The following is a 62,482-nucleotide window of genomic DNA, read 5'->3' on the forward strand; positions in this document are numbered from 1 at the left end:
TACAGAGCTAGTTCCAGGACAGCCTCCAAAAGCTACACAGGGAAACCCTGTCTCGAAAAACCAAAAAAAAAATCCTAATTTATAATTGTCTTTATTTACATTCCTCGGATGGCTTGCTGTTAGTTTCAAGTTTCTTCTCTTCGTCCCCCTTCTATCCCTCCTCCCTCCCTTCCCTGCTCTCTTCTATCTCTGTCCCTCTCTTCTTTTTTTTCCCAGACAAGTTCTCACCATGCAGCCCTAGATGGCCTGGAACTCAACACATAGCCAGGCTGTACTCAAACTTGCAGGAATCCTCTTGTCTCTGCTCCTCAAATGCTGGGATCACAGGTGTGTGCTCCCATCCCCTGTTCATTTGAATTTTTCTCTGCAGAAAATTCCCTGTCTGTGATGTGTAATATTGTCTGCTTGACAGGATCTGGAACCACCTGGGAGACACGTGTTCCTTTTTCTTTCTAGATATTTATGGAGGAGATAGTGAGTGAGGACTTCCAGAATGGAGTAATAGATAGAGAAGTCTGAGGTAAGTGCAAGTCGAGGTTGGGGCAGAGGAGGAGAAAGCGCCCTTAGTAAGGGTAGATTTCAGAGTGAGGGGATGGGAAATGAAGGCCAAGCCACCAACTGGAAACGGGTTGGAGACTGCATGGGAGGAACAGGTCCACGGAGTGGGCAGAATGAGCTTGGGAAGGCTGCCCATGGGTAGGGAGACGATGGGTGTGTGTTCCAAGTGCTCAGGCAGAGAATGACTTGAGATGGACAGTAGCGAGAGGTGGGCATTAGAGCATGGCACTGCAGCAGGCATGGTGGTTAGCGCTAGCATACAAGTGGCACTTAAGAACTGTGATTATACCCTGGCCAGTCACTTACGCCTTTGACTCCAGTCCTTGGGAGGTGGAGGCAGACAGGCAGACCTCTGAGTTTGGGGCCAGCCTGGCAACATAGTGCATTCTAGGACAGCCAGCACTACACACTGAGACCCTGTCGTTAAAAGAAAAAAATATTTCCTGTTTGGGCTATTTCTCAGTTGTAGAGTCTTGTCTATTATACAGGAGGCCCTAGGCTCAGTCCCTAGTGCCACACACACAAAACAGAATAATAATAATAATAAATAGCTCATTTTTTTTGAAGCTGAGTTTTTTGTCACCCTGGCTGATTTAAACTCACTTTCTAACCAAGGGGGGGGGGGAGAAAGAGAGAGAGAGAGAGAGAGAGAGAGAGAGAGAGAGAGGGAGGGAGGGAGGGAGGGAGGGAGGGAGGGAGAGAGGGAGGGAGAGAGAGAGAGAGAGCGAGAGCACGCCACATGTAGTACTTTTATATCGAGGGGGGGAGGGGAGTGTAGCTGGACAGCTGGATAGTAAGTGCAGCTGGCGGGCGGCAAGCCTCTTTCAGAGAAGTGGCGCAAGAGCAAAATGCTGGGCATCACTTCCAGAGCCCAGATACGAGGGGGGCTTCCGCAGTCTAGAGGCGTGGGCTGATATCATCCAATCAGAGTGGTGAATCTGGACACCTCCAGTCGTTGCCCTAGTAACGAGACGCACACGCTCTCGCGGGCGCCGGTGGCGGTTTGGTTTGGGCCCATGTCATGTCGCGACAGAAGGTAGGAGTGACACCAATTCGATGCTTTTGATGCCCTTAGAGAAAGGGAAACCGCGGAGGGATTCAGAACGGGAAGGTTGGGGGCAGTTATTAGCGAAAAAAAAAAAAAAAAAGGAAAAGAAAAAGAATACGCTCGTCTCTCTAAGGACTACAAGTCCCTACATCCCGGGCACCACACAAACTACAGGGCATGCTCCGCGAGACTGGCGTGCTGGCGGGAAATGTATTGAGTCTAGAATCTAAACTACACTCAACGATTTCTGTGGCCCCTAGATACTTTTCTGACTTAAAGAAACCTTTAGAGATTCTTTTATCCCCCCTTTTGTCTGTCTGTCCGTCAGTCTGTCCATCCATCCAAAAAAAAATCTCTGTTAGTGGCTTTTCCAATCCCGTTGCTGATCCTCAAATCAGACAAGCTCTTGCGCCCTAGGAACCGACAAGCCAACTCTGATTTTTAAAACCAAGAAAAATGAGATCGTAAGAAGGGGAGTCGCCCTAGAACTCAAGCCTTTTTTTTTTTTTTTTTTTTTTTTTTTTGAGACAGGGTTTCTCTGTGGCTTTGGAGGCTGTCTGTCCTGGAACTAGCTCTTGTAGACCAGGCTGGTCTTGAACTCACAGAGATCCACCTGCCTCTGTCTCCCGAGTGCTGGGATTAAAGGTGTGCACCACCACCGCCCGACCTTCCAACCTACTTCTTACCTCTTGTTTCAACTTCTCAGAATGCCACCTCTGTTTCTTTTCCTCAGAACAAAAAGTGAGTCTGCCTACCAGCAGAGTGCCGGGAATTGACTCCTACCAGGATTCATTATCCCGTCTAACGTTTGTTTAGCATCCGTCTTTCCTTCTAGACTCCAGGATCAACTTGTTCCCTGTATCCCTGTACCCCAGCGCCAAATAGAGGTGGTGCACAGCTATCACTATTGGGTGACTGCTGTTGATCAAGTTAGAGAAACTGAGGCACTATTCTAACTCCTCTGTTTTCGTTTCCTATATCCAATAAAGTCTCCTCTTTGAACTCTGTGGGTTTATAATTAATTTATTCCTTCCACCTCCACTACCATTATGCTAAGTCATCACGATTCACTTCATAAAGTAACACTCTTAACACTCAAGTTGGGAGACATCTCACCTTTAAAGTGTTATTAACAATGCAAAACAAAGGTCTACAGCAGTAGCCCTTTCCATACAGCCTGTTTTCCTTTGATGCTGACTCCATTTTGTGTTTGCCTAGACTGTTCTCACGCCCTCTACTCCGGGACAGTGGTTATGCCTACCTTGGCAGCACATTTGAGATTTCCATGTCCTCGACCATGCTTTAGTTGTATTAATCAAAATAATTAAAGTAAACTAAAGTAACTAGAAACTATATAAGTCAAAAATAATTGGCATGTTATATCTAAAATAATTACTATGCTCTTCCAGGAATGGATGTTTCAAGGTTACGTTGACCCTCATCTAACTGTGATGTGAATTATGTCTTTGTGTTTTTTGCCTTTAAAAACTCTGTACCCTGGATCTTGTGCAGCAAGAGTCCCAAGCTCTTTTTTGGTCTGGCTATTAATAAAAAAGGACTTAAAACTTTTAACTGGTTTAATCAGAATAGTTGTCAATAACTATCTTGCATAGATCATTTTAATACCAGCTAGCAGGAAATGGTCTCAAGCAAAGCAAAAGAAAAGTTTATTGGCAAGCATTATAGAGTCCTGGGGTGGAGGAGGAGGTGGGAAGACTGTTTTTATTTGGGCTTAAGATGTTCCACCTGGTGATCCCCCCACACTCCCTCTGTATCAGTGTAAAGGTGTCTATGTGGTCTTTCTATAGCAGGACTGGGTCTCTTTGTTCATGATCACAAAAATAACTATAGTAAGACTCTGTCTTGGCCAGCAAGCACAGACGCAACTGTAAATAGGGTTCCTTGCCCCATTGGACCAGGACATAAAGCTTGTTGGTTGGCTGGGATAAGAGTTGGCTCCCCGACCGCTTTTGCCCTTTGTGGTGTAATGAGAGCAGAGAGACCCACTGCATGTAAGGAGAAATATTTTCAGGGGAGAGAAGAAATATCCCCGTGCCATTTTTTCTTCATGTGCCTTGGGATAGAGGTAGAATATACCACAAATAGACTGGGGTCAGAAATTGGAACTGAGAGTTCTTCCTGAATCCCAGACCCTTCAGAGGGTACTGCCCCTGGCAAGGGTATTCATTAGAATAGATTTACCTTTTGATCGATGAGAATCACCTAGCTATCGCCCTCAGCTGAGACCCTAGGTGTGTCTGTGTGGCATGGGAAATAGCCTCCACGATTCTGGGTTGTTGGACACAGAGAAGGGCTGGGAGAATGGTGTATCTGGGGACATCGCATAGCTCCACAGCCTTGCATGCTTCTCCTTCTGCTTGTTTGACATTTGTGTACGTTGTCATATACAAATGATGTAATAGTTCTGATAAACCATCTGATATTTCAAAAAATATAGAAAAGCAATCTCTTCTGAGCACCTGTAACCTTGGATGGGTCCTCATGACCTCTGGGAAAGGCTAAGCAAGGACATTGACGTTGAATTTACAGTTCATGCTCAGGATAGAGCTTTCTGTGAAATGATGAGGACCTGAATTAGGATGCCCGGAACCAAGATGAAGCCGGGCATGGCAGCATGCTTCCCAGTGCTCCCATGGGGAGATGGGAGGCAGGGATATAGGGGAACCTCTGGGAGCCTGAAGGCCAGCTTGCCCAGGATACAGGGCTGCGAACAACAAGATGGAAGGCAAGGACTGATACTCAGGGTTGTTCTCTGACCTCTACATATGCAGCAAGGCCATGCACTCTTACATGGAAAAGTGCATGCATGCTCCTTACACACAGTGTGTGTATTTGACACACACAGTTCTTGCAGTATCAGGAAGAAGTAAATGTCAAACATCTCTGAAGAACCAGAACTTGATGGCTGTGATGGGTAACATAATAATTATCAGTGAAAGATGTTTTGAGTGAATTTTATAGTATTTCCATAGTGACATAAAAAAGAAGCCTTAAGTAAAAAAGAATTAAATGAAATACTTGTCCTTAAAAAACTAGGAAATAGCAGGAAATTTACCCCTTTTGGTACAGGACAATTGCAAGAACCTATAGTAACATCATTCTTTAAAAACAAATTTTTATTACATTTTTAAATTTATGCGAGTGTTCGTATGTGTAGAGGTCAGAGGACAAGCTACAGGAATCCATTCTCTCTTTCCACCATGTGGGTCTCCAGATTGAACTCAGATAGTGAGGCTTGGTTTCAAGCTCCTTTACCCACTGAGCCATCTTGCTGGCCTCAGCAATATCATTTTTTAAAGTTGAAACAGGAAATGTCCTTAGGGCCACTTAAGGATGCTTGGACTAAAAACTTACAGGTACTATAGTAGTGTTTAGTCACTGCAACAAAAATAAACAAAAGACATAGATATGGAGAGGGAGGGAGTAAATTTGCCTCTGTTCACAGATAACATTATATACATAGAAAATATAAGGGGGCCTGTACGCTTCCAGTGATAGTTCAGCAAGGGTGCTGACCATAGGTCCTGTACATTAATCAGTTTTGCTTCTGTTTGTGTCTGTCTACAGTCATTACTGTAACAAGCTGCCATAAATCCATTGGCTTAGAAAGCTTGTTATCTAACAGGCCTAATGGTCAGAAGTGTGAAGTGAGGATATTCCTAGTTCAGGCTATACACGCCTGCTCTGCTACCTAATGGCTGCCCTCTCTCGTTGGCTTCTGGTCTCCCTTTGCTGTCAAAGTCCATCTTCCTCAGATTCATCTGACACTTGCACCTCTGTCATCCACAGTTGCAGAGCATCAAGATTACATCAGCTCTATTCAGATAGCCAGAATGATCTCCATTGTAAGGTCACTGGGGTAGTAGCCACTTAATTCCAGCTGATCCTTAATTTCTTTTAGCCTGTAATGTAACATATTTATAGACTCTAGGGGTTTGGATGTGGATATCTTTGGGATGGTATTTTTCTGCCTATCACAAGTTAGTATCATCAGGACCTGGAGTTGATTCCCAGTACACACACACACACACACAGAGAGAGAGAGAGAGAGAGAGAGAGAGAGAGAGAGAGAGAGAGAGAGAGAGAGAGAGAGAGAGAGAGAGAGAGAGTAGGTGTGGTACCCTGCACTTGTAATCCCAGCACTGGAGAGGTGGAGTCAGGAGGATCCCTGGGGCTTACTGGCTACTCAGTCTAGCTGAATCAGTGAGTTCTAGGTTCTGTGAAAGATGTTGCCTCAAAAATAAGGTAGAGACTGAGAAAGACATCCAACGTTGGCCTCTTGTAGCAGGAAAAATAAAAGACCCAGAGACAGATATTGGGGTTCAAGCTTCAAGCTGAAGATCAGAAAAGCAAAGCAGCCAGCCATTAGCCCTTACTTCTACCTCAGACTGAAACAAAATCCTGGCTCCACCAAACCTCAGACTGAAATCCCAGACTATGTTCTCAATGTGGTTAAAGACTCCAGTCAATGCTTTCCTACCCCCATTGTGGCTATCCCCAATGAATTCCAGCTCTAATACCCTGTTCCTGTATTAAATACCTCTCAGGAGTCATGAAATTAAAGGCGTGTGATCCCAAGTGCTAAAACCATCTTTGGGTGAGCTATTTTTCTTTAGGATTGGATCAATTTTATGTATCTCAACATGGCCTTGAACTAACAGAGATTCATCTACCTCTTAATTCTGAGTCCTGGGATTAAAGGTGTGTGCCTGGCTTCTATGACTAAATAATATGGGCTGTTTTGCTATTTTGATCTCCAGTGACTTTAGTAAATCATAAACAATATATCATCACAACCTCTGTCTTAGTTAGGGTATCTATTGCTGTGAAGAGACACCATGACCATGGAAGCAACTCTTATAAAGGAAAAACACTTAATTGGAGTGGGTGGTTTACATTTTCTGAGGTTTAGTCCATAATCATTATGGCAGGACATGGTGGTGTGCAGGCAGACATGGTGTTGGCTACATCTTGATCAGAAGGCAACAGGAAGTGGACTGAGATATTGGGTATGGCTTGAGCATATATGAGATCTCAAAGTCCACCTCCCCAGTGACACACTTCCTGCACAAGGCCATTCCTACTCCAACAAAGCCACACCTCCCAAAAGTGCCACTCCCTATGAGCTTATGGGAAGAATTACATTCAAACTACCACTTTATACTCCCTGACCTCCATAAGCTTGTAACAATACAATAGTGCAAAATGCATTTAGTCCAATTTCAAAAGTCCCCATAGTTTATCACAGTCTTAATAATGTTTTAAAGTTCAAAGTTCCAGGTCTTTTCTGAGATTCATGCAATCTCTTAACTGTAATTCCCTATGATATCAAAATCAAAAAACAGATCACATACTTACAACATATAATGGCACAGGATATACATTACCATTCCAAAATGTTGGACAAGGAGCATAGTGAGGAAATACTGGATCAAAGCAAGACTGAAAACCAGCGGGACAAACTCCAAACTCTACAACAGACATCCATGTCTTTAGAGTCTTGGGAGCAAGTCCCAGCTGATGAGTCACCAGGGACCTCTGTCCTATGACCCCAAGGAACTGACTTGTCCCCACAATGTGATTGAGAGCAGAAGAAACCCCATACTACAAAAGAGAACTATCTTTTGTGAGGCACTTGATGTGGCCATGTTAAGACATGTGGACATTTCAGTTAAGCTATGAACAGACTATCCACCCATGGAAACAATGTGATAATGGATGCATAGCCTCTAAACCTGTGGTTCTGTGTTAACAGGCAATAGAAAAGCCCATCCACCCTGAAGTCATCCTGAACAGGGCCAGTTTTTTCTCTATTTATGCATGCCTCAGGAAGCAATCCAACCAGGACGGGGGCCAGTCTTTTGGAACTTGATTGGAGTCAAACAACACCCCTACCCATAGATGATTGAGTAGGTCTTTGGGGGTGTAAGGAAATCACTCTGAGAAATAGGCACTGTCTGTAGTGGAATATTAGTTGAAGGTGCATTACATTTCATTTATGCTGTGGAATATTTGTTTGATGATGCAAATATGTATTGCATTCTTTTATGTTGCGTTTGTTTAACTCTATGATGCTGTGTTACTTTGTCTGCCTAAAACCCCTGATTGGTTTGATAAAGAACTGACCATCCAATAACTAGGCAGGAGAGAGATAGGCAGAGCTTCCAGGCAGAGAGAATAAATAGAAGAAGAAAGAAGGAGAGAGAAAAGGAGTAGAGGAAGACACCAGGGGCCAGTCACCTAGCCACACAGTCAACAAAGAAGTAAGAAATAAGAAAAATATATAGAACAAAAAAAGTAAAATCTCAGAGGCAAAAGGTAGATGGGATAACTTAAATTAAGAAAAGTTGTGTAGAATCAAGCTAAACTAAGGCCAGGCATTCAAAAGTTAGAACAAATCTCTGTGTATTTATTTGGGAGTTGGGTGGCAGGCCCCAAAGAGCAAAGACGGAAAAAAAAAAACCAACTGCAACAGTTCCTTCCTAGATCTTATGTACAATCAACACCCAAAGTTAGAATGGGAGGTCCAGGCTCTTCTCATGGAACCAGAGTTGTTCTCAAGCTGGCCTTTGGGTTGGCATTTGAAGCACTGATGAGCAGATCTTCATATAGCAATCTTGCCTGTGGCACAATTCTCCAGTGATGAAGAATTCATTTCTTGGTAAGCAGGTAAATTCTGCCCTGATTTCTGGGCAGCGATGATGAGGAAGAACACAGTCAAGCTGGACGTTCATGCCTGAGGACCTACACCCCACTGATATAGTGGTTTGAGCAGCTCACTCACTGAACTAGGTTGAGCAGAGAAGGTAGGTAGGTGTGTAAAACCAATTACATCATTTTTCTTTTCTCCCTACAGAATCAAAGTTACAAGGCCCATGGATTGCCAAAAGGAAAAGAGCGGTGAGTGGTCTCATTCAATCCATACCTACATGATTGGCCCTCCTTCCTGCCCTCTTTCCCTCCCCCACTTCTCTCTATCCTTCCCTTACTCTTTCTGTCTTTACCCCCCCATATTTGTCTTTTTGAGTTAGGGCTCTGCATTTGTAGCCCAGGCTGACCTTGAACTCACAATGGGATCACAGGTGAGCTCCATGACAACTGGATGTCTCTCCATTATTTAGCTTATAATTATTATTGTAACTCTAGTAACAGTTATTTAACTGTTTACTATGCAAAGTCAGGCCCTGAGCCACCCCACCACTCCCTCTGTTATGTCATCAAATCCTTACCACCACCCTTGATGTAGATCTTGCTAACATGTTCACTGGATAGATGGAGAAACCAGACACTCAGAAGAGCCAAGTACCTGTCTTGCTGGAAATCCTGCACTCATGGGGGCAGGGCTGGTTGGACCTGGGAACTAGTCCTGTAAATCTGATGCTTGTAGTGTACACTGATCCCTCCTCTCTGGCACTCTGCATCCATAACAGCCTGGGCTCTGAGTTCAGCACCTACTAGTCTACCCTAAGCACAACCCACTAGGACCACACAGGAGAGCTGTACTCTTTATTGGAGACTTTTAGAGTGTAGAGGGGTTTGCACTGCACACATTGTAGCCAGCATTTATTTTTTTTACTGTTCACTGATGCTCCTATGACTGGTGTGGTGACTTGGGGCAGTTCTCCCGGGGTCTTCCAGCCTATCTCTCCATATGGTTGGCACCATCTCATCAATGTCAGGTCTCCCAATGTTTAAGGACTCGACAGTTTCATGTGTACAACACAATAGTGGGTGTTTGTTTTGCTTTGTTTTTGTTTAGGTGTTTGGTTGGTTTTTTGAGATAAGATTTCTGTGTGTAGCCCTGCTGTCCTGGAACTCACTCTGTAGACCAGTCTGGCTTGAACTCACAGACATCCACCTGCCTCTGCTTCCCTAGCACTGGGATGAAAGGGCATGCTCTACCACCACTTCCTGGCTTGCTGGTAGTTTTAACAGGCTGAAGTGTTGCCCATTTACCTTCCCATCAGCACCATATGGTAATTATCATTCCTCTCTACCTTCATGTGAACACTTGGTCATTGCTGCTTAATATTTTCACTAATTTGATGAATTTTGATGCTGTCTCATATTCAGGATGAGGTACTCCTTTATAATGTTCTACTTGGTCTCTATTGCTTTTTAGACAAAGTTATTTGAGAACAGTTTTCCTCAAGGCCAACCTCACATACTGGAGACCCTGTTTTAAGGAAAACAAAATTTTTGAGACAGGGTCTCTCTCTCTCTCTAAGTATCCCTGACTGTCCTGGAACTCACTATGTAGAACAGGTTGGCCTCAAATTTACAGAGAGTCCCCTGCCTTTGCCATCCAAGTGCTGGGATCAAAGGCAGGCACTACATGCATGGCTAAAAAATATTTTTATTTCAACCTATTGTTTTGTTAGAGGATTAGAAGAAAATCCATCCATAAAGATATATAGCTGAAAAGGGGAGCTCATGTCCCCTGAAAGAGAGCTGGAAGGCAACTCCCAGGAACACTCATGACCTATGTCCATATGGGGTCAAAAATACACATGCTATGGTTTATCTATCTGTCAGTTTTCTCCATGACCCCCAAAACTGTAAGTTTAATCCCCAAAGTCTAGTGTTGATGATATTAATTTGGTTATTTAGAGGGAGAATATCGGGAATGCCTGTTCTGCTTTAATCCCTGTGATTATGGGACTTTGCCTCTTGAGTCTGTTGCTGTGATAAATTACATCAATTAGATTTCCTAACCCTGAGCCAGCTTTGCCTGCTGGAAATGCTCCACTTGGTTACGAGGTGTAAGTCTTCTTCTTCTTCTTCTTCTTCTTCTTCTTCTTCTTCTTCTTCTTCTTCTTCTTCTTCTTCTTCTTCTTCTTCTTCTTCTTCTCTTCCTCCCCCTCCTCCTCCCCCCCTCCTCCTCCCCCCTCCTCCTCCCCCCCTCCTCCTCCCCCTCCTCCTCCTCCTCCTCCTCCTCTTCTTCTTCTTCTTCTTTTTGTATTGTTGAATATCCTTTGCAGGTGTATGTTTATGAACATGCATGTGTGCACCTGTATGTGCAGTGATGGAAATGTAACCAGGGTCTCCCACATGCTAGGCAAGTGCTCTGTGGCTGGCCATACCCTAGCCCCTCACCTGTAGCTTTGATATGTTACCTGTCCGCTTCTAAGCTCACTATCCGCTTACACTAGTGTCACAGATGGGTCTGGAGGCTCTCTCCCATCTTCCTTTTTCTGGAAGATGGTGCAGAACAGAGGCTGCTTCTTTAGACATCTTGGGGAATTCATTCTCCAGTGAAACCCCATGGGCCCAGGTACATCTTTGCGGGGCGTTTTCACACAATAAATTCAGTTTCTTTAGATGTATGGCTACTCAAATGTGTGTCACACTGGGAGAGCTGTGGTGGTCTGGGCTTTTCAAGTACTATGTCACCTTGGCCGCCTCGCTTAGGTGTGCAGACATTAACATGCTCTTGGTGTCTGCAGGGTCTGTAGTAGCCCCTCCCCCATTTCATCCCATCTCTAGGAAACAATATCTTCTCTTTGCCAGTTTTTGCTGATAGATTATGAACTTTATTGGTCTTTCAAGAACTTTCATTTTATTGATTCAGTAGATCATTTTCAGTGGTGTTGATTGGCAATTGTGTCGTTGAACATCAGAGTTGGAGGGACAACCTCAGGCCTACATAGGGGGAATTCAGGCTCCCCAACTCTTGGCCTCCTATGACATGAGACATGGGAATTCCTTACTGCCCGAGGCAGATGAAAGCCTCTGCCTTACATTCCTCCTCCTCTGCATCATCCAGTAGAAAGCCAGTGTTGGGGTTGATGCAACCTCATGAGAAGTGGGGACCCCCCACTCAACCCTTGCTGGCACCCGTGGAGGTAGACAACAGGTGTTCTCTTGATGCCTCACCAGGGTGGAGCCATTGCTATATATTCTGCTGTGAAGGCTGTTCTGTCTTGGGCTTCCCCAGGTTAGAGAAAACAGGCTGCTTTTAAAGGTTGTTTAGGGTCGATGTCCATTAGCATTTCTGGATGCCATTGACTGCCTTTTTCATTTCCACATCAGGGATGTAGAGAGGCAAAAAGAAATCTGGGAAAGTCACTAGTGTCATCCCTTTGGTCCAAGGTCCCTAGGTAGCCTCCTGTGTACCATTCAGTCTTTTTACATTAGTTTTCTACGTAATATCTTGGATTTTTAGTTGCATTAGTAGGAGAAATAGGGAAAAGAACATCTGCTCCATCTTCCCAGATGAATGCCAGGGAAAGGGATCTGCAAACACTTACCATGTGATATAAGAATTAGTCGGCATATGTGAGGCAGCCAGACCTTGCCTAGCACACAGTAGGGACGTGAGGAATGTTTGCTTTTTGTTTTATCATTTTATTTTTATCTTTTGATAAGGTCTCTTGTAGCCTAAACTGGCCTTAACCTATTTAGTCAAAGATGACCTTCAACTAATCCTGCCTCCACCTCCCAAGTACTAGGATCACAATCGGAAAACACCATGCCTGGCTTACTACCTCTGTTATTTATTTTGTGTGCATGGGTATTATGTCTGCATGCGTGTTTGTGTACTCTGTACATGCCTGGCACCCACAGAGGCCAGAGAAGGCACTGGGATCCCTTGGGAATGGAGTTATAGATGGTTGTGAGCTGTTGTGTGGGTGCTGGGAGTTGAACCTGGGTCCTCTGGAAGAGCAGCCAGCACTCTTAATCACTGAGCCATCTTTCCAGCCATCATTACTGTAACTGTTATTTTGAGATAAAATCTCACTTCGTGGTCCAGGCTATCCTGGAACTCACTCTGAAATCCAGGCAGCCTTGAACTTGTGGTATTCCTCCTGCCTGGCCTCCCGCATCACAGGCATGCACTATATGGAGTTTGCTATTTTTCAATAGCTCAAAGATGCTAAGAATCTTAGTTTGATTAGTGTAAGTGTTGGCAGGCTGTGTACCGAGCTCTGAGATGCCGCCCTTCTGGATATGGCATGCGCCAGCAAAACCTAGCTTTTCTTCCTCTCCTTTGTCCCGATCCTTGGGAACATCCTAGGAAAGTCAAGGTCCTGAACATGTTTTTTTGCTGTCTTATGTTGCAGAGAGCAGAGAACGCTAATCCGTTTCAAGACCACACTCATGAACACTCTTATGGACGTCTTGCGACACAGGCCTGGATGGGTAGAAGTCAAAGAGTAAGGCCTTCTGCTCCCTCCTCTCAGCTTTTCTTTCCTGATCTCCCAGGTCCTGGGCTCATTTTGTCTTCCTCTCAGTAGCTCCTTGGTAGCTCCTGGGACTTGCCCTAAAGTGGATGTGAGGTTTCTTTAGCACTGCAGTGTGTTGCATTCATTGCTGACATCATTGCTATTGCATTTAAGCCCTGCAAGCATCTAGTATGATATGACACCTATCCAGGTGCTAGCCAATTGCTTAAGATACTATGGCATGTGCAATGATTATCAATTGTCAACTAGAATCATTTACTGGGACAAGCCACTAGGCATGTTTGTGAGGGCATTTGTAGATTCGGTTAATCAAGGTGGGTAGATCTGTCTTAAGAGGCAGAGCCATTCCATGGGCTGTGGGGATGTCTGAGGTTGAAATTAAACAGGAGAAAGACAGCTGGGCACCAGCATTCATCCCTTCCTGCTTCCTGACTGTGGGGGAATTGACCAGCATGCTCCTGCCGCTTTGATGGACGGTACCCCATCCAACTCCTTCCTCCCTTAAATTGCTTCTTGCTCAGTATTTTGGGCATGGCAATGAGAAAACTAACACAGAATGCAAGTGTCCCTGGGTGATTTCTGCCCGGTCAGTGTCTCATCGTTCTCAGCAGGAACCTGGAGTGTGATCACATGTGCTGATGAGCTCACTAGGGGTCAGCCTGGCCAAGGACTGCGCTTTCCCTGACACTCACTAGTCTGTGGCCTGGCATGAGTGACCTGACAGGCAGGCCTGCATTTCTCCTTTTGGTTAGACTCTGGGGACAGTGACAGAGGCAATAGAAAGCACGTTGCAGTGGGTGCAGTTACTGAGGGCTGAGGCTGGAGTGTGCGTCACAGAAACCCACAAGAGTCTTTGGCAGGTGGAAGTTCCTGACATGAAAGTTCAGAGATAGCAGAGTCCCCTCCTCCCCCCTCCCCTGTGGAGCCCATCTCCTTCTGTCTTCCCATTCTGCTCTCCTCTGAGTGAAGCCTCATCTTCATGACTGAGGCAGAACTTCAGTGTTGCCTTCCCACAGCAGTGGCGGGATGAGGCGAGATCGCCCTTCACCAAGGCCCTGGCCAAATGTAGCCATGCGCCACACCTTACTGTAAGGAAGTCTGGAGAATGCATGCCACACGTTCCCAGGCAAATGCAGAGAATTCCAGCTGGGTGTGATGGCTCACACCTTTAATTTCAGCACTTGGGAAGCAGAGACAGGCAGATCTCATTGAGTTCAAGGCCAGCCTTGTCTCACAGCAACTGTCAGAGTTACATGATGAGATCTTGTTTCACCTGTTGCCAGTGCAGTTTCTGTTACTGTGGAGAAAGAAAAGCGTAGATTTGAGGGAGAGGGGGGCAGTAGCTAACCACCCCAAGGCACACAACAAGCAATCCACTGTGTCCCGGTCACTAGGCCTCCTACGCACCCCGAAGAACTTAACACAAACCATCTCTTAACCACACCACAGCTCTTTCACTTCAGATCTTCCAGGCAAGTGCTGTTATGATTCCCATTTCACTTACAGGAAACCAGGACGCAGAGTAATGAAAATGCCATTCTGAGAGCACTCTGCATGGAATGCCATCGAGCAGGGCCATGTGCCTGATGCTGTGCCTTCAGAATGTCAGCTTGTCTCCGCCCACTCCTAGCAGGATTCCCATGAGCAGGGGAAGAGATGAGCAAGGGCTCTGAAGTCCCGAGCTCCAGTGCAGCAGAGGATGGACTGTAGCTAAACCAGCCCACTGGAAATGGCCAGCTGCCCATGGCAGGCTGCATCCAGGTGGCCCTCTCATTATTCAGTGCTGATGCAGCTGGCGATGGCAGCTGCCCTGGGTTTGCCTGGTCATCCTGGGAACGGAATGGCTTCTGGAGCCAGGGGCACTGCGGTATTGTAGGATGAGTCAGGGAGTTAGGAGACAAGCTAGAGGGGAGTAAATGACCTGGAAGGAGATTCAGAGAAAAGGTCACTGTCCCCATTTGCTGTGTGTCCTTGGGTCCCTCCCTGTCGCTCCCACACTCTGTTCTCTGGTCAGGTAGCAGGGGATCTGAAGATGCACTGTGGGAGTCGCCCTCAGTGGCTGATCCTAGACTGGCTGCCTTAAGAGTTGTCAAATCAGGCTGGGCGGTGGTGGCACTGGGGAGGCAGAGGCAGGCAGATCTCTGTGAGCTCAAGGCTGCCTGGTCTTCAAAGCGAGTTCCAGGACAGCCAGGGCTGTTACACAGAGGAAAAAAAAATTAAATTAGTATCCCAAATAGTAAGTTTCATGATGGCGTTTTCACACGTGAACATCACTGTACCTGCTCATCTCCACATTAGTTCTCTTGTTCCTCCATCCTGCTGGCCCTCCTCCCTAAGTAGACCCTTTCCGCTATCTTGACCTGTGGAGATGGGTAGTTTCTGACAGCGCCGCTGCATCCCACAGGCCATTTATATCCTAGCCCATGTGATGTACTGGGATTTCCCCAGAGACTCGCTTCTTCCCACTTAAACACCAGCCTTTCCTAGCATGTGGCAGTGATTACCAGTTTGTCTCGGTACCTATTATTTTCCCACTTAAGGTTCAATTAAAAGCTGGGATGTGGCTATTAAACTTTTTAAAAGTCATTTGGAGCTCATTGGAAATAAGGAGCCCACATACTCATAGAGACATTTCCATACAGTGTCCCTTGCAAAGGACAGAAGAATTCCATGCCACCCCGCACTCCTAAAGGCCAAGTTCCTATTCGTTACTGGCATCCAGGAGAAATGCCCATCCCCCAGCTGAGAGGAACTAAGACACATCTAAGTCTTTAGCTGCTGGAAACTGTAACACCCAGAAGAGCGTGTTAGGCGCTGTTTCCCTTGCTCTATAGAAATTTCAGCCTTCAGCCTCTGGGACATTTGGCCAGCAGCTTCTGCATGCAGGTCAGGGTTTGCAGTGGTCACAGCACAGTGGCAGTCAACTTTGGTCATTTTTGCCCACACATTGAGAACTCATTGTGCCATCTGCCAAAGAAGGTCCTCATGGCCTCTCCCTGTCCTTGTAGCCTGCAGCCTCGGGGATGAAAGAGACAGTATAACCTTTGGGAAGTACAATAGACCATGACATTCTTCCTGGCGTGGTCAGCGTCTGGTATGGCTCAGTTCATCACTCCAGGTAGTCACCTCCTCACTGCTGTCTGAGTTCAGATCCCTCAAAGTGTTTTCTAGAACTGAGCCTACTTGGCCACAATAGGGAAAAAAGCAGGGATGGAGGGTGTTTGGTCAGGTTTCCATTGTTTTGGCAAAATATCTTCTAAAACAATCAACTTAAAAATGGGAAAGGATACTAGGAGCATTGGCACACACCTTTAATCCCAGCACTAGGAAGGTGGAGGCAGGTGGATCTGTTTTTGTGAGTTCAAGGCCAGCTAAGGTTACATAGAGAGACCATCCCACTGTTTAAAAGTAAAAGTTTATTTGGTTCTGGAGGTCTTGGTTCATGATCAGTTGGCCCTTTCCTCTTAGGCCTATAGCAAAGCCCAACAACATGGTGGGACCGCATGGTAGCCAGGAAGCAACGCCAGAAGCCAGAGAGGCGCTAGAATAGGCCCAGCATCCCCTTCAAGGGCATGCCCCTCAGCATCCTCCTGGGCTATATCCCTTAAGGGCTCCCCCACCTCCCAGTATTGCCACAGGCTGATGGTTAAGCTTTCAACATCCCAGCCTTTGGGGGGACAATCAAAATCCAAAGTAAAGCAGCAGGGCAGGGGCAGAGAGGGTGGATTTATTGTTCTGCAATGCAGCCTGCGGAAGCAGCAGTGAGTGCCCTATGGACGGGCTGCAGGATGTTCAAGCAGGGAACATCCTGCACCTCAGAAATGGTTGGGACTGGAATGGGCGTGACCAGTCTGTTGAGAAGTACTAGAAGGCCCTCTGGACTCAGGGTGGCTGCATCTGCTGGTGCCTCAGGGAAGCCAGCCGCTGTGGGCAACACACACACACACACACACACACACACACACACACACACACACACCTGCTCCACCTGCTCATGCCGTGTGCCGGGAGAACCTAGCAATGCTTCAGTCCTCAGGTCTGATCCTTGTCTTCCCCACTGCAGTGAAGGCGAGTGGGATTTCTACTGGTGTGACGTTAGCTGGCTGCGTGAGAACTTTGACCACACTTACATGGATGAGCATGTGCGGATCAGCCACTTCCGGAACCACTACGAGGTGAGCCTCAGCTTCCAGGCCTGAGAAGTGAGAATGGTTCTAGACCAGCAGGCTGGCTGTTGGAGTCCTTTTGACTGTTCCTGCTACTCTAAGGGTCTGAGGGCAGAGGCTGGGATCAAGAGGTGGGCAGGAGAGCCAGCAAGATGACGCAGCAGATAAAGGCTTTTATGGCCAAGCCTGAGGATGTGAGTTCAGTCCCCAAGACCCATAGAGTAAAAGGAGAGACTGACACCCAGAAGTTACTCTCTGACCTCTGATTCTAGTGGGTTCTATCAGTTAAATAGTCACAATACTGGAAAAGGGCTCAAAACAAAAGCACAGCTTAGTGGCAAGTGTTAGAACTCTCTAGGCAGAGAGGGGCCCAGAGCTGGATGCCACTGACTCTAAGGGAGCCTGGGAGTCTCTCTAGGGTTCAGGTATTCCCATTTTCATAACTCCCCCTTCTCTTCCATTGGTCTTTTGTTTATTTTGTTTTTTGAGACAGTGTCTCTCTATGTAGCCCTGGTTGTCCTGGATCTCACCATATAGACCAGGCTGGCCTGGAACTCACAGAGATCCACCTGCCTCTGTCTGAGGTTAAAGGTATGGGCCAGTATGCCAGGTCTTCTATTGGTCTTAAAGTGTCTGTGTGTCCCTTCTGTTGTAGGGGTTGGGTTATTTTTTTTCTGTCCACAAATGCAGAATCTGTGATTGGACCACCAGCCTTGGTGCATGAGTAGGGAAGCAGCCCTTCATAGGGACCTTACCTTGGTGCACCGTTACAGAAACAACTGTTGGTTGACTAGGGTGGGAGTGGCCCCCAACACTCTTCCCTCTGTGGTATATGGGGGCAAGAAACTCAGCGCAGGTGAAGGGAAATGTCCTAATTTGGGGGAAATGGAAACTCACTGTGGAGGACTAAAGGTCAGGAAGAGGTCATCATGTCCTCCCTGTCTCATTTTAGCCCCCATAAATAAATGGGATGAAACATTGTTTCTACAAAGAGGGGGGGAAAGGCAGGGAGCAGGAGGCTCACTGTCTGCCCTGCCCCCTGCTGCCCAGCTTACCAGAAAGAACTACATGGTAAAGAACCTCAAGCGCTTCCGGAAGCAGCTGGAGCGAGAAGCTGGGAAGGTGGAGGCGGCCAAGTGTGACTTCTTCCCCAAAACCTTTGAGATGCCGTGTGAGTACCATCTGTTTGTGGAGGAGTTCCGCAAGAACCCCGGAATCACCTGGATCATGAAGCCTGTGAGTGCCTCTGCACCGAGAGTAGGGGTGGGTGGTGGAGGCTGGGGTGGGGGTGGGGATTGGCGTCTGGGGTCCCAAGACTGAATCCCTTCTGTCCCTGTGAGGCTCCATGAAAAAGAAGCAGCTGTGTCCCGGAACTATGCTATAGGTGTCCTGCCTGATCTCCCAGGCTGGCATGGGGCATTCCCTCCACATCCACACCCCGGAGGCTTCTGCTCCTGTAGAGAACCCTGGCAGCAAAGTGTCTTCACAGGGTTAGCCCCTCAGGCCTTTTGAACCAGTCACTTGGGGAATCCTGTACCCGGATCTCCTGCAGAGTTGCAGCTGCAGTATGTTTGGCAGACACTGCCTTATACTCTTTTTTTTTTAAGTTTTAGATTTATTTCTACTTTATGTGTAAGCATGTTTTGCCTGCTTGTGTGTCTGCACACCACTTGTGTGTAATACCCACAGGGGCCAGAAGAGGGCATCGGATCCTCTGGAACTGGCGTTACAGACAGATGTAAGCAGCCATGTGGAAGCTGTGAATTGAGCCTGGGTCTTCTGGAAGAGCAGCGAGTGCTCTTAATTGTTGAGCCATATCCCCAGGCCCTGCCTTCCAATTTTGCCACTCAATGTCACCTAAGACCAGCAGCAAGAGCCAGGGTGCTCCCCCATGTGAATTAGAGCTCAGGCTCACCCAATCTGCCCAGTGACTACCTTTGAACCTGCTCCTGGGTAAGGTGTGTGCACACTCAAATTTGCTTATTTTGTCCTGGCTGTCCTAGGACTTGCTATGTAGAATAGGCTCCCTCAGACTCATAGAGATCCCCTGCCTCTGCCTCCTGAGGTCTGAGATTAAAGGTGTGCAACACTGCTCTCGGCCACACAGGTTTGTGAAACTGACCAGATCTTCCTGGGGCAGGTGGGGTAAAGGGAGGAGCTTCTGGACTCTTAGAAATGAGAGAAATAAGAGAAATGGCCCCTGGTTGTGCCTCTGATTCCAAGCCTTTCATCTAACCCATGCTGTGTGTCTAAAAGGCACAGCTTCGGGGAAACCAAGTCCTGTGACAATCTTGGGTCAGTACTGCCCCTGTTTACATGTGAAATAGTAGGTGGCCCAGTGGGCCTTAGCTCAGGGTCACACAGCTCTCGGTGGCAGAGGCAGAATTAAAATCTAGGAACGAATGAGGCAAGGCAGGAGTGTTATGAGTTTAAGGCCAGCCTAAGTTACACAGTGAGTTCCAGGACAGCTTGGGCAATCCAGTAAGACTGTATCTCAGAAAAGAGAAAGAAAGCAAACCCTGGGCCCAGCTGAGTAGAAGCAGCACCTGGTCTCATTCCCAGCCAGCGTGCCTCAGCTATGGGACACGTGCCCAGCACTACCCACAGCTGTCACGGCAGTGCCACCAACAAAGGCAGTGGGCTGGGAAGGGAAGCGACTTACCATGCCATCGCTGCTTCCCAATTAGCGGAAAGTCCCGCCTGATGCAGCTGGGGCTGCCTGTCGCTCTCTGCTCATCCTCTGCCTCCACCAGATTGCCTCACCAGCCTGCTCAGGACTCTGGGGGCCACCTTCCTGGGGGACATTGTGGGCTACCATGTTTTCCCCTGCACTACCTTCCCCAAATCGCCCCCTCCGGGCACCTGTGCTAAGTAGCTACACCTTCATCGGCCAATCCCAAGCCTCTGCACTTCCCTACGGAAGGCCAAGTATGCCCTGCTGCTCTACCCTCACCCTCTTCTTAGGCACAGAAAATAAGAGGGGGCTTTGGCAATGCCCCACCCCACCACAGTACCACTCTGTGGACTCTTGGGGCCCTAGAACTATCCATCCCTCAGCTTTGCTCTCTTAGGGATAATAAGAATAGGCCTTCAGCCACTGGCACAATAGTACACGCTTGTAATCCCAGACTTGGGAGATAGAGGCAGGGGGATCAGAAATTCAAAGTCATCCTTGGCTACAGAGCGAGGGCTGTGGTTTAGCCTTGGCACTCATGTGAACACCAGATGTGGTGGCTTGTGCCAACAATACTGAGGACTTAGAGACGCAGGATCCCTGAGGCTCACTGGCCAGCCAGTCCGGCTGATTTGCTGAGCCTCAGATCCCAGTGAAAACTCCTGTCAAAGTGAATATGCTGGGCACCGTGCCTTTAATCCCAGCATTAGGAGGCAGAGGCAGCTGGATTGCTGCGACTTCGAAGCCAGCATGGTCTTCATAGTTCTAGGACAATCAGAGCTACACAGAGAGACCCTATCTCAAAATGAAGAGCTAAGGTGAACAGTTTCCGAGGAATGACACCTGAGGTTGACCTCTGGCTTCTACACACATGAACACATAACTGGTACATGAGCCACATACCTGTGTGTGCTCCAACCCATATAAATGTGCATAAACAAATAAATATTTTTAAAAAAGATCAAGCAAACAAATAAGTCTTTGGGTTTGGCCATGAAAAGTCCCGCTAAGGGCTGAGGACATAGCTCAGGGGTAAAGTGCTTCCTTACCCTTCCTGAAGCCCTGAAAAAAAAAGATAAAACAGAATTTAAGTTCTTTCTAGTGTAAAATAAATCACACACTTCCGACGTTTCCCCTGCCTGCCCTTGCGTCCCAGCTCCTCTGCCAGGACAGAGGGCCTGGGAAGGGCCCAGACCCCAGGACCACTGCAGCTCTTCCAGTCACGCCCAGGGTACAAGGCAGCACGTGTGTGGGTCAGGGCTGTGCCTGTCCGTGAAGCCGCTCTAAGCACAGCTGGTGATTCTGGGGACAGCTGAGGCTGTCCCCCACTCCAAGGCATTTTGTTACTCTGCTGAGTCTGAATGGAGGTGCTGAGGCTGTCATTGAACCCCCCTGAGAGCTGTCCTACATGATGGGTAAAGAGCAGAAAGGCCACCTCCCAGGGGCTTAAGCAAGAGTGCATTATGTGGGGACATGCAGCAGTCTAGTCACTGAATAGTGCTTTATTTAAATTCACTTTTTTGGAGACATGTTAGACATGCAATCTGAACACTGCCATGAAGGCGGGAGAAGCATGTATCCATGACAGAACAGTGACTTTCAGCCAGGGATGACAGCACATGTCTGTAATCCCAGCACTCAAGAGTCAGGGGCAGCAAATTGTATTTTGGAGGCTAACCTGGTCTATTAGGGAGTTCCATGCCAGCCAGGGCTGTATAGCAAGAGTGTCTCACAAACCCCAAAGAAAACTCAATAAAGAATGGGGGTTTTCAAAGCACAAGGTTTAAAAATTACAAAATAAAGCAACTATGCTGAAAAACAGTTATTAAGACCACATTGTCTGGGCCCTCCAAGAAACAGATGTCAAGAAAGACTAAATACACCAGAGTTGTGCCTCTTGGAGAAAATGAGTGGGGCCAAGCAGGGCCAGCTAAAAGATCTGGAGGGAAGGAAAGAAGCAGGGAGGAAGAGAGGAAGGAAAGGAAGGAAGGAAGGAAGGAAGGAAGGAAGGAAGGAAGGAAGGAAAGAAGGAAGGGAGAGAAGGGGAAAGTGTGGCATCCTGAAGGCCAGTGTCTGAGCCAATCACATGGTATTAGCATGGAGCCTCCATGAGGACTCAGCCAGGGACAGAGCTCCTAGGAAGAGTTGATCAAATGCAGTCTGTTGGGTGGGGTGAGGCGGGAGAGGTTTTGTGGGAGACCCACTAAGCACAACACTTCACAAATAGCACCAGTGAATATTGTACAATGGATGTGGTCTTGGGGGCAGGGCAGGACTGATAGGGAATAAGGACCGAGAATGGCCACACTGGTGTAAAATCAAAGTTATGAGGTCTGGCAATGTGTCTCTGATGGCGGAGTGCTTGCCTAGCGTGCACAAGGCCCTGGGTTCAATCCCAGCCCCAGATGGCAACTCAGTCGGGCAGCAGAATTTAGCAGCGGCATCCACACGGTTCTTGTTTTGCAACCATGAAAATACAAGACTTGAGAGGGAGTCACAGAAGCTCTCATCAAGGTCCCAGAAAGTCATTTGGACCAGTCAGTGTATAGCAGGGTAGTGTTTCCCGCAAAAGGCCCCAGAAAGCCTCTGTGTGAAGTTGTAAATAGGAAACCCAGATTGTAATGGAGACCACTACACTGAAGATGACATCACCATGGCATGCCTGCCAGGGGGACATAAGCTTGGAGTGGAACTGGTCTAAGAGGAGGACTGCGCTTCAGGTGGCAGAGCTGGAGGGGTGGAGCTACCCAGCTGTTGGAGTCCACATAAGCCCCAGATGCTGCCCTGGAGTGGCATTTCAGTCTTGGCCTTACGTTGCCTTGTGTCATGTCTGTGGTCTTTGATAGAGTTGAAGACAGATAGTTATAATTATAATTTTCCTTAGTTATGATAAAAGATAAGCTACATATAGAACTTTAGACTCACAAGGATGGGATGGATGATATTTTCTTTAAATCTTGCTGAATGTTGATAGACAAAATATTGTAACTGTATTCTTACTTGATAACTGTTCTGTTATATACAATTTGACTATGTTAAAGTTAAGACCTTTCTTTCTGTTAAACAGAAAAGAGGAGATGTTGGGGAAGTCCTGTGTATATGTCAATAAAGTACTGTCTGGCCAATAGGAATCTAGATAGGTGGGGCTAGGAGTCCAGGAGGATTCTGGGAAGGAGAAACACAGGAGAGTCAACATGTAACGCCATGGGGTAGGAGCCCGGAACTATTCTCCGGTAAGAGACATACTTAGATTAACAATTATGGGGTAATTACTTAAAGCAGAGCTAGCCAATAAGAGACAAGCAAGGCCAACAGCTTCATAATTAATATAGCCTCTTGTGTGTTTATTTGGGACTGATGGGGCTCTAGAACCAGGCTGGCGGGAAGGCTACTCTCAAAGAAAAAGCTTCTCTTAACACACCTTTAATGCCAGCACTCCAGAGGCAGAGGCGGAGGCAGGCTGGTCTCTGAATTTAAGTCCAGCCTGGTATACATAGTGAGACCCTGTCTAAAAAAACAACTCACAAAAAAGTCAGACTGAACGCATTTCACATCGGGATGGCCATGGCCCTGTGGGGCAAGGGGCAGAATACTATGGTTTAAAGTGATGTGTTTCTGTGTCAAGTTGGCAAAGCTTAGACTTGTGATGATAGCACATTGTCAGCTTGATTGGATTAATAAACACCTACAAAATTAATGAGGCACATCCTTAGGGGTATCTGGGGCGTGTTTCCAGAGAGGTTTAATTGACTGAATAAAAGGGGAGAAAGGAAGAGGCACTTGCCTTTCTCTGCTTCCAGGTCTGCCTAGATGTGAGCAAACCACCTGCTGTCAGGCCTTCTGAAGCCTGGGTGGACTTGGCGGGCCTGGCAGGCCACTACTCAGAAAACAGGGGGAAGGAGGCTTTGCACCCACTGGGTGCCAGAGAAAAGATGCCTCAGGGGGTCCTGCTCAGTAGCTCAGATAGCTAAAGGACTGAGCTGACACCAGGAGCCAGAGTTGGTCTCACAGGCGGTAGAAGCCAGCCCAGATAGCAGGTCTAGGCACTGTATAGGTTCTGCTGGGAAACATCAGACATCTAAGTGACAGATAGAGCATAAACCCTCGGGATGGTCTGTAGCTCAGTGGTATAGTGCTTGCTTAGCAAAAGCCAGATCCTGGCTTTGAGCCTCAGCAAAACACACACACACATGTTCACACACACACTCACCATGAGTGCATATGTGCAAGCATTCACCCACATGCCTCCCACACACCACACACACACTCACTGTGTGTGCATGTGTGCACTCACACACACATGCCAACATGCCTTTTAATGATTGCTTAACTAAACTATCCCGCAGTACCAATGAACTATGAGGTGTGGAGAGGGCAGCAAGCATAATGGCAATGTTCTTATGCAAGCCCAGGTAGGTGAACATATCAGAGTGCAGGAACACGACAAGATACCGAGGACTCCCCCAGCCCCCTCAATTCTGGGAGGTCATGAATTACCTATGGCGGGGTGCAGTAAAGCAGGAATGATTCCAGTATTAGCTGAAGCAAAACCTAATTAGGAAGGCAAATTGATTTCCAAAAAAAGCATTGGCTGATATGTTCCAGGACTGGCCGAGATGGTTTTTAATTGTCTGTCCTTCTGCATTATTCATGCAAATGTATGTCTTTGTAGCAAAGCCCAGCTCACTTTCCTCCTCCAGCCCCTGGGGGTTGAAAAGCCATTCCTTTGGGCAGAGACAAGAGTCCACAGGGAGATGGACACAGAGATGAGCTGGTGAAGGCCCTCAGGTGGCTCTGCCTTTTTCCATCCCCAACCCATTCCCCAAACTCCCCACTCAGGTCGCCCGATCTCAGGGGAAGGGCATCTTTCTCTTCCGGAGACTGAAGGACATCATGGACTGGAGGAAGGTGAGTCCCCTCCTTCTTCTCCTCCAAAGTCTTAGCCTCCAGGAGGAGGCCACACCTTCCTCCCCCCAGAACTCACAGGGGTGCCTGCCAAGGTTGCCCACAAGAGTGTCAGTTCTGAGTTCAAATCCTGACCTTGCCCCACCCTGTCTCATGCCTGCTGAGGATCTGATGAGTGGATGAGCAGGATCCCAGCTAGCAGCTGTGCTCTCAAAAAATTCTGAAGCTTGGGGATGACAGCAGTGCTGGGGGTAGGGAGCAGGAGGACTCGACTCCCAGTGGCTGCAAGCAGGTGCTCAATAAACATCTCTCCCATTACACACATGCCAATGTATCCCATGTACCTGTCAGGGCACTGTGGGGAAGAAGCTCACCATTGTGGAGGCGCAACCTGCCCGTGCCAACATGAACCCCTCAGGAAGCCATGTGAGTAGAAGTGGTGAGGAGGGGCCTGGGAACGAGAGGCCTGGCTGCCCATGTGGGTGCTGTGGCTAGGCAGGAGGGGGCATTGCCCCGAAAGCCAGAAGTCCCTAGTCCAAGTGCTTACCACTGGTGACTTGTTAGCCCAGAGAGTGTGTGACTCTGGGGTTTAGTCTTAACTCTTCATGAGGTCACTGAGATGGGGGCGGAGTCACAGGAGGGTTGTACCTGTGAGTGTTGCTGTCCCTAGAGGATAAAGGGACAGGCCACTCTAATGTCCTCTAGGCAGCACTGAGCTAGAACTTCCTCAGCCATGCATGGGTGATTTCTCTTTTCAGGCTAAGCACTGGGCTCCCAAAGGGGGATTGGTCCTCCCTCCCTTCCCTTCCCTCTCCAGACCTTCACCCTCCCTCCCGTCTTTCCTTCTCCCCACCCCCCACTCTGACAGAAGCCAGAGCCTTTGGACACTAGGCAGGTGATCTGCCACTAAACTCATCAAAGGGCTAAAATTTTGAAATTTCATTTCCCCTGAGAATTGAATTTGCAAGAGGGCGTGACTGAGTGCTAGCTGCTTGGCTACCAGGCACATAACTCCCCCCCCCGCCTTATCTTCAGCAGTACCTGGATGGGGGAAACTGTCTAGAGCACAAGTTGCAGCATTTTGACTATTTGCATGCATGTGGGCAGGCAGAGGTTGAGAGTCTCCATCAGTTACTCTCCTTACCTTAGAGACGGGGCTTCTCACTGAATCTGGAGCTCACCTGTTCAGCTAGACTGGGTGGTCAGTGAGCCCTAGGGATCCTCCTGTCTCAACACCCCCCCCCAGTGCAGGGATTACCTGCCTATTTTATGTGGGTGTTGGGGTCTGAACTCAGGTCCTCATGCTTGTGTATCCAGCAGTTTGCGGACTGAGCCCTCTTTGACTATTTCTCGGTGTTCCGTTCTAAAGTACCGGGAGCATTCCCTTCGTGCACTTGTCACAAAACCCCGTGGCCAGAGCATTTGTACCACCTCAGTCAAAACTACCCATCCCACACAGACCTCCACTGCCCTTCTGCTTTCTGAGGATTTGACTCCACTAGTGACTCAGAGAAATGGGTCCTTTGTTGCTGGTTTATTTCATGCCGACACTGGTTTGGGTTTTGTCCATGTCCATGCTTTTTATCAATATGAATGTAAATGTAGATCCCCACATGTAGTCAGCAGCTGCCTTCTGGGGCAGCACAGGCCTAAAGAGCAATTCAGGCTCTGGGCTCAAACTATATATGGCTCCATATCCCTGCTGGACTTCTGGCCAGTTGTGTGACTTCAGACAAGTCACCCTACCTCTCTGTGCTTCAGATGCACATCTGTAAAATGGGGTTACATTACTCTTACCCGAGAGGATCAATATAAGGATCCAATCAGATACCCCAGGTATAGTGCCCAGCATGGCACCCAGCACACAGGGCACTCTCCGTGTGTGTTACTGATCAATATCGTCACAACCAGGATACAAAGAATTCTGATGACCAGAAAGACGAGATACCAGTGGAGAACTACGTGGCTCAGCGTTATGTGGAAAACCCCTACTTGATAGGAGGTAAGATGGTTGGATTGTGTCTGACCCCTGCCCTCTGACCATTCAGTCAACACAAAAGTCAGAAAAAAAGCCTGGCCTGTCATCAGGCCTGAAAGGGGACACAGACAGAGACCCACCCTGTCCTCTCCCACCTCTTAGCTGTGGCCTGTGCAACTCCCCCAGCCTGGCACGCTCGTCCTTCTCTTACGGGGGCCAGGGGGATTCTCCTCAGAAGCCAGTTCATCCAGTCATGCTCCCAACAGTGAAACATCTGCAGCCTCCTTGGTGCCTGCCGCTGTCCTGGACTCTGCCCTAAGAACTTGTACTCCATATGAGCAGGCAGCAGTAAGCCTGAAGAAGTCCAGCCACACAGTGCTGTGGAGAACAGGGCCAGGACAGAGGATGACATGGGGATCAGGACACAGTTGCCTTCCTGAAGCCCAGGCAACTGTCCTGGGCTTTCCCCCATGTGTTTATGAATTACCTAAGGGGTCTCACTATAGCATGCTAATGGCACTTACCTCCCCCCACCTCTTCTTGTCCCCTGGCAATGACCCTTGATGGGGGGGCAGCCTCTGGGCCCCTTCTCTTTTTCCCTGCCCCAGTGACTTCAGTTCTCTGTCCCCAGCAAGAACCCATATCACTTGGGACTCTCCCAGCGATTCCATACCAGTGTGCCTCAGAGTCAAAGCTGCCCCCCCCCAATCTGGCTTGCTCTCCAGCTTGTCCTCCTGGGCCATGCCCCCCCCCGGTTGCTAAGCCAGAGTCTGTGCGGTGCCTCTGGTCCCTCCTTGCCACTGGCCTCTTCTCTTTAATTTGTGTTTCTTATTTTAATTACGTGTAGGTGCTTGTGTCTGTGTGTGGGTGTGTGCAGGCCAGTGCAGGCCTGCAGAGGCAAGAGGTATCAGTTCCCTTGGAGCTGGAGATAAGGAGGTGTGAGCGCCCCTTCCCCGTCTCTCGTGCGGGGGTGAGGAGTGCTGAACTCAGGTCCTGTGGAGGAGCAGCCCACACTCTTAACCACGGAGCCACCTCTCCGTTCTTCACCAAACTCCACAGTTCTAAAGCTCTCTCTTCACTGTCCCGGTCTAGCGCCCGGTCTAGTGGCTGTCGCCTTCCTCCCGGTATGGCCTCCCTCCCGATGGCTGTGCCTGCCCTGCTGGTATTCATCTGCCCTGGTCCCTTAGACTCCACACCAGCCCAGTAGTCAGCAGCCCCCCTCAGGACCTGGCAGAGCGTCGTGAATGCTGGTAGACCCTCGTTTCGTCTCTTTTGCACCCCTAGGGAAGGAAGGGGTGGAGCCGCAGGTGGGGGTGAAGGGAGTGAAGGCAGCATGGAGAGGGGCGGGGCCTTCTGGGAAGACAGGTAAGAAAGCAAGTGTCATAGGAACCCTCTAGCCAGCGGCTCCTTGTGGTTTATAGAGCAAATCTCAAAGACTGCATGGAGACTTGTTCCTGCCTGCATTAGTGTCCTCATCCGCACATGGCCTGGCCCCTGACACCTGCGTCCTCTGCTGCCTGCCTTTCTTTCCCCTCCCCTGGGCCCAGGCCTGTGCCCATCTGTGTCTAGGTCCAACCAGAAGGTCTTACGCAGCCTGGGCTGGGCCTACATCTGTCTGTGTGTCTGTCAGTTTCCACCTCTCATAGGGCCTTCCTTGACCACTAAGCCTACTGCCTTCAATCAACACTGCCCCGCCCAACCTCTGGGGCACATGCCACTGGGGCAGGGAAAAAGAGAAGGGACCCAGAGGCTGCCCCCCCCATCAAGGGTCATTGCCAGGGGACAGGAAGGGGTGGGGGAGGTAAGTGGCATTAGCATGCTATAGTGAGACCCCTTAGGTAATTCATAAACACATGGGGAAAGCCCAGGACAACCAACACTGCCCCACCCAACCTCTCCCTGTGCCCTGGGTAGCTTTGCTTGGAGCCTCAGATAGGCAGATCCCTGCCTGTCTGTCCATGTCCTAATGTGATCTGAAGCCTAGCCCACAGTCTGACAGCCAGGCAGTATCTGTTAAACCAACCAGCTCTTTCCCACAGGACGAAAGTTTGACCTGCGAGTCTATGTTCTGGTGATGTCGGTGAGTCACTCTGGCTGGGCCTCATGAGGCCCAGGGACATGGAGGGAGGCTGCTGAGGTGATGTCCCTAGTGTAACATCGTAGCTGTCCATGTCTAGAGCTGTACTCTTCCCATCTCTCTCACTCAGATCTGCAGGTAACCAGAGCAAATATGTACTGAGCATCTACTGAGCACTAGGCCCCAGGACTCAGCAGGCTCTCTCACTGCATCGTTAACAACTCTGAGGCCTCAGTTAGTAGCCTCATTTTGCATATGAGAATGGATGCATAAAGGTTAATTAAGAGTGCTTGGGAGGCAGAAGTAGGAGGATCTCAAGTTCAAGGCCAGCTTGCTCTCCACAGTGAGTTCCAGACAATTTAGTTGTATAGCAAGATCGCGTCTCAAAACAGTAAAAGCAAAAGCAGGCACAGAGAAGTTAAATGACTTACCCAAGGTCACACAGTAGGTAAACACAAAGAGGTGAATAACTTTCCCAAGGTCACACAGCAGGTAGATAGCCAAACTGGGATTCAAATCCAGATAGCTGAGCTGCAGAACATGCTGCATTCCCTTCACCCACTTATAATTCATCCTTTTATTCATTCAGCACTGATTTAAACCTTCATGATGTATACACCACAGGGAACAAGAATTCACAGTATAGGGCTGGACTTTGGTGGCACACATCTTTAATCCCAGCACTTGGGAGGCAGAGGCAGGTGGACCTCTGTGAGTTCAAGGACAGCCTGGTCTACAGAGCGAGTTCCAGGACAGCCTCCAAAACAATACAGAGAAACCCTGTCTCAGACCCCCCCCCAAAAAAAAAAGAATTCACAGTGTGTCAGGCTTAGCCCATCCTTCAGGGCCGTGAGGTCCCCGTGAGTGTCATGTATGGGGTAGATGTATCATTTTGTTTCTTTTGCACCCCTAGGGAAAGAAGGAAGAGGTGGAGTCAAAGGGCGGGAGTGGAGGGAATGATTGAAGGCTGCTGTGGAGAGAGGCAGGGCCTTCTGGGTAGAAGGAAGGCAGTTGGGAAACCGGGTGGCATTGCGAAGCTCTGGGCATCATCTCTCCCTTCCTGTCTCCCTCATCCCCACCAGTACATCCCGCTGCGGGCTTGGCTGTACCGCGATGGCTTTGCCAGGTTCTCCAACACTCGCTTCACACTGAGCAGCATCGATGACCACTGTATCCTTCCCAGGATATCCCTTCCAGTCCCCTCCCCCAGTCAGGCTCCCTCCTCCTCCCCCTACCCCAGGAACTTTTCCACCCCAAGGTTACCTGCCAGGCTCCCTGGGATCTGAGCACTAGAGTCCCTACTCAAGACCAGCTCAGTTCTTTCTCTGTGGGGGTTCCCAGGCTCTCAGGGGAAGAATCTGCTCAGAGCAGTGCCCCTTAAATGTCTCTGTTGGATGGCAGTCTTCATGAGTGTCCAGCACTCAGGTTTGCCTGTATTCACAGGAGTGGACAGGTTGAGCTTCACAGAACCTCTTCCTCCTTCTCCAACCATCTTCACAGTGCTCTTCTCAGTCAGTCAAATGCGGTTCCTTCGTCACCATCCTATTGGTAGATACCACACTGTCTTGCAAAGCTAGAGGAGAAGGAGGATGTGTGTGTGTGACTGGTGGGTGTACAAAGTGTTATAACCCTCAGAATGAGCTGATAAGTAGCTGCCAAAATAGATGTGCAGACTCCATGAGCCAGCAAGCCTCTTCAGTGTGTATACCACAGATACACGCACAGCACGGGGATGCATGGGCTTAAAGGATGCACATGGCATATCCTTGGTGGAAAGCAGAACCTAGGAAATAAGAAAGCTGGTGCATTTTTGCAGTGGAATACTATACAACTGTTAAGTGGAATACTGGGAAAAAAAGTAGAACAGCAAACCATGTCTGTGGCTTATTTGTTGTTTTGTGTATAGACATTTCTGAATGATAGACAAGAAACTGGAAACAGGACTGGGGGTTATGACTCAGGGTAGGGACTTTGCCTTATATGCAAGGCCTTAGGTTTAATTCCAGCACTGCCAAGAAAGAAAGAAAGAAAGAAAGAAAGAAAGAAAGAAAGAAAGAAAGAAAGAAAGGAGAAAGGAATGGGGGAAGAAAGAAAAACTAGACGCAGAAACTGTCTTGGGTAGGAAAATGAGTGGAAAGCAGACTATCTGCACACATGTGCATGAATATACAATATATTCTCTATCACATATATGAAACATTTTTACTTTTGAGCCAGGTGAATGTATTGCCTATAAATCAGATATGTTTTTTAAATAAAAAGACTTTGCTGGATATGATGACACATGCATGGCACATGCCTGTAATCTCAGTTTATGGGAGGTTGAGACAGGAGGATTTTGAGTTTGAGGTCACTCTGAGCCATGAAGTGAGACCTTGTGTTAGAAAAAAAAAAATCAGGACCAGGCTGTAGTTCAGCTAGTAGGGTATTTTTCTGGCATGCACAAAGCCCTGGGTTCCATCCCCACACCCAATAAACAGGCTGTAATGACACAAGCTTGTAATCCCAGCACTTGGAAGTTGGATGCTGGAGGCTCAGAAGTCAAGGTCATTCTCAGATATAGAGTGAGTTGGGGCCAGCCTAGGCTACATAAGAACAAGCATCAATAACAAAACAAATAGGCAGTTTTGTTTTGTTTTCAAATTTTTAGGACTGAGCTTCAAAAGAGAATTGGGGGACAACCCAGAGTTACTGAGGGGAAGAGGGCTAACAGGCTGCGCCCAGGGACAGCATGCTGATTGGAGGGTTCCAACTTCTGCTTTGAGCCAGCCTCCTCTCTGCCCTGAGTTCATCTTTCAGTCTAAGAGTGTGCCTTAAGTATCACATTTGCATTGCCTGCCCACTGCTTGGGCCCTCCTGTGCATATCTGTGCGTGCTTTATGACTTATTTTCCTTGTTTTGCTGACTCCATTTCTAAAACATTAATTTTACTAAAATTAAGTAGTGACATATACAAAGCACATGGAGCACTATCTGCCCAAGTGGCCCTGCAGCAAATGCCACGTCAGAGTGTTGGTGCACCCTGGGGATATACTGAAGAAACAGCCCTTCCTAGGGGCAGTCTCCATGTAACGGGGCCTTACTCTCTAAATATTCACATGAGAGACCGCACAACACTTTCTATTCTTACATTTTTTAGTCTTGAAATTAAATATACAGAAAACTGCAGAAAAGACTATGAAGGAGTATCAGGGTCCCCCACTGACCTGGGGCTCCCCTGTCCTCAGGGTCCCCCACTGACCTGGAGCTCACCTGTCCTCAGGGTCCCCGACTGACCTGGGGCTCACCTGTCCTCAGGGTCCCCCACTGACCTGGGGCTCACCTGTCCTCAGGGTCCCCCACTGACCTGGGGCTCACCTGTCCTCAGGGTCCCCCACTGACCTGGGGCTCACCTGTCCTCAGGGTCCCCCACTGACCTGGGGCTCACCTGTCCTCAGGGTCCCCCACTGACCTGGGGCTCACCTGTCCTCAGGGTCCCCCACTGACCTGGGGCTCACCTGTCCTCAGGGTCCCCCACTGACCTGGGGCTCACATGATCTTCTGGTATGGTCTGCTGGCTCTAGTGATCCTGTGTCTCCCCTCAGTGCTGGGACTACAAGCACATGCCACCATGTTCAGAGCTGGTTGGTTGGTTTTTGAGACATGGTTTCATTATGTATCCCTGGCTGGCCTGATACTCAATTTGTAGGCCAGTTTGACCCTGAACTCATAGAGATTCATTTGCCTGTGCCTTCTGATTGCTGGTACTAAATGTGTGCCACCATGATTTAGCCATTCTCAGAATTTTTTTCCTGTGGCATCTGGGGACCAAACTCCTCATGCTTGGGAGGCAAACTCTTCATGATGGAGCTATCTCTCCAACCATAAACAATACTTTTAGAATCACAAAACAAGAAATGTCAATTTTAACTTTGGTATATATAATAGTGTACATGCAATAATTCACACACACACACATACACACACACACACACATATTCAGACATATACAACACAATTCAGCCTGAGTGCTGGGAGTGGGTTACAGGGCATTGATCTGCATGGTACTCAATATCTGCCAAGCATATCAAAATACTGAGGTGTCAGAATGTCCTGACAAGGACATGTGTGAATGAGACACGTGCCATGTGGATGATTGATTTGTTAACAATTACATTTCTACTTTTTTCCCAAGAGAGATAATAAAATTTACATTTATTGTTGGATATATTAAAATATACTGCTCCCCCTGGATTTACTTATGGGAGGGTTTGGGGAGGAAAGAGAAGTGGGAGGTGTCATAATTATATTACAGATTATATTACAGATTATGGCCCTTTTTGGAACGCATAGATTCTTTTTTCAGAGGCCTGGGGGAGTGGTGCTGAGGAGGGTTTGAATGGTGGGCATTGTCCTTCTCTGAGCCTCTAAAGTGTCACCATGAAACAGAGATTGTTCAGTAGCAAACAAGATGGCCCTTGAGGAGTGTTTTGTGGGTCATGGTGTCACACAGGAGGTGACAATGGTGGTGATACAAATTGTAGACTCTCAGGCCTGGGTCCCTCAGCACCCTGCTTGCCCCCCAACACTAGATCCCTTCTCTGGTATCCCTACAAAGGGGCCACAGGTCCAGCCCCCGCTGTCTGTGGTCTCTAGACTTGTTAGGTATTGCCTTGGGAGTTAGAAACTGTAATACGGTCCCTCTCAGCTCTGCCAGGCACTCAGGAGGCATTTTGCCCACTGTGAAACCAGCGTTCTGTGTACACAGGCTGGTGTCTTAGGTTTCTATGACGAAGCACCACGGCCAGAGGAAAGTTGGGGAGGATAGAGCCTATTTGGCTTACACTCCCACGTGTAGTCCATCACTGAAAGAAGTCAGGATGGAGCCTGGAGACAGGAACTGATGCAGAAGCCATGGAGGGATGTTGCTTACTGGTTTTCTCTCCAAGACTTGCTTAACCTGTTTTTAAAAAACAGCACCCAGGACCACCAGCACAAGGATGACACTACCCACAAGGACTGGGCCCTTCTCCAACAATCACTAATTAAGAAAATGCCCTACAGCTAATCTTATAGAGGCATCTTCTCAGTTGAGGCTTCCTCCTTTTAGATAACTCTAGCTTGTTTCAAGTTGACATAAAATGAGTCAGCACTGATGGTAAACAGGCTCAGAGAGGTCACCCGGAGTGTTCAGGAATTCATATGCCCTGAGATGTACTCAGAACTTGCACCCAGGCCCATCTGTCTCCAAAGCCCATGCATATAAACTTTGGGCTGATTTTTGTTTTTTTGTTTGTTTTTGGTTTTGTTTTGTTTTAGCTTTTTTTGTCAACTTCCCAGCCAGGGCCAGGGTCTCAGTTCAGTTCCTGGGGCAGCAGGGAATATGGCTGCCCTCTCTGTCCATGATAGCCCTTGACCATCAACCTCTGTCAGATGTTCACCTCACCAATGTTGCCGTGCAGAAGACATCTCCCGACTACCACCCTAAAAAGGTGAGGAAGCTAGGCATCTGCCCTCCTTCTGGGCCAAGTGGCTGAGACAGGCAGAGGGACATGGAACCAAGATGGGCCGCAGTTTACCAGAGAGAGCAGGATCACCCTTTCCATCTGCAGAGACGAGTTCATCTGGCATGAACCTCAATGTTTGAATGTCAAACTAACATACCCCTAAACAAAATGCATTCTATCCTCATATCTTAGGTATCTCTATTGATCAACCAACCATCAATTGGTATGTCATACAGATGTTCTGCCTATCAATCATCACTCTACCTATCTATCTCCCTATCTGTCTGTCTGTCTGTGTATTTATCTATCTGTCTGTCTGTCATCTATTTGTCATCCAGTAGGATGGATAATCATCATACCCACCTACCTGTTTGCCACCAATCCACACGATAACCTGAAAGTCGGTTCAACTATAGAATTCTCAGACTTCTTAGAATTAAGGGCCAAATCAGGGGGCATGGATGAGGGAGCTTCCTGCCCACACTTTCTCTTGTCTTCTCCTCCCCTGGTTCATCTCACATCATGTAATCCTAGGAGCAGAAGCTTTTTGGTTGCCTTTCAGCCCCAAGAGGCTACCAGTGCAGTCACCAAGAGAAGCCACCTGTGTAGGTCATGGGCCAGAGACACATCCCGTTCTCTTAGCTATGCAGACCTTTATTCCACAGGGAGGGGCACATCCAAACTTCCTAATCCTGGGACTCAGATGAGCCCTCCCCCCAGGCTTGAGGCCCTGCACATGGGCTCATTCAAGGATTATCAGGTGGGCTCCAGTGACCTGGACTCCCCTCCTGTTCCGATTGCCTGGGCCTCAGGGTTGCAAATGGATGCTCCAGCGCTTCCGACAGTACCTGGCATCCAAGCACGGTCCAGAGGCCGTGGAGACACTCTTCAGCGACATGGACAACATCTTCATCAAGAGCCTGCAGAGTGTGCAGAAAGTGATCATCAGTGATAAGCACTGCTTTGAGCTGTATGGCTACGACATCCTCATTGACCAGGACCTCAAGCCGTAAGTGGGCAGTGGCCTAGAGAGCCCGGGGGAGGAGGGTCACGATGGACTACTCATTCCAGTGCAGACACCGTGGTTTGAATCCCAGTTCTGCTGCTTCCTAACTGTACAAATTTGAACATGCTTTCTTTTATGTGCTTCAGTTTGCCAGTCTGCAAATTGGGAATGATCAGACTATTTGTTCTTATAGGATTGTTAAAGAGCTAAATGAGATCTAATCAGAGGTCAGAAGGGACCTCTACCAATTATTCGATGAATTGATGTTGCATGACCTTTAGTGAGGAGTCTCTTTCTATTCACAGATAGAGAGGCCATGATGAACCAAGAAAAAGAAAAACCAATTCTACCTAAGTCTAGTTGGGGACATCAATGAGTTTAAGTGGGGTTACTTTACTCTCAGGAGCATGGCTGAGCAGTTTCTAGAGAATGGGAACTCACAGGCAGCGACTCCACTGAGGAAGAGAGAGCCCTCATCTCAGGGGAGGCCATGTGAGTCCTTGCCACCTTAGACAAGGACTGAGTGGGCCCAGTCTTGTGAGGGTGTGATTTACTACATGGACCTCAATATTTGAATGTCAAACTAACATACCCCTAAACAAAATGTATTCTGTCCTCATATCTTAGGTATCTCTCATTGATCAGCCGACCCATCAATTGGCATATCATACAGATATTCTGCCTATCAATCATCTGTCTGTCTGTCTGTCTATCTGTTATTGCAGACCCTGCCAGGGGACAGTATTTCACAGCACTCCTCCCATTATTCTGGCCCTTATGTTCTTTCTGCCTACTCTTCTACTTGAGCCTCAGAGCGGGTGAAAGGGCTGAGTTGTGGGCTGCAGTGTCACTGTAATCATTGTTATTTCTTTGCACCCACAAGTCTCTGCAGTAACTGTAGCCATCTGCAGAAAGAGGCTTCCCAGGCTAGGGCCAAAGCAGTAACAATCAGGGTGTATAGCATCTAGACTTAGAAGGCATTTCATGGGTATCATGTCCGTTTAGCAAAACAACAGCAGTAGCTTCCCCACTAGGACCTATGCTCTCCCAGCTACAGGGTTTTGTCCTGACAGACAGTGGCACACATGGATTCCCTCCTGCAGAACAGGCCACACACGGTTATCCCCGCCCTCCCCAGGTGGCTCCTAGAAGTCAATGCATCTCCTTCGCTGACAGCCAGCAGCCAGGAGGACTATGAACTCAAGACCTGCCTGCTGGAAGACACCCTGCATGTGGTGGACATGGAGGCCAGGTGGGGTCCTGCCATTTGTCCCCTATCCATGGCCGATGGGCTTCTGTCGAGGGAAAGGGGACTCAGAACCCTGAGACACTTACTTCATAGATGGAGAAACTGAGATGTCCATAGGCCCAAGAACTCAGTGTAGCTGGGTTTACTCAAAGCTTCCTAACGGTGTGACTTGCCCTCGTTGAACCACAGTTCCCCCGTGTGTACAGTAGGGAACACTAACTCTCCTTGGGGCTGTTAGATTAACTCACTGAGGCAATTCACCGTTAAGTATCTGGCTCACAGCATTCGCCAAGAGGCTGCTTACCACTCTTAACTCCGTGTCTCCTGGGAAAGAATACAGGGCCAGTATGAAGGAAGGATGGCTGAATCCCTGGGCTGAGGAGGGGAGCAGATTTTAAACCAGAAACTACAAATTAGGAGCGCATGATCGTTGGTGAACAGGGCCTTAGAGGAAGTGAGGGCCGCCCTGTTGGAGAGCTGCATGGCACCTGGCTCAGGTGGGATGGGTCAGTCTTTTCTTAAAGCCTTGCTGACTGCATGTTCTTTCACTCTCTGCACCCCCAGACTCACAGGAAGGGAGAAGAGAGTTGGGGGCTTCGACCTCATGTGGAATGATGGTCCTGTCAGCAGAGAGGAGGGGCCTTCTGACCTCACAGGGATGGGAAACTTTGTGCCCAACACACACTTAGGTATGATGAGCCAGACAGAAAGGGAGTGGGACAGAAACATCATAGGAGGTGTGGGTGGACCGGGACAGCTTGGCATAGCAGTGAGGTCGTGTAAATCCAATCTGCAGCATGCCGGCTGTGTGACTCAGGCAACCGGCTTGCCCTCTCTGTTCTTCATCCATAACATACAGATGAGTAGTGTCTTACAGGGGGTGTGCCCAACCTGCAACCTGGGGACCCCATGAAACAAATGCAGCTAAGGATAGCAATGGCTGTGATCCAACACAAAATCGTATACTCAGAATATTTATGAGGTTTTTCTTCGAGTGTGTGTGTGTGGTGTGTAACTTTTTGCACAGTTAGTATGAGCTTTGCAGATGACAGTGTCTAGTCATAATGTCAAGAGGTTGAACACTCCTGGTGAGAGATTACTGAGCCATCAGGAGGGGGATTTCAAGACTCAGGCAGAGAACAAATTATCATTAGAAAAGTTAAAGACTGCAGGAGTCTGCGATAAAGTTAGTATATAAAAATGTGAAAAAATTTCCAATTATAGCAATTCACACTCATTGTAGAATATTTGAAAACTAAAGGAGGAAATTTTAAAACACATCCAGACATAACCATCATTAACAATCTGGTGTTTCCTTCCAGTTTTAAAAAATGCATATATTCATATTTTTATAAATCTGGCACCAGACTGGCATTTGGAGTCCCGCTTTCCACGTGGCATCCCTCCATTCAGGAATACAAAGGCCCTCCCATGGGAAGCATGTGTTAGCCAGGGCTGGGCTAAATGTTTACGTGCATTACCACATTTCATATGATAGCTTCTGTGATCACCCCATGGAGGAGGAAATGGTCTGCAAAGGTTACACAGACTGCAGAAGACTGTTGTCATGGTGATGGGTCAGCCTGAACCCTAACCGCTGAATCCTGACCTCTAGACTCTTCTAGTCCCAGAAGAGTTACAAAGTGGTGACCACATAACTGCAGAGCATTCCTTGTGTGCCCGCATTTACCAGGCTGATTCTTATCGCTGGGCATTTGGCACAATTTCATCTTTTTACTTTTCCAGACAGCATCATGGTGAACATCCTCTCCCGTGAAACCCACTGGAACTATTTCTTTCTAAATCTGCGGAAGCAGAGTCACTGGGACAATGGGGCAGACTTACTGGATAACTAGAAAGGAATCCAAACCTTCATCCCTTAGTGAATCATTATTATTTTATGGGAATTTCATTGCTTTCTGGGGCGACTTCAGTTTTTGTCTTTCTTCTTTTGTAAGCTGTGATGGCTTCTTATGGTCTCCTTTTTATTTTTAATAATAGACTACTTTTATGAAAAAACATGAACCAAGTTCTTACAGGAAATTATTTTGTGTGTGTGTGGTTTTGGGGGTGTGGCTCAGACAGGTTCTCATGTAGCCCAGGCTGTCATTTAACTCACCATGTAGCCAAGATCTCGAACTTATGGTTCACTGGTCTCTACTCCTGAGGCAGGGACCATAGATATGTGCCAACATGCCAGGTTTTCATGAACCCAGGGCCTCATATATGTCAGGCAAACACTCCACCAACTGAGCCACACATAGGCCAAGCTGGCCTTGAATTTACTGTGGAGCTAAGGCTGGCCTTGAAGTTCTTTCTAACCCTCCTGCCTTAGCCTACAAAGTGCTGGGGTTGTAGACACGTGTTTTTCTTTCTTTAATTTTTTTTTGAGACAAAGTCTCACTATGCAGCTCTGGCTGGCCTGGAACTCAATATGTAGATCAGGCTGGCCTCAAACAGAAATCCCCATCTCTGCCTCCAAAGTGCTGGGATTAAATCTGTGTACTGCTATGCCCAGCCTGTACTTGTTTTTTTCTGGGTTACCCTTAATTTTCCACATTTGTAAAGACATCACATTAATGGCTGAAGATACTGCCCATCCCACCCTGCTCCATCAAATGTAAGCATTTTCTGGAGTTTCTCATTTGCTGTTTTAAAGTTTGTTTTATGGCTCCTTTTAAAATTATTTTTTTTTTTTTTTGCTACAGGGTGTCACTATGTGGCTCTAGATGGCCTGGAACTTACTGTGTAGACCTGGTTGGCTTTGAACTCAGAGATCACCTGCTTTTGGCTCCTGAGTGCTGAATTCCTATTTCTTTTATGATGAGAAATTTTATATCTTTTGGAGAGTTTAGTATGGTGTAAGACTGGGCTTGGCTGCACACAACAAAATCCAACTAATAGTTAAGTAGGAAGGGGCTGACCTAGCCAGGCCTAGCGCTAAATACTTGTAAACCCAGCCACTAGGGAGGGCGAGGTAGGAGGACCACAAGTTCATGGCCTGCCTGCACTACAGAATGGGTTCAAGGCCAGTCTAATTAACTTAGTAAAACACTGTGCCGAAGAGGGGCTGTAGCAAAATGGTAGAGCGCTTGCCTAATATTATCCAGGAGACCCTGAAGGTGGGGAGGGGTGAGGGAAGAGGTATGAGAGAGGTGTCTCAGGCCACAAAAGAGTTAGGTATGGCATAGGGGACTGGCACAATGGTTGTGAGATGCCTGGGTGGCTCTTCCCTCCCTCCTTGCCACACTCAGCAGGTTGGTTGAATGCTCAGGTTGTCTTCCGATTGCAAATGGTTGCTCCGACAGCAGAGACTGGACTTGAAAAATCCAGATGCTTAATAGAAATGAAGATATGGTTGATTTGCAGGCACTCCAATAGGAGACCAGTATCTGTAGAAGTCTCTAGAATTACTTTCAGATTTTTAGTCGAGTCCTGGGTGGTAAACAGAGGAGCTGTTTGGGGAGCAGGCAGAGGAAGAATGTTGATGGTTGAGGACAAGTTAAGAATGTGTTCAGGGACGTTAGGTGAGAAGGTTAGCAAAGATAAACAAACACAAAACAAATAAAAATCCAGGGATGAGTCTAGAACTCCAAGAAAGGATTTGCACTGAACCTGAAGATTTGGCATGATGAGCAAGCTAAAAATACTGAAGCAGGTTCCCTGGAATCACTTTGGAAAATGTCAAGGATGCACAGGGTGGGTGCTGAAGCCTTGACAGCTGGGACAGCCTTGGAGATAAGGGTGGGATTAGAGTTACTATGTAGGAAGCAGGCATTGCCAGATCAGTTGTGACCAATGGTGTGTCAGGCCATTCATGCAGCATTTACGAGTATTACAAATGTGCCTGGCTAAGATTAAAGACTGGTATTGCCTTCAGAACCAGCTCTGAGACCAAGCAGGGAACAGGTTGCCTGGTGAATGTTTGGAGAGGCAGCCTTTTGGCATGGACTGCCTGGGACACACATCCAGTAAGGTAAATTAGCATCAGGTGCTGCTGGCTTTTGTGTTGTCACTGGGCAAAGATGAGAACACTGTAGTCTGGAGAAGCAGTTGAATGCGACTCTGGCACTACATAGCCTGGGATCAACTCTCGGTTCTGCTACTCATGCAATTTGGGGTAAATGACAACCTCTCTGAGTTCCCTGACTGCACACCATTCCTGTGAGGGCTTAACAAGCCATGTGGCCAGTGTCTGAAGCAGCAGGTGAATTCCCAGTCAGCTCAAGCCTTTGCTGACCATTGAACTCACTCTGCAAGGCAGGTGGTGCCATTCGCAGAAAGTTGATGCTCAGAGGTGAGCTGAGGGTTGGTCCAATACAGGAATGGGCCACCCATGGCTACTCGATTCCTGCTGCCCCTCCCTGTACCAGCTAGTGGGTATACAGGCCACCCCAACCAACACCTCGTGTTCTTTCTAGGCTGCGTCAATGACCGGAAGGAGCAGCTGAGGCAGTTGTTCCGATCCCTTCAAGTGCAGAAGAAAGCCCCTGGCTGACCTCGGCCAGGAGTGAGGCCCCGGCAGGTGCCACCCCGGCCTCTCGCTGCAGGATCCAGCACAGTGCACCAGTCTTCACCTCCCTCCAGCCTGGCAGCTATTTACTGGATAGGTAGCCTCGGCTTGCTACTTGAGCCAGACACCCTAGACTCCCCACTCCAGCCCCACCCCACCCCATCTTTGAACCAGGGACAGCCAATCCTTGGGGCCAGGTGGGTGCATCCTTGACAGATTGGTGACTGAGCCCAAAGAGGCCAAGCAGCAAGTTCTTCCACTCTGAGAACATGTCAATAAAGCACAGGCTTTGAGTCAGTCAGCACTGGGCCTGGTTAAGGATGCCACTGCCATTTTGATGTCTCTGGTCATGGTGAAGGGTCCCTTGGGCTCGGAAACTTGTCTGTAAGCTATGCTTGCAAAGTAAACGGTTTTAGATTGTTTACTGGAAGCCTGAGAATGTGTCAGGCCCTAAACATACCATCCTCTGCAATCTCTGATTCACATGGACCCACAGACAGGGCCATGTGAAAACCACAGGACTGGAGCCTCCTGTGTCTCATGAAAACGAGACCCGGGAAGGCAACATTGCTTAGCCCGCAGCTCTGGGAAAACTCACCTCTCATTTGGGGCTGAGTTTTAAAATCAGAAAGTGAGGCTACAGTTGACAGACAAGATCACATGGGAGTAGTGCAATCTGCATTCTGCTCAGAGGTCTCCTCCTGGCCTAGGAGCTGGCAGTAAGCCTGAGTTGGAGGCATGGTGCTTCATTGAGAAGGGGCCTCCAGGAGGCCAGGTAGCTCTACCTACCTTCTGGGCTGTGTTTTTGCCTACAAATGCAAACCTGAATGTTTAAGAAAGCCCAAAGAGAAGTCTGGGGAAGAAGCACCAGCAAAGCACAAAGTGAACCAACCGGCCATGGGGGGCTGAGAGCTGAGTCACCCTGGACTCAGCTTCTGGAGCCCATGGGTTTCCCAAGCCCACAATCCCTGGGCATGGACTCTAGGTTCTCACTCCCAGAATACAGAACTGATGGGTTCTTTGGTCTAGCATCCACTCTGGCAGGCAGAAACAATATTCCAGGGGAGAAATTGTGTGCCAGGTAGACCTACTAGGTAGCTGCCATCAAAGTGAATTCTGCTAAGTTTGTATTTTATTCATGAATCAGAGGTATACACTAATTCCCTCCCTTCGGCCCTGCAGTTTGTCCTGAGGGGACCACACAACATCTCTAGTCAGCACATCACACACTGGTCAGCCCTTGCTTTGCTCAACCCACTTCATGGTTCTAAAACCTCCCTTGGCCTGGGCTGAGCCAATGCCTTCTTCTGAAACTGTGGTCTTCTAACTAGACCCCATTGCACAGACTTGCAGCTTGGTCTGGGTCTATCACAGGAGTGTATAAAACCAAACCAAAAACCAAACAAAACTATAAGCATGGGCTTAATCTGTCTTACATTAGGTGTTTTTCTTGATCAATACAGGTTTTTAAATATTCCCTGAAAATATCAACAATATTTGAAGTATTTGGCTTAATTCTAATTTTTAGTTCCTTTTTTGTTGTTTTTTGAGACAAGGCCTCTCTGCATAGCTTTGGCTGTCCTGGAACTCAGAGAGCCATCTGCTTCTGCCTCCTGAGTGCAGGGATTAAAGGTGTGTAACACACCTGACTAGTTAATTTTTAAAGATTGGTATTTGAATGTTTTGCTTGTGTTCTTAACCCCAGAGCTACCTCTCCAGCCCCTTCTTTTATCTTGGAAGAAGCTTAGGATCTGGGTATGCTGGCTTGTTTCTGATGTAACTATGGATCAAAGTGCAGTGAGAAAAGACAGCGGCCTCTGCCTGTCTACTCTTGATGTCATGCATTTTAAGGCAAGAGCCACCTCCTTTCTTAAGTAGCACTCTAATAAAAGGGGCTGGGCCCTTGGTGAAGAGCTGAGTGAGGTGACAACTCAGAGTTGTGGTTTGGTCAGTTAATGTTTATTGAGCCTCAGAGAACCGAGGCCGGTTTTGCTCACAGCACACTCACTATGAAGTCAGCTCAGCCAGCCTAGCCCTGTTGTCAGAGGTCATGGAGGATGCTCCATGTTGAGTCACATTAGGAAGGACACTGCTTGGCTGCCCTGGGCCAGTCCTCTGGAAGGCCTCCCATCTCAAGAGCAACCACAGAAGGTGATTGACAGTACCTATTATGGAAAGCCAGCAGGAAAACGGGCAGGACTGGGGGCTCTGGAAAAATGTGTCTAACTGCAGCTGGTGTGGGACACTAAGGATCTGTCTGCTTCACACAGAAGCAAACTGTCAGTCTCCCGTTTTATTCCAGCTGTCACACACACTGCCTAGAAATGCCTCGCCATGCAGAAAGCTGGAATGAAGCTCCCAGTCCTCCCTCTCCATTGCTGGCCAGGCCTATCTAAACAGCAGGCTACTGTTGAGAAGTGTCGGTGGCAGCCATTCTCACACCCCCACACACCTACAGATGGCTGCCAGTGTCTGTCAATAGGTCTTGTGTCCACCAAGCTCTGGTAGCCAGGCCAAGCACACAGAACAGGCTAAGGGTTCTCTCTTGTCACAAAGCAGCCAAGCACTACAGAAAAAGATTTGGTACAGAAGCCACATTCCTGAGCCTGTCCGCTTAAAGAGACAATCCTGTCCTTGCAGGTCTCAAGGCTGGGGGGCCTAGTCACAGGCCCCCCATCTGCTGTCTGAGTCTCATCCTTTCAGGATGACCTTGAGGGCTTTAAGCTCATCCTGGTTGAGGGGGTTCAGGTTAAAACCCTTCAGCTCCGGTTTTCCTGCAAGAAGAAGACAGTCATGATCAAACTGGGCCCCCTGATGCCCAACCTACTGCTGACTCTGGAGCCAGGCCCAGGAAAGTAGCTAACACTGCATTAACATTGCCAACTCGGCCTGGGAGGTGCAGGGCTGGGCCTTGGATTCTGCAGTGCACAGGCTGATACGTGTCAACACTGCTCCTGGCCAAGAACTAGCAACGTCATAACTGCTGCACATAGATCTGCAGATTCTCATCAAACCTGCAATCTGATGTGCTTAAGTTTACCTCAATTTAAGCTCTGACCTGTGTGACTAAAGTCTTCTAGGTTTCTCCTGTCCTAGCTACCCTGGTACCCATACCATGCAAGAAAGATCACCCTGGGAAGCTCCTGGTGTCTGGAAAAAGATCTGTGACAAGAATAAGCCTCACAAGTTTCTGTGTCCTACCTCTGAGCAGCTACAGATAACCACTGCTTATGTCCCACTGCCCACCCGAGTGGCTTTCCATGCATGCTCTCTAACATTCTTTCAGTGGTTTCCTCCCGCCCAGCTTCCAGCCTGCCAAGCCAATACCTTGGGCTTCAAAGAGGCGGTTAACTTTCACTTTAAGTTGATTTCGGAGTCTTTCTATTTCTTTGTCCAGGTGCTCCTGATCTGAAAAAATGCAGCAGGCAGAGGACAAGGTTATACCGCAGCAAGGGACCCCAGTCTCCACCTAACATCCATGAGAGCCTAGGCTCGTAGCACACAGGAAGGAAAAAAGGTGACCTCAAAGACCGGCTGAGAAAGAATTAACACTAGAGTAAGTAGCAAAGTATGCTAGGTGGCTGGCTGGTGGATGGTCAAGAAACTTTACAAACCCAGGTTCAGTCAAGGCCCTGTGAAAATGTGACCTAAGTAGCCCAAGGGAGAGCCTCCTGCTCCAGCATAACCTGAGTATGGTCAGCCACGGTGGACAGGAAGGACCAGTCTACCAGCACCACAGTTTGCCCCTGACAAATGGCAGTACAACAACACAGGAACTTACCAAAGCTTGATCATCAACTCCTGGGAGGGACGATCTACTTAGTAAGTTCACTGCCTAGTCTCATTTCCCAATGAGAAAAGCCTTGACTAGCCATGCTTCATGGCCTTGGTAATGGTTTTATTTCTCACTGTAAATAAGGAAGTGTCCCATGAACTTGTTCAGCCTATTTTGAGTTGGGGGAAGCATGATGACTTTCTAGAACCCCCCCAGATAGAGATTAGACAACATTTGTGGGTCAGCAGGACCCCTGAGATTTCAGCTGCATAGTCTCTGGCCATTACCTATGCATAGTATCATTTTTTATCTGACTGCCTAGAACTGGGGTCTACCAACCTCATTGGCTAGGCTGGTTGACATGGTTGAACGTGCCTGTAATAGGATGGAGGCAGGGAGATCCAGAGAGCTTGTTGGTCAACCAGCCTAGCCAAAAAAAGGTAGAAAATAATAAAGGAAGACATCCTGTTCTGACCTCTATATGCACATACCCAGTGCAACACACACACACACACACACACACACACACACACACACACACACACACACACACACGAGAGAGAGAGAGAGAGAGAGAGAGAGAGAGAGACAGACAGATAGACAGAGAGAGAGAGAGAGAGAGAGAGAGAGAGAGAGAGAGAGAGAGAGAGAGAGAGAGAGAGAGAGAGAGGAGAGGCTCATGCAAAAGCTCACTTATCCAGGACCCTTTACAGCTATGGATGGCCTTGACCAGTAAGGTTTTGGCAAATGACCTTATTTTCAAACAGAAAATGAAGACCTCATATGCCTTTCCCCAGCCTGTAACACTCCAGTGATGCTTGATGACCAAGGGACTATGCCATGGGGCCACACGGAGTGTCTGGGAAACTGCTTTTGTTGTTGCTGACTTATTTACTTTGTGTGCATTTTGTGTGTGGCTGGGGCTCAGAGTCAAGTTGAGTTGGTTCCTCCTTCTACTATGTTGAACCCAGGCACATTTACCTGCTGAGCCATCTCAACAATACTCTAGGAAAAAAAAATCATTGTTGGTTTTCTTTCCTTCCTTTGGACAACTTTTTAATGAGGAAAACAGAACGGTACTTTAAGCTCAATTTGTAAATTTTTGTAACTGACTTTTCCCTAGCAAACAAGAATAATGCTAACCATAGTATTTATCTCAGCTTCACAACTGTGCTGTGTAGATGCCCCACTCACAGATGAGAAAGGCCCACTGTGGCAGAGCAGGAACCAAAACCACCCTGACTCTACAGTACAGCTGCCTCTCAGTTCTAGATAATGACTGGTGGGGGGGGGGGTAACCATGTCCTTGACCATTCCCAGGACACCTTACCTTTCTGGATCATTTCCTTCGTTTTAGGGTGAGGCATTTTGATGAACATGTTCCCAAAGCAAACCATCACATCTTCTGAAATAGCAAACAGACATTTCTTCAACATGTTTTATTTCTTCTTTTTGAAGCACTATCTGCCAGACATTGTTTAGATGCTAAGAACATAGCCCAACAAGACAAGTTCTTGCTCTTATGAAATTCACAAGAAAGACAAAGACAGGGAATAAACAAGCTGTTTTTACACACTGCCAAGTGATGGGAAGCATCAGGAGAGGTACAAGGGCTCTTTGCAGATGTGACATCCAGGCAGAGAATTGAGGAAAGGGAGGACATCTCCCCTAGACACCTGGAAAGACAGAGCCAGGCAGAGGAACGGCAACAGCCAGAATTGGCAGTGCTTTGGTGTCAGACAACCAAGAGACCAATGAGTCAATGAGTGGGTGAGAGAGTGGGGGCTAATATGGTGGAGTCTGTGTGGGGCTGGGTCACGTGGAATCAATCCTGCAGGACAACGCTGGGTTTTACTCTGGTGAGATAAGCAGCCTTTCACTATGGCCTGAATGCACTACCGCTTCATGCTGTCCCCACGAGTTCACATCACACTGCCAGTCACAGCCACCTGGCCTCACCTGAAGAGCATCTCCTCCCCGCAGACAGTCTCAACACCCACTCACGGCCAACTCCATCTTTCACTTTCCACAATTCTCAGTTATAGTTTCCACTGCTTTTCCTCATGTGGGACATAAGGGCAGAGCTATCATTGCTTTTATGTGCTGTGAGCACTCTCAGTATCTGCCATTGATGAGTGATAAGCTAATGGCCTGCCACTGAAGTGAGCAGCTCAAATTCTGACTCACAGCATATGTCTGACCTGCAACGTTTGCCCGCTCTTCTCCACAAGCTGTTTTAGTTTCCCGAGAGGCTGAGTCACACAGTCCCAGCCTCCTGCCTGCTGTCTACCAGGGACAACAAAGGCCTTCACAAAAGAACTGCATCATCTTCCAGGGCTTCAGCGAGGCTGTCACAACTTACCAGAGACACTCAGGTCCTTCTGTAGGGCCCTCAGGCCCTCTCGGTTCTGATTCCTCTTGGTGTCCAGGTCCACAATCTGAAAACAGAAGTAGACAGGAACTCAGCTGCCTCCTGCCCCAACCTGAAGAGACAAGGTGCCCTTCCTGGCTGGCGCCCAGGGCTAGCCTGACAGAGACTGAAGCTCGAATGTGCGCCTCTCCACCCACTCAGTTGCCAGCCCCTCGACTTGTACAGGAGCCTCCTGCCTACAGAGCAGGTGCTAGGAAAAGGTTCACCAATTAGGAAGTATGTGTACCATCCATTCAAACCCGAGCATGTACCAGGTCACCAGGGAGTTTAGTGTCTCCCCGGACAGTTATTGTTGACAGGCTATTGAAGGAAAATCTGACAGTCTCACCAGACATGGAGGCTCACCACCATGACAGCGACTCAGGTGGTAACCCTGGGGCTGAGCACACAGGAATCCTACTGCCTGTGAACCGCCGGGGCCTTCTCACTATAGACCACAAGGAGTAATTATGACAGCCTTTGGAGACCGTTTCCAACTTCTCCACTACGACCAACTGGTCCAAATCCAGATTTGAATAGCGAAATACATGGTTCTCAACCTGTGGGTCTTGACCCTTGGAGCTGAACAACCCTTTCACAGGGGTCGGCCAAGCCCATTATAATACACTGCAAGTCATAACAGCAGCAAAATTACAGCTATGGTGAGGGGAGGTGGTGGCACATGCCTTTAATCCCAGCACTCAGGAGGCAGAGGCCAGCCTGGTCTACAAAACTACAAAGAGAAACCCTGTCTAGGAAAAAAAAATTTACAACTATGAAGTAGCAACGAAAATTACTTTATGGTTGGGGGGATCACCATAACATGAGGAAATGTATTAAAGGGTTGCAGCATTAGGAAGGTTGAGAATCACTGATCTAAATGGTCCTTTGCACGCTAGTTAGCAGCCAGAGAAGACTTTTTTTTTTTTTGGTTTTTCGAGACAGGGTTTCTCTGTATTGTTTTGGAGGCTATCGGTCCAGCCCAGCCTCGAACTCACAGAGATCCGCCTGCCTCTGCCTCCCGAGTGCTGGGATTAAAGGCGTGCGCCGTAGAATCTAAACCAACCTATCAATCAGTCAAAATCCAATGGTAACATTCTCAGCATGCACTCCCTTTGGAGAGTCACTTACCATAGATCCAGAGTCAAGCTCGCCTTTCGGGTCTAGAGGCCCTCCAACCTCCCCCGCCCCACTCCACGTCACCCTACTGTCCAGACAAATGCCGCTCGGGTCTCAGCAGTCTGATTCACGTTTGGAAACCGGTGTCGAAGAAGCCGCAAGCAGGGGGTAAGGATCCAGGGGACCCGCAGGGGCAGGATGAAAGGAAGGCTAAGCCCGGCGCAGAGGAGGCGCTCGCTCCGGAACCCCGCGCGCTGGCGTACGAAGCTAGCAGCCGCGTCTCTTACCTGCCGCTTGTCCGACAGCACCGCCTCGGCCAGCTCCTCCACTTCGACCAGATACCGCAGCACCCGCTCCGCTTCGGGGGACAGCATGGTGACACACAGGTCTCAAAATCTCTTGCACTACTTCAACGCCACTTCTGCTCCATCCACGCACGCGTCACGCTGAGGACTTCCGGCGCGCCTGCGCAGTGAAAAAAAACCCGCGGGCCTTGGAGAGGTGGCGCATGCGCATCAGCGGGGCGCCAGAGGGGCGGGTCCAGCTTTGGGAACGAGGCAGGAGCGCCCCCTTCAGTCTCTGAGGGAGCTGCTCAGTGCGCTTTCTTCTTTCCTCTCCCTTCAAAGGGTTCTTGAGCATCCACCATGTGCCAGGCTAGGTGACGGGAAGACAGCAATGAGTAAAAGGTCCCGACTCTAGAAACGTCATCCTAGAGGGAAACAGCGAACACTGATGGGAAAAGGGTTACATAGTATGGATAGATAAGAGCTTTGGAGACACAGAAATCCTAAGTCCTGTTTAACGATGCCGAGAAACCGAGTGTGGCAGAGAGACATATTTAACCGGTGATACTTTCAGCTTCTAGCTTGTAAATAACGGGTGATAAAAATTGCCCCCCTTCCCCACACACACACTCTCCCTCTCCGGAAGATGAAAAGGAAACAGTAATCATTTTAAATTCTGTCTGGCCGCTGCGTTTGTTGAATCCAGTGTCCGCAGCAGCAAGCTGAGACCCGCAGAAGGAGCTGGAAATTGTCCAGGGCGAGCAGTGAAGTGTCAGGAAGAGCACAGTTGCAAAGCTGGGGGCTCAGAGGTGAGGCCTGGGAGTTGTTGCCTCACCGATGCCTTTTTGCTTATCTGTGTGTATAACTGGAATAAGCCAGTGCCTCTCACACGCTCAGCTCTACCCCTGAGCTGTATCCACCTCATTTTACTGTGTGTGTGTGTGTGTGTGTGTGTGTGTGTGTGTGTGTGTGTGTGTGTGTGTGTGTGTGTGGTGTATGCATGTAAGCATGGGGGTACCTGTGTCCATGCAGACACATGCAGAGGCCAGAGTAGTGTGTCAGCTGTCTTCCTGTCATTCTCCACCTTCCTGTCTTGAAATAGAACCTCTCACTGAACCAGAAGTTCGCTTTTGGGCTAGGCTGGCTAGCCAGTGAGCTCTATGTATGTACCCAATGCTGAGGTAACAGTCCCGCACAACCATGTGTGGGTGCTTGGGATTCGAACCCAGGTCCTCATTCTTTTAGAGTGAACACATACTCACTGAGATACCTCCCCAGCCCTAAGGCCCAGATGTGATGTTCACTTTTTAGTCTCCCTTATGGACTCCTAGAGACTTAGGCCTTTAATGTTCCGCCTCACTTGAATTTCATGGCCCCTTTTGTATAGATGGGGTCATTGCTGTTTAGTTTTACAGCTGAAGGCTGAGGCTGGGACAAGGGCAGGTCAGACACAGATCTGGGGTGGGGCTCTGGGCTCAACCGCACAGCTGTCTTTGGATATTCTCCTACTGTGGCTCATGAAGCCCTGAAGCACCTCCTCTTTGTCTGGCTTTGGGCTGCCTTCAGTTCCCAGAGACTGAGCCAGTTTACTCTGCAGCTGCCTGGTGTGGGGAAGGAGGAAGCTTCATTAAGGATTCCTCATGGAGGTTGAATTTGTCACCAAACCCAGGATGTTTTGTGTAAACACCTTCTGGTTCAGAAATGCAGGCACAAGCCCTGGAAGGAAGCAGGGATATTTGCCAAAGGAGAAATGAGCCTTTCCAGGAATCCCTGGGGCCTGGACCTAACCCTGGGTCTCTCCACCTTAAGGCCAAAGATGGATGGACAGGCTGACACCTCTGACCCCGGCCAGGTGGCCCTGCATGAGAGGATTAGGGTAGACCCTGTGTTAACAGTTTCTTGGCTCTGACCTTCCCCCAGAGGCTACATCTGGTCACCGGACATTGGAAAAGAGGTCACAATCATTTCAAAGAGTCAAAATGAACAGATTGTGGACTCTGGGACATCATTGAAACTATTCATTTCATAAAAAATGTAGCGATTTCCCAGGTTCCTGAGTCTATCAGAGCAAAGCCAGGTGTGGTGCCTGCCTTCAGGCTGGGAGAGGAAGTGGACAATTAGCAGGGAAACCAGCGAATGTATCCTGTGTCGAGTGCAGGTAAGTCTTGCAGGGAAACCAGCGAATGTATCCTGTATCGAGTGCAGGTAAGTTTTGTCGGGTGCCCCCCACCAGGGCAAAGGGGACAGGGGGTGATGCAGGAGCTGTTTGGGATAAAGCAGTCAGGGAGAGCTCCTCTGAGGAGGTGGCATTGGCACAGAAGTGGGGGAGGTGAGGGAGTGAGCCACACGGCTATCTGGGTGAGACGAGACAGTGTTGCAAGCAGAGGACACAGCAAGTGCAAAGACCCCGCGGTGAGCATTTGGCGAGTAGGAAAATGCTGCGGCATTAGTGGAAGAGAATGGGTGAGGGAGACCGGAAGGAGGTGAGGCTAGAGAGATGAAGGAGGCTACATATGGCTGGAGGAAAAGGGTGTCAGTGCCATACCCTTATCCATAAGGCTCTCACTGGGCGTCATTTGCACTCCCCGATGCCCAGACCTGTGACTTGTCTCTGCTCACTGATACAAGGTGAGTGGCAAGTACCAGGGGAGGCCTGCAGGAATGGAGCCCTGGGAAGAGGAGGGAGGGATGAGTGATGGCAGCCCCAGTGTCCATCCAGAGAGTGAAGGGTCACTGGGCCAAGGGGCAGTAGGGGAGTTATGGCCAATGGAGGGATTCTCAGGACAGTTTGCACACACTTGCCTGGTTTAATTTCCTCCTACCCCTTGCTCCTGCACAGCCATGACGTGTCTCAGCTTCTCAAGTTCCCCTTTGGCTGGCTGTGCGTCCCCACCTGTGCTCTTACAACAATATTTTTTTCCTCTCTCTAAACATCTCCCTTTCTGAGCCTCTTGAAATGGACACTCTGAATGGAAGTTTCCAGAGAGAAGCCACACAGATCTGGAAGACTCTACAAGGCTGATTGACTGATTCAAACTTTGTGATTGTGGAGAGTTGGAATGGTGTAGATTCAGAGATGAATTACCTCGCGCTGTCTTTATTCTTCTTACTAGCCCACCTCTGTGACCTAAGCCTTTTTTGGTATCGGACAAAAACCTTTGGAATATACTTTAAGTAGACCACTAGTGTGGGGACACCAGACCTTGAGCAGAAACCCACTTCCCCTTCGGCCTGGGAGCAGGCATCTGTGTATTGTTTACTGAAAACAATTCAGTGCTTTAAAGCTCTTCATAGGGCTGAGAAAGGGCTTGCTCACTGAAATACCATGCCTTTCACACCTCCTATGGCTAGATGCCTCTTCCTGTTTTCCTGTGGTGTCTCCCCGATTCTGGGGCCGGAGATTAGACCACCAGCCAGGAGGAAAGAATGGTATGTAGATGAATGGCAGAAGTCCTTAAAAAGGGAAGCTCCTTTTTCTTAGAGAGACTTCTCCAGAGATTTCACCAGAGACTTCTCCTGAGATTTCGCCTGAGAGCTCTCCTAAGCGGACTGGGGTCTCCTCCTAAGCTGACTTGGGAAATATAAAGTTTTCTTAAAGCAACCGACCGGTCTCTGTGTCATCTATCCCGACCACCTCGCTACATTCTTGGATGCAGGCCGCACAGCAGGTGCGACAATTGGAGGTCCCACCGACCCAAACACTGAAGATGTAACAGTTTTCCCCATTTTGCTGTACTTCATCTAACTGTAGTCCCCACCAATGTATTTAATAAATGGGTTGAATTTTGCATTTGTCTTCATCTATGACTAATAAGTGTTCATGCAACCTGGGCTGGGCTTGCTGGATCATGCCTTTAATTTCAGCACTTGGGAGGCAAAGGCATCTCTGTGAGTTCAAGGCCATCCTGGTGTACACAGAGTTTTCCAGGCCAGCCAAGCCAACATAGTGAGACCCTGTCTTAGAAACAAACGATTAACAACCAAATAACTCAGGTAACTTCTGTCGATGGTGGAGCAGTCACCTGAGGTAAGCTGAGTCTGCATTTGGGACCATGGGCTCTCATATTGGTGTATTATTCCTTTTGAGATGACAGCTAGGTTTGCCTTGGCAGAACCCTAGCTTTCCAATTCATGGCTGTATCTCTGAACCAAAAATATGCATAGCACAGTCATGCTCAGTCAGTGATTGTGGAAGAGCCAGCCCATGAGGCCACTAGGCTGGGTGGCCACATGGCCGGTATACTTCTGAGACAATTTAAGTTCTAGGAGGGTAACCTTTTGTTTTTCCTCCTCCTCCTCCTCCATTTTTTTCTTTCTGTTGTTTTTTGAGACAGGTTTCTCTGTGTAGCCCTGGCTGTTCTGGAACTTTCTCTGTACATCGGGCTGGCCTCAAACTCAGATCTGCCTGCCTCTGCCTCCTGAATGCTGGGATTAAAGGTGTGAGCACCACATCACCAGCCTTCTTTAGTTTCTTTCTTTTCTGTTTGTTTGTTTTTGTTTTTCCAAGACAGAGCTTCTTTGTGTAGCCCTGGATACCCTGGAACTAGCTTTGTAGACCAGGATGGCCTTGAACTCACAGAGATCCATCTGCCTCTGCCTCCCATGTGCTAGGATTAAAGGCGTGCACCACCACTGTCCAGCCCTTTAGTTCCTTCTTAATCTAAAAAATTCTACCTGGTCACACTTGGTTCTGTCTGCAACTCTACCCACAACAATTTAGGGGTATGGCTCTTGGGTCTTGATGTTTGGAGACCACAACCAATAGCAATCATGGTCTGTCCATCCCCTGGAGTCCTTGCCTGCCATTTCTGTGTGTTCGGGGATTGCACCCACGACTTTCCTTTGGAAGCATGGCTCTCAGGCGAGGATAAACCTTCCTTCCTAGCTTTAGTCATCAGCTTGGGACTTGGAGACCTGTCTTTTTGGATGAGGTGACCGGTGGGGGTCAGTGCTTCCGCATCTAACTTACAGATGGAATCCACCAAAGCATCAGGCAGATGACGCCACCATCTGTGCCTCTGGCTGAGATCATAGTCATACTGATATCTATGTCTGCCCCCCTGACTCCTTGATGATTTAAAACCCTCCATGACTCTTACTTCACTCCCTAGCTTACTCTACATAACCCATCTACCACCACGGTGACAGAGAAGTTAAGAGGTTTTTGTTTTTGTTTTTAAGATGGCGCAGGTAGCCGGGCGGTGGTGGCACACACCTTTAATCCCAGCACTTGGGAGGCAGAGGCAGGCGGATCTCTGTGAGTTCGAGGCCAGGCTGGACCAACAGCCTCCAAAACAATACAGAGAAACCCTGTCTCGTAAAACCAAAACCCAAAAAAAAAAAAAAAAAAAAAAAGATGGCGCAGGTAATCCCAACACTCAGGAGACTGAGGCAGAAGGATCATGAGGAGTTCAAGGACAGTCTGGGCTATAGAGAAGTGGGGGAAACCCCTCTTGCCAGAACTCCTGGAGAGCTTCCCTTACTCCTTTGCCCTGTATGCTGTGTACTTAACTTAGGATGTCACCTGTCAATATCCCTGAGCCATAAAGGAGGCTGTGAGGCCATGAATCTATCTCGTCTTCACAAGGCTCCTAGCCCTGTGCTGGGATGCTGGGGTGGGGACAGGAAGAGGCACAGCCTACCAGGGTCCACTGATGAAGGGAATGATTGATGAGAAACTGTGGGAGATTTCGAGTAAGCATGGGTGTGATGGGGTCTGCCTGGGAGAGACCCTCTGACTCTGGTGGGATGATAGGCTGAGTGGGGCAAGTGCGCCACACTCATCGTGCTGTGGTGGGTGCATTGTTACGGTTGATGCCTAGCGCTTGAAGAGGTGACCAGTTGCAGCTGCAGCTGCGCCGGGTGTGGAGAGTACAGCCAAGCACTTATCAGTGTCCCAGGGCTCCAGACAGCTTGGGTGGCTGCCTCACCAGCTCTGGTCCATGATTAGTCCAGGTGCCCACACCCCTGCTCTTGTCTTGAATATGGGCTGCACGATGGCCTGGGTGGTCCCTAACTCCTTGCTCTACATCCTCTGTGGCCTTGGAAAATGGAAGGGAGGCCTCCATTCCTCTCCTCCCAGGATCCAGAGCATAATCCTTCCCATTCATCAGATTCTCCTGTGAGCTTGCTTCATCCTCCCACATCCCTGGATGATGCAAAAATATGATTCCCATTGGGCAGATGAGCACATTAAGGTCAGGAAAGGGGACAGGATCCTCCCAAGGTCATGCAGCCAGATGGGGACACCAGGTGGGGGCATGTCTCCAATTCCCCATGCCTAGATTTTCACCAGGCAACAGATGGCTCTGTGGCCTGACTTGAAACATCTTAAATGACCCCCAAAGAGTACAATTTCAGAATATCCAGTTCTCTGGGAGCAAATCTTTACTACTGCTTCAATTCTAAATTTACCCCCATGAAATTCTGTCATTGGAGCCGACCTGCTCTCCCTCCAGGACTGAAAGTTGCATGTTGAGCAAGCACTCTACCACTGAGATATAGCTTTTTCCTTTTTGGTTTTGTTTTGTTTTTCGAGACAGGGTTTCTGTGTGTAGCTTTGTAGACCAGGCTGGTCTCAAACTCACAGAGATCTGCCTGCCTTTGACTCCCAAGTGCTGGGATTACAGGCGTGTGCCACAATTGCCTGACTAGCTTTTTACTTTTTAATTTAAGATTATGTCTAAGTAGCTCAGGCCAGCCTTGAACTCACTCAGGATCATGAACAGCCCTTGCACTTAAGATTCTCCTGTCTTAGCTTCTTAGGTAACTTTGCTGAGTAGACATCTCAGGAAGTCCAGTGTAGATCCACCTTTACATGGGTTCTAGGGATGGGACCCAGTCCTTCAGGCTGTGAAGTCAACACCATCACCCTCTGAGCCATCTCACCCGCCATGCACACAGGTCTGTCTTCTGTGATTTGCCATTGACAATGGCTGTAAGTACTGTATTCACTGCTCCCTTGCAGGCAGGCATCTAAACTGCTTTCTGTTGTGGATTATAGAAAGTGCTGGTGCAATGGTCCCTTGAATAAGACAGCTCCCAGAGGCTCATTTATTTGAATGTTTAGTCACCAGGGAGGGGAACTCTTTGAAAGGATTAGAAGGATTAGGAGGTGTGGACTTGTTGGAGGAAGTGTGCCTTTGGGAGTGGCCTTTGAGGTTTCAAAAGCTCATGCTAGTCCCAGTCTTTTTCTTTCTGCTGCTCATAGATTAGGATGTAGAACTCTCAGCTCCTTCTCCAGCACCATGCCAGCATGGTCACCACCATACCCTCTGCCATGATGACAATGGATTAAACTTCTGAGACTGTAAGCTTTCTTTTGTAAGAGTTGCCTCAGTCATGGTGCTTCTTTGAAGCACTAGAACAGTAACTAAGACAGTCCTCAATGTGGGCCCCTTGTCTGATGAGGAAATAATGCCATCTGAAAAACAGGTATAAGATATTTATTGACTATAGAAGTTACAGGGAGATAGGAGCTCTGGGAACGTGACTAGCTTCCAAGAAAGAGAGCTTTTGCCTTTCCTTTCCTTTCATGTCCCCCCTGTCCCTTTGGGGCGTGGATGGTATTGTGGGCTCACCCCTACACTTGTCCTTGTCTTTCCACATCTTCCTCCACTCTTTTCAGGTCCATGTCCTCAAAGGTGCCTCCCGCTGCCCTTGCTCAGGCTGTGCCTAGTCTTGAATGCCCTTTGTTTTCCTTATGCAGTGGTGCTTACTGTCCCCTTGAGGACACAAGATCCTGAAATACCCCCAATCCACCCTCACCCCCACTGTCAGATCAACTCTTAGTGGGTTTGGGTCTCATTTCTGGCCTCACCCATGTTCCCTGTGTTGGACTTGGTCTTTTGCTGTCTTGTATTTGGTATTGTAACCATGACGGGAACCATGTAAGACATGGATTCCAGGAACTTCCTCTCAGGGGTCGAGGGCCTCAGGGTGGACTTAGAAAGGTCTGTTGAATGACTGAGCATGACCACAACCTAAGAATCTTGGAGGGAGTTAAGGACCCAACTTGTTTTGTCTTGTATTAGGGTGTCCTGTAGCCCAAACTTGGCCTCAGACTTGATACATAGCTGAGGATAACCTTGAACTTCCGATCTTGCCTTCATCACTAGAGTTCTGGGACTGCAGGCATGACTGATCGTACAGAGTACTGGGGACTGAGGCCAAGGCTTTTGCATGCTAGAGAAGTGTTCTCAAATTGGGTTGAGCTACATCCTCGGCCCCGGGGTCCTATTCTTTTTCTCCCCCTCTTCTCCTCCTTTTTCTCCTCCACTTTTTAGTTTTACAGGTGAATTAAGGGGTGAGGATGGAATGGAGGTGTCAAAATGTATCCACTCTTGGGTAGGAATATGTGGATCAATCCTCTGTGTAATGGGTGTTGGCATTTGAGACAATGACCGTGAGCACTGACACCATGCTGGACCCCGGGGACCCAGTGGTATACAGGACAGGCCCAGTCCTTGGGTGTATGAGCTTCCTGCCATGAGCATCATGTGACTGACATTTATTCATGTTCCCTTTCCTAATTGTGATAATGCTCAGACAAAATCTCACAGTCCTGTGAGATTGTGTGGAGGGTCCTAAATTAAATCTAGGGGTGGAGGAAGGCTTCTTGAGAAAGTGACATTTAAGCTGAGATCTAAGGATAACTAGAAATAAACCAAGCAAAGGAAAAATGTGGAGATGGGCTGTGTGGTGCTCTAGGCTGTGTGAATGGGTTCAGGCTGTGCCTTGCCCTGGGAGACTCCATTTTACAAATAGCATTTGGCTGCACTTGCAAGTATCAAAGGAAGGATGACTCTGCATCTTGGTTATTTACATAGACCCCACTGCTGTGTAGCATCAGCCATAAGGCACGTACCCCACCGCTGTGTAGCACCAGCCATAAGGCACAGGCCCCACCGCTGTGTAGCACCAGCCATAAGGCATGGACCCCGCTGCCATGAAGAACCAGCTGTGAGGCAGAGAGTGACAAAGTACTCCTCCAAAGAAAAAGGTGCCACCTATAAACTTACAAAGTAGAGTGAGAACATATGGGTATGTGGGTGTATCAAAACCATATCAGAAAAGCCAAGCCTGAGGACTTAGTGAATATACCAAAGAATGAAGGATTCAGCAACTTCCCTGAACCCCATAAAGAAAAGTATACCTAACACTGGGAGTGTGACTGCTTACTATTCCACCTACCTGTCGCCTGACCACCTGATGTATGGTGAGTGTGTGTGTGAGTGTGTGTGAGTGTGTGTGTGTGTGTATGTGTGTGTTTAGGGACCAACAGGCAGAGATTCCCAGCTTTCCCTGGGTTTCAGCTCAATACAGTGATCCCTGTTGCTTAATTCCACTGGAATTGACCTTCCATCTTCTATCTGTACAACAGCCTAGTATCTGAAATTCTAACTATCTGGATGGTCCTGTGCTTCTTCTCAATCTGCTAGAGCCCCGCATGCCTCCACCAGTGTCCACCCAGATGCCTTCCTGTCTTGTCTAGTCACCTACGATAATATCTACTCTCTGCTTTTGCCTCTAGAGCTATCTCTTTGAACTCTGAATCCCTTAAAACTTTTATAGTCATCCTGCATCACCTATATGAAGTGTAATACGTGATCTGAGAATTAATATTAGCAGTTAAGATCAGAACAAAAGAATTTATGTGCCAAGTGGTGGTGGTACATGCCTTTAATCCCAGCACTTGGGAGGCAGAGACAGCCTGTTCTACAGAGTGATTTCTAGAACAGTCAGGGCTACACAGAGAAACTCTGCCTTGAAAACACACACACACACACACACACACACACACACACACGTATGTGTGCATATATATATGATTATTTATGAGTGCCAGAAAGCAAGGAAAATTGGGATGACCTGGTAAATGGCAAAGACATCAATAAAGCTGGTTAATTTATTGTTAGTCAATAAATTCTGATATTATGTAAACTCACATGCATGTCCATCTATGTTTCTGAAATAACACACTCATAACAGAGGTTGTGGGCAGGGATGGGGTAATGGAAGTGCTTCAGCAAGAAAGAACAGTAAAGACGAAGTCACTACAGCAGGAGGGAACTTGGATAAGGCTAGTGTGATTGGAGACAATGGGGTAACAGCCTAGGCCATGAGGAAGGGCCTGGTAGACAGAGAGGAATTAGCAAGTGGACACACCCACTGATCATTACTTATTGAACACTGTCAACCAGGGGCTATGCTCTATCACCAGCCAAGTCAGACATGTTCCTGATGGGAGTGTGGTATGTGCCCCAAGCATACAATGAGTCAGAGAGCCCCTGCTGCGTGTTGGGAACCCCCCTGAGCACTTTCCATCACTGTGTCCTTAGATCCTCACAGCCACATGAAGTAGGGTACCCTTGCAATCACTGTGGAGTGATTACCCACCTGCACAGATTCTGAAGTGTTACCCAAGACCCGAGGTCCATGTCCCATTCCTGGCCACCACACCAAAGGAAATCCTGGAAACAAAGACTGGGGAAGGAAGTGGGTGCCGTGGCACATGCACTGTGCCTTGTGCTTGGGAGGCAGAGGGGGGAGACTCTGCATGAGTTCGAGGCTAGCCTGGTCTACATAGTGATGCTAGGGCTACATAATGAGATCCTGTTTCAAGAAAACAAACAAAGCAAACCTGATGAAGGAAGAAGAATTTATCTAGTTTTATTCATCCACTTATTTATTTTGACAAGAGCCACAGAGAGAAAGGCTAGCTCTACCCTTCTTTCCAGTAGTAATGTTACAACGTCACTGACAGATGAGACCAGGGGTGGGGCTGGAGCGAAGGCTCAGCAGTTAGAGTGCAGGCTGCTCCTGAGGACCTGCGTTTGATTCCCAGTGCCTACATGGTGGCTCACAACTATCTGGAACTCCAGATCTAGAGTATCTGATGCCCTCTTCTGGCCTCCTCAGGCATCAGACACACACATGGTACACTGACTTACATGCAGGGAACACATCTACACATGTACAGTAAATAATAAAGCAAAACAAAATGATAATAATTAGAAAAAGATGAAACAAGGGCAGCAGGGTGGCTCACACCTATAATCCCGGCATTCGAGAGGCTGAGGCAGGAGAATTACTCAAGAATTGGAGGCCAGCTTGGACTACAGAGTGAGACTGTGTTTCAGACAAAGTAAAACTGAGCAAACAAAAGCCAGGAAATCCACATGGAGGGTTAGCTGGGAGTCAGCTATGTGGACTCTTCGGCTCTGATACCAGCTTTCAGCCCATTCCCTCTTGGTGTGGGGCCTCCTGGAGATTTTTCTGCCCTATAGGGTCCTTTCTTTTAGACTCCCTGCAGCAGAGCTACAGGAAGACTCACTGCAGTCCCCTTTAAAAGGCCTTTGCCAAGCAAACTCTTTAATACTGTTGTCTAGAGGACAGACTGGAGCAGTCCCCAAGGAGAGCATCTATCAAAATCATAAGCATTCATATCATTCAATCAACAGGCCTATAACTAGAAACTTATTCTAATAAATATCTAATGGTGTGCCCATCAAGTTTCTGGCATATTGTCACAGGCTGGAGGCCACTCAGTTGCCCAGCATTGAAGGGATGGGTGAAATAGGTTACAGGACACCCATGCAGCGGAATGCTTGACACCATGACAGAGAATGTTGTAGAATATTTCTTTAAGATGTGTTACATTTGTTTATGCTGTGGAACATTTGTTTGATGATGCCAAGATGTCTTGAATACTTCTATGTTGCATTTGTTTAACTCTGTGAAGCTGAGTTACTTTGCCTGACTAAAATACCTGATTGGTCTAATAAAGAGCTGAATGGCCAATAGCAAGGCAGGAGAAGCGATAGGCAGGGCTATCAGGCAGAGATAATAAATAGGAGGAGAGATCTGGAAAGAAAGATCAAGGAACAAGCAAAGGAGGATGCCAGGGGCCAGCCTCTCAGCTGCACAGGCAGCCATGGAATAAGAAGTAAAGAAAGGAATATAGAATAGAGAAAGACAAAAAGTCCAGAGGAAAAAGGTAAATGGGATCATTTAAGTTAAGGAAAGCTGGCTAGAAACAAGTCAAGCTAAGGCCAGGCATTCGTAAGTAATAATAGGTCTCCGTGTGTATTTATTTGGGAGCTGGGGCCGATCCCCCCAAAGAGCAAAGAGCCAAAAGAGTAAAAACAAACAAACAAACAAAAAGCAACCAGCATCAAAAGAATGATGCACTCTCTATGCACTGGAACAGAGCATATTCTGAAAATGCTGTCATGCATGGGAAAGGCCGAACATGGGACTGGTACAGTTCAGTGTCTGGTTTTAAGTGGTGTGGGTAGGTTTGGAGGAAGATAGATGAGCTCTTGAGGAGACAAATCGAAAAAATTTAATCCCTACCCTTAGGAGACAGAGGCAGGTGGATCTCTGTGAGTTCAAGGCTAGTCTGAACTACGTAGCAAGTTCCAGACCAGCCATGGTTGCATAGTGAGACCCTGTCTCAAAAGGGGGAAGATGTGATGGATGGAGTTCTGTTGACAGAATATATACCTAGCATGCATGAAACCCTGGGTTCAGTCCCCCGAAATTAGGAGGTAGGAGCAGGAGGATCAGAAGTTCAAGGTCATCTTAGGCTACAGAGTGAGTCTAATGCTAGCCTGGGCTACATGAGACCCTGTCAAAAACACAACAAATGAAACACTCTCGTACCATTGGTTGCCTCTGGGAGGGAGCTGGTGGCTGTAGGACAGGACAGGAGAAACCTTTCCCAATGTGCCCTCTTTGTATTGTTCAGTTTGTGATCCTGAGGACATATTGAGAATTCAATAAATGAATAATGACATTTGTGTTTATTTGAGTGACTCTCAGAGCCCACAGAGAAGAACAAGACATTGAAAGGAGGAAGACACCTGGTGACCAGGTGTCTAATCTGAGGACCTGGTGGTCACCATAATCGCAGGCCTCTGCCCTTTCCTGCTGGAGCTGAGCCTGCTGACTCCCCTAGGTCTTGAGGACTCAATGAGGTATAGCCCAGGCATGTAGGCCTTCCACTCTGTTCCAGAAAAATTGCATGTGTATCATAGTCAGGTAGTAACAAAAACAGAGTCTTGAGTATGCTGAGTAACAAAATGCCCCACCATCCAGGCCTGGCTCCTATTAATCTCAGCACCGGACAGGCTATTGCTGAGGACAGGGAAACTCCCCTGAACAGGCCATATCTTAGAGAAAAGGCAAAGGCTTGTACCCTGGGAGAAGAGCAGAAACAAAATCCCCCAAAAGGGAGAAAATAAGCTTGTTAAGAACCAGGAAGTCTGTGGAGCGGCTCAGGGGTTCATAACCCACCTAGCATGCTCAAGGCCCTGTGTTCAATTTTCAGCATCAAATAAAAAGCAATTTAAATGAAATAAAAGGAACAGCAAGTAGCTTGTGCAGCCGGAACAGGGTGGGTGAAAGGAAGGTGGGAAGAGATGAAGCTGATTATGGAGAGGAGAAATAGGCAGGACAGAGACATTTGCAAGGCTGAGCTGAGGTAGGGAAGAGTCAGAGAGTACTCAGTGGACACGAGGCCTGATTGCATTTCCCTGTTAAGAGCTTTCTCTGAGTAAGGGTAGATTCTGAACTTCGGGAAGAGACAGGGGGTCTACAGAGAGCTCAGGGAGAATGCTGGGTCTTGAGTGGGAAGTGGGGCTGGGAGCAGTCTGCCTCCCTGTCTATCAAAGGGGGTGGAACAAGATGGTCTGTAAAGGCTGTCCTGGGGCTGGGATTTGGTAACCTCAGCATTTGGAATTTGGTAAATTACCACAATACTCACCAAGTGTGTATGACTGGCTCTTCTTTTCCGACAGGCTCCCAGGTTTCCCCTTTTGGATCTGGTCCTCACACAATTGGCCAGAGCCCTGTGGTGTCAGCATTACTGGGAAGCCCATTCCATCCCCTCGCTGCCAGCTTCACTCCTGTCCCCACCTCCAAGGGACAGATGGGTGTACAGCAGGAGGCCAGTGGGCTTTGATGCCGCCAGCATCCCAGGAGAGGGAATTATCTGAGAGTTCACAGCCTCTCTCTGCCTTCTA

The 62,482-nt window shown here is 48.2% G+C and overlaps 2 protein-coding genes across 3 annotated transcripts; one reads left to right on the forward strand and one right to left on the reverse strand.

The window, feature by feature from the left end:
- Window positions 1–1,465: 1,465 nt before the first annotated feature.
- Ttll9 (tubulin tyrosine ligase like 9) lies at window positions 1,466–41,193 on the forward strand. Of its 2 annotated transcripts, XM_040746503.1 has the most exons (15): window positions 1,466–1,594; window positions 8,484–8,527; window positions 12,691–12,783; window positions 16,877–16,988; window positions 18,030–18,215; window positions 24,493–24,561; window positions 24,910–24,984; window positions 26,470–26,560; window positions 28,576–28,616; window positions 29,696–29,783; window positions 34,026–34,084; window positions 34,912–35,108; window positions 36,244–36,357; window positions 36,919–37,043; window positions 40,776–41,193. In XM_040746503.1, the coding sequence occupies exons 1-15, from the start codon at window positions 1,580–1,582 to the stop codon at window positions 40,850–40,852; spliced, it is 1,386 nt and encodes a 461-aa protein (XP_040602437.1). In that variant the 5' UTR covers window positions 1,466–1,579; the 3' UTR covers window positions 40,853–41,193. The 2 variants fall into 2 exon arrangements, with proteins under 2 accessions (XP_040602437.1, XP_040602438.1); XM_040746504.1 differs by lacking the exon at window positions 24,910–24,984.
- Window positions 41,194–42,804: 1,611 nt separating this feature from the next.
- On the reverse strand, window positions 42,805–48,641 carry Pdrg1 (p53 and DNA damage regulated 1). Its single transcript, XM_040746505.1, has 5 exons — window positions 48,459–48,641; window positions 47,005–47,080; window positions 45,973–46,047; window positions 44,195–44,275; window positions 42,805–43,641 (listed from the first exon to the last, which is right to left on the reverse strand). Exons 1-5 carry the CDS (start codon window positions 48,543–48,545, stop codon window positions 43,559–43,561), a joined length of 402 nt encoding a protein of 133 aa, XP_040602439.1. The 5' UTR covers window positions 48,546–48,641; the 3' UTR covers window positions 42,805–43,558.
- Window positions 48,642–62,482: the final 13,841 nt, after the last annotated feature.

Source organism: Mesocricetus auratus, unplaced genomic scaffold (assembly GCF_017639785.1).
Source record: "Mesocricetus auratus isolate SY011 unplaced genomic scaffold, BCM_Maur_2.0 Super-Scaffold_100004, whole genome shotgun sequence".
NCBI classification, from domain to species: Eukaryota; Metazoa; Chordata; class Mammalia; order Rodentia; family Cricetidae; genus Mesocricetus; species Mesocricetus auratus.

What these genes read in the sequence shown, in the direction of transcription:
- Ttll9 (XM_040746503.1), top strand. An exon ending in ACTTCCGGAACCACTACGAG is followed by an intron (nt 16,989 to 18,029) that starts GTGAGCCTCAGC and finishes CCTGCTGCCCAG; the next exon opens with CTTACCAGAAAGAACTACAT. An exon ending in TCTATGTTCTGGTGATGTCG is followed by an intron (nt 28,617 to 29,695) that starts GTGAGTCACTCT and finishes CATCCCCACCAG; the next exon opens with TACATCCCGCTGCGGGCTTG.
- Pdrg1 (XM_040746505.1), bottom strand. Translation starts at nt 48,545, where the DNA reads ATGCTGTCCCCCGAAGCGGAGCGGGTGCTGCGGTATCTGGTCGAAGTG. An exon ending in TGCTGTCGGACAAGCGGCAG is followed by an intron (nt 47,081 to 48,458) that starts GTAAGAGACGCG and finishes TTCTGTTTTCAG; the next exon opens with ATTGTGGACCTGGACACCAA. An exon ending in CCGCCTCTTTGAAGCCCAAG is followed by an intron (nt 43,642 to 44,194) that starts GTATTGGCTTGG and finishes TTCTTCTTGCAG; the next exon opens with GAAAACCGGAGCTGAAGGGT.